The following is a 57,062-nucleotide window of genomic DNA, read 5'->3' on the forward strand; positions in this document are numbered from 1 at the left end:
GCAAAATGCAGACAAACTTTCTGCCAAGCCATAACACACACTGTCTGGAGTCCAACAACCAATGCACTCCTTCTTCCCAGCAGAAACCTCCCAAACCTGGTCTTTACTGGCAAGATTTCTATCAGCTTTCTGGTCTTCTGAGCTCTGACCAGAATCTCCCAGACAGAACAGCCGAAGGTGCCTTAGCACTTCTGTTTCAGGCAACAGCTCCATACCTTTCCAAACACTCCCCACAAGCCATTTCCAAAGGCTCTTGAACCACATGGTCAGATATAGTCACAGCAACGACCCCACTCCTCTGGTACCAAATTCTGTCTCGGTTACTTTTCTCTCGCTGCTGGGACAAAATACCTGACTCCCAAAATTAAGGAAGGAAAGGTTTATTTCGCTTACAGTTTGTGAAGGTTTCAGTCTGTACTTGGCAGATTATAAGGCAGAGTGGCACATGGCAAAGGGCTGCAGCTCATGACGGCAGAACACAGCAAAAGCAACCAGCCCACACCAGGGCAGAATGGTGGAGGAATGGCCTCAAGCAGCTTCTTCCTCTCCCTTACATATGTAAACTATCCACCCCAGGGTGGGTGTAGCCCTCACACCCATCAAACTCGAAAAGCCTGCCCCATGGCCGCTTGAGGCTTTGGGAGGACACACAGATTCAAACCATAACAGTCTCACTGGAAACAAAGGGTCTGTGACACCTGCTGAGAAGGAAAGCAGCTGGGCCGTGGGCACAGCGTGGAGGAGTGGGGGGGGCGGTCGGGAAGCCTTCCCCCAAGCCACACACCGGCCACAAGCAGACCCTGGGGGAAGGGCTGGAACTGGCCCGCAGAGCGAGTTGAGACCAGCAGCTGCGAAGGCCCCGAGACAGAAGCCGCCGCACACACGCGCAACGCTGGAAGAAGCTCAGTGAGGACCCGGAAAAGACTGGTGGGGGGTGGGGGCGAGAGTGGCTACAGACAAGGACACACCCCCGGGGCCTCAGAGGGTCCTGGCGCGGCCCTGGACGGTACTGGTCAGGTCTTGTTTGTTGTAGGGAACTGGTTGTAGCAAAAAAGCAATGTGTTGGTTTGTAGACCTGACCTGGAAAGTCTGCACCCAGGAGCTCAGACTGTTAGGGGTTGAGGACGCGGCTCCGTGGTGGCATCTGCTTAGCATGCAGGAGGCCCTGGGCAGTCCCCAGCACTGACGCAGAAATTAAAGTTTTCTTTTCAACTAACTGATTCTTATTTACTGGCCTCATTCTTTCTTGCACTGACGGGTTCTGTCAATCTGGTTGGAAAATAGTCACTGATACTCACCGGGCCTGCATCTTCGTAACCTGTGACCCAAAGGGGAGAGAACGGTGCCTTTCTACCTCCTATTTGGAGAAAAGGAAATCAGAGGAGGATTCTGATTGGCTCAGGTTGGGTCACGTGCTTACCCACTGGTCCAATCACCATGTCCACAGCCACCGCAGTCCAATGACTGGCCCAGAGGGAGCCGTGTTTTTACCGCTCTAGCTCCAATGGGGAAGAGAGTGAGTAAAGGAGAGGGCAGGACTGAGGCTGATGTCCTCAGGGTCCTAAGGAGTATGGAGGGGCTCTCCCAGGAAAGGGGGTGCTGATTATCAAGAAGAAAACGGGAAATTTTGTGGGATTTACAAAGCAGTGTCATCGTGAAGTGAAAGCTACTAGAAACCACTGAAGTATTTTATGCAAGTGAAAACAAAGATTTATCTTCTTTGTAAAGCTCTCACTGCGTTTGTTGAGGCTGCAATGGAGGGGCGAGCATGGAGCAGAAAGGGCTTTAGATTCTGGCAGACTGAGGCCTCTCCCAGCTACCCGAGAGTCCCTGGAAATGCTCCGTAAACCACAGCAATGGCTCCTTAAATGCAAGGAAGTCTGAGAACCTTCCAAAGACGCGGAGGAAACAGGAAACAGAGGGTGCAGTGGGAGTGGAAGCCCAGCCCCTGGGAGAGTCCCCGGACTTGGGGTGTAGTAGTTGAAAGGCTAAGGGGACAGGCCTGTGGCTGAAATAGACGGAGCAGGGGTGGGAGAGGTGACCGGGCGCCAGGGCCCGGCCCCTGGTGGAGAGGAGACTTGGGAAATGGGAGTACTTCCATGGGTCTGGGTTCAGATTCTTTCCACTTGCAGGGCCTTGAGATCCCAAGCTGGTAACTCTACAATCGCTTCTGGGTGCGTCTTACCCTCCAGGCCCCTGAAGACACAGCCCAGCTTCTGTGCGGAGACCCCAGGACGCACAGCAGCCCCCATGAGGGCCCTAGGCAGACGCCACAGCTCTTCTCCCTGTGAGGACCCCATGGACGTCACCGGGGCCCCAAGACGGAAGCCGCCCTGCCCCGACCTGTCCATCCCGGGAGTCCCCTTCCTTCGGGTTCACAGCACCCCGCCCTGCAGACTTCTGCCTCCCTCTCCCCCAGTTTGGGGTCCCAGTAGCAGTTTCCCTGCCAGGGCTGGGGTGCTTCGTGCTGCTCACTTCCCCACAGGACAGCGCAGTGGGGAGCAGCCTTGCCAAGGGCTTTATTCCCCTGAAGCGACTTACGCCGCAGGGACACCAGGGCCCCACCCACCTGCACACCAGGCCGGGGCAGCGAATGTGGACTACCGTACAGGACGCCTCCCCGACCTGCACACCCACTCGATCCCAGAGGGCGTTCTCTGGGTGTGCTCCAGGAGCCCGGCTCTTCCCCCACCCAGGCCTGGGGGCAAAGTTGGCGGAGGCCTGAGGCCTGAGGTGGGAATCCGGTGCCTGACTCCGAAAACCAGCTGAGCACAGCGGTGTCTGAGAGGACGGGAAAGCCCTATGGCTCCGACTCCAGCAGGGCGGGGGGGCGGGGACATCCCGGAGCTTGCCATCCTGGGAGACAGAGGCGGGCCCTCTGAGGGAGGACCCTGAAGGCCAGGAGGGAAACTGAGGCAAGACCCTTGCCAGGCTACCTGGGGATGCGCAGGGGGCACACTGAGCCCCGGAGCCCACACAGTGGGGCACTTTGCCCGCTGCAGGGATGAAAAGGTGGCTCTGCTGCCTGCAGACCTGACTGATGCCCGCTGCAGGACCACCTTCGCCCACGCCCACCCGGCAGCCCCTGCGGCAGGTGGGGCTGCACCTGGTGCCCAGTAAACAGCTGCAAGGCACTGGCTACAGCAGAGGAGGCTGCGCTGTCCGAGGACTGCCACCGGCACCGTCCCAGCGGGGTCATGGTCACTTCCCTGTCCCCAGGACATTGTGCCCAACGTCTGAGTCTTAGAGGCTCACTTTTTTTTTTCTTTTTTTGAGGCTCGCTTTTTAGTCCAGGGTCACCGGCTCCGAGGCAGAAACAGGTAGAGGGGCCTGGGGGGCGGGCTGCCCACATCTCGGTGGGCGGGGAGAAGGAAGGGTGGTGGGGAGGGAGGCGTACCCTTCAGGTCAGCCCCGGCGACCGCCTCTGCTCAAGTCCCCTCCTAACACAAGCCAGCCCTGTCTTGAGGAGACCGGTTCTCGGGAACCAGACACAAGAGTCCCACAGGGCAGACAGACAGACAGGTGGAGGCACAGGCAGACGCACGCAAGATGTGCTCCAGCAACACGGACCACCCTGTGTGGTGACACGCCTGCCTTGGGACACTTCCTGACACACAGTAGGGACGCAGAGGGGCTCCAACCGTACAGCAGTGGGTGATTCTGCTCTGCGAAGAAAGGTGACCCCTTTCTGTATTCTATAGATCTCTTCCTCAACTGCACCCCCGATTAATTTTTGCAGGAATGGGAAATGAAATGTCTTTTAAATTTTAAATTTAAAAATAATTTTTTGAAGAGATGGGGGTCTTACTGTGTTGCCCAAGCTGGCTCCAAACTTCTGGGCTCAAGACACCCTCCTGCCTCAGCCTCCCTCTGTAGCAGGGACTACAGGCATGGCTACCATGGCGTCCCTTCCCTGGATGCGTTCTCAGCCCCTACAGCTTTGTGAATGAATTCCTGGAGAGCCTCCACCAAGTCATCTGTCACCTGTAAAACAAGGACACTGGTCCCCCCATTTAGAGGCGCCAGCAGAACAAAGCCTCTGCCCTCCGCCAGGAGCCTGCAGGCCTCGAGTTCTTGGGGTTTCCACTCGGTGCCAGCTGTGCTCCAGGTCCTGGTGGGCACCGGTGACAGTGGCATCCACACCCGCAGGAGCCTGGGCAGCAGAGGAAGGCGACACTGAGGAGGCACCGAGTGCCACAAGACCAGCCACGGCTCCCAGAACAGAGCGCATGGGCTCAGAGAGCACCGCTGAGGACAGCGAGGCCGGCGGAGGGCACAGGCGGGCAGAGGAGGACGCCCAGTGGGTGCGGGAGGGCGGGAGCTGTGGCTGAGGCAGGCTCTGGGTCCTCCCAGGAGCAGGGGGCGGGGCCCGGCTGAGCTGGGGCCCCGTGCTGCAGGAAGCTGCTCCCACCCCGATCCCCTGCAGGTGGGGTCCCCCACATGGCAAGGCCAGAGCACGGTCCCCAGGACAGAGGGACGCGGTGCCCCAAGTGGCCTGCAGGGCCAGGCAAGGACTCCGAGGTGAGGGGACGGGGACGGTGGCCTCTGCGTTCCGGGTCCTGGCCCAGCCCAGGAGCCAGGTGTGTGTCCAGGGCGGGGACGTGGGGCTCCAGAGTTGCCCAGACAGCACTTCTCACCGTCCTCCTGCACCCCAGACAGCCCGCCTCGCCCTCCTTCTGGGTGCCGGAGGGGGAGCTGGGCCTGCTAAGTGCTCCCGCATGGAGCTCTGTGCTCTGCACCCCCAGTCTCCCTGGCTCCAGGGCCTCTTCCCGGCCGGCTGTGCGACAGCGGCTGAGCTGGGGCAGGGGCGGAAGGCGGGGGCAGGTGGGGCACAGGGAGGAGACACCAGGGTCTGAACGGGAAGATGCCGCCTGCCGGGGCTGCCCACACTGACACAGGAGTGCAGAAAGTGCGGATGCTGAGGGCAACGCTGCCCCTACTTGCCTTCATCCCCGGCCTCCAGGGCGGGATGCTCCGGGTCTCCCTTGTTCCCTGCCCATTCCGGGGCAGGGAGCGCAGTGTTGAATGCACCATTTAGGCTGTGAGCAGGTGCAGTGCTGATGTGGGCACCACTGTCTTCCCCTGCGGGGAGGGGCTCAGAAGCCACCAGAGAGGATGGGGACGTGGGGCTGGGGCTCGGTCTCAGCACCCACCCTCCTCCAGGGCTGGAAGTCACCTGTGACCTGAGGTGCTCAGGGAACCTGCATCACCGCATGGCCGGGAATGCTGAGCCACAGGTGGGCAGCCCCTGGCCTGGCCACTGTGCTCCTGCTGGTCAGGTGTACTGGCCACACACCATGTGCGGCACAGCCCGGGAACCCCCAGCCACAGCCCGACGCCCACAGCAGGGACCATGCGGGCGCAGAGCCGGCCGGCTCATCCCAGTGACGCTCGGGACGTGGTGCTCACAGACCGAAACACCGGCAAATGGGAGAATCGTGACTCATCCGAGCCCCGTCACCGGGCAGGACCTGAGCTGCCGCCCCTCGGGGGTCCCTCACCTGGAGCTCCCGCCAGCCCAGGGCGCTGGAGCTGTTTCATCCCCGTCTTACAGATGGGTGGGGACCCAAAGGCCTCCTAGCTCTCAGGTGGGTTCACGCTCAGGTCTGTGGGCTCCCAACTCTGCACGCCGAGCTCTCGCTGTGCCTGTGAGTGGGACAGGAGTGCCCCACGATAAACAAGAGGCCAGCGGCTCGGTTCCCGGCCAGAGGCCCATGGCCACCCTTGGCTCCTGCCCTCCACTCTGTCCCGTCGGGGCACGTCGTCCTGCTCAGTGTGCTCTCCCAGTCACCCGTGCTTGCCCCACTGGCCGCCTCAAGGGGAGGTGTGCAGCCGGGAGGACCAGAGCCCAGTGACCCTGCCCCGACTTTGGACTCTGCTTCCCGAGCGGAAGGCCTCGCACTCTCACACACAGACACCTCATGTCCTGGCCAGGACACTGGAACGAGTCCGCTACCCACGGATTCCAAGACAAGAGACAAAGTCCGCTCCCTCCTGAAGTCAAAGCAGCGCCTTGCGTTAAGAAAAAGGAAAAGGAACGAGGCACTGTAGCAGCTCCTGTTTATTACCCCAAACACCTGTGCGAATCATGTTGCCACAAGGCAGAAATCAGAAACAAGTACATCTTGCGCCAAGGAAATCCAAGGGGGGAGGCACCAGACCACGGCACCCTCTGCATCTCGGGTCAGTGGTGGACAGGGCAGTGGGGTCACTCGTGGGCACGTCCGGCTGGCACCCAGCCTCCTGACGCTGCGGTGTGACGGAGCCCACCCAGACCGGAGCTGACGCACGCCTGTCGCTTCCCGGGCAGCCTGAAGGGCAGCGCCTGGCCGATGGGCACCCACAGCTGGACGCGCAGAAGTCAGACCCTAAGGAGCCCGGGGTTTGTGGCCGAGCCCCGCAGGGGCGGCGTGGCTGGGGCCGTGCGCCTAGGTGATGACGGTGGGCGCCGTGCGGCCCGTCCTCTCCTGCAGCTGGGACACCTTCAGCGCAATGGCGACCAGCGGGGCCAGCATGACCTGTGGGGACACAAGAGGACGCTCAGTGCGGCTGGTCGTCGCCACCAGGCTTGATCGCCTCGCTCTGCCTGAGCCCGGCACCTGTGTCCTTCGATTTATTGCTCACGCAGCCCCCAGAGGGGCCACTGGAAGCGCACCTTCCTCCCGGGTCAGGGGGAGCGACTGGCTGCTTAAAGTCTGTTTTTCATCTTGTGCAAACGGCAGGAGCAGAGGGGGGCGTGCAAAGGATGCTCCCCCAGGAGCGTGCTCCACCATGCGCTGGGCTTTTGTCTTGAGGGTGGAGAGAGAAATAAACATGGCTCCCTCGCTTCCTCTTGCTGTCACCCCAAGGCCTCCATGCAGACCCATAGCCTGGCGCTGAGTCCTAGGGAGCCCGGCACACACGAGGGCCAGAGCCCGGCCGCTGGGAAGGTGTGGACACAAAGCGCTCCCGCCTCCCCGCTGGCAATAGAGCCACCCACCGCATACAGGAGTATCAGCTGTCAACCTCATAGATGTGGAGAGCGGACTGACAGCTGGCAGGGGTGGAGTAGGGGGATACGGCGTATTGTTCGAGGGCTATAAAGTTTCAGTTTCACTTTGTTTCTTGCGGTCTTGCTAAGTTTTGGGGTCTGTGTAGCCCAGGCTGGCCTCAGACTCCTGATCCTCCTGCCTCAGCCTCCTGAGTAGCTGGAATTACAGGCACGGTCCACCATGCCTGGCTTCAAGTTTAGTCTTACAAAATGAAAAGTTCTGAACAGCTGTTGAACAGTGTAAATATACATTGTACTACTAAGTGGTACATCTAAAATGAATGAAGTAAATTTTATGAGTTTTTTTGTTCTGTTTTTCACAATTCTAAGAGCTTCTCTTTCTCCAGTGTGTATTAACCTCATGTGCCAGGTCTCCCCAGGGCCCTGTAATTCCACGACGTTACTATCCCGCCATTCTGAAGATGAGGATGCCAAGACTCATGAAAACAAGACGGCCGCCAGAGACGCACAGTTAGAAAGCAGGGGAACAGGACTGGAGGGGAGACCTCCCCACAAACCGAGGCTCAGGCCCGGCCCATCACAGGTTTCTGCATGAATGTTACAGGATTGCAAGTAGGTGTTGGAAGAAAAAAAGACCTTGTGCAAAAATAAGCACGGCGATGCTGTCAACTTTAATTTTTAATAAAAACCTTCTATTGGAGGTATAAAGCCTGGTGTTCTGAGACACACAGGGAACCGACTCCACGGGAGTGCAGCTAATGACTCAGAGCGGCTGACTTTGGCTCGGGTGGGAAGAGCCACCGAAGCTCCACTCAGGAGCTCTCGAGCGTGTGGTGTGGCTAGTGACAGTCACCGCATGGCACCTTGGATCTCAAGGACTCCTGGCACCCACCACGCAGGAAGTCCACGCCTGAGGCTGGCCTCTGCCCCAGCCCTGGCCCCAGCGCACAACCTCCCTTCTCTTTCCACAGCTTCCACACACGAACGACGGACCTCGGGCTGACTGCGCCCGCTGTGCCTCCTCACAATGGCAGGACATCCCTACTTGCTAAGATGCGGTATTTCTCGTGATCTGGCTGTGCTTGTTTCACGTATATATGTATAATCACCTGATCCACGTCTGTGATGGGCACTTAGGTTGTTCCCTATCTCGGCTATGGAAAACAGTGCCACCAGGGACGTGGGCACGGGTGTCTCTCGGGGCTGACGACTCTGCTATCACCCTGACAGGGCTCGGGGACCCCCTGGCAGGTCTGTTTCCCATGAACATGGAGACTCCACCCCTGCCCACAGAGAAGCCATGGTCAGCAGCAGCACGTGATCATGATAGCAGGGCAGCAGGCGGGGCCGACTCGAAGGCCAGGGTCCCTAATCTCCTATTCGAGAACACCCAACTCCAAGCACTCTACTCAGCCTTTCTGCGCCTCCGTTTCCTGTCTGCAGCAGGGAGAACGTGTGCCGGGACCTCTCCCTAATCTGAGAACCAAGGAGCATGCAGTCAATCAAGGGGCTGGGCTGGGGCAGGGTGGTGGGGGCGATGGCGACAACTGTCAGAATCTGTGATGTCCTGAGAGGGGCAGAGGAAGGCAGAGGTGCCCGGCGGACCCTGAGGAAGAAACCTGCCAGGGCAGGCGCAGCGTCACCTGGGGGTCCTGGTTGATCTTGGCGACGTCCTTCTCATAGCTGTCGATGTACAGGCGCACGGTGGCCCCCGCACTCCCGGTGCCGCTCAGCCGGAAGATGACGCGGGAGCCGTCTGCAAAGAGAAGCCGCAGGCCCTGGGGGCGCGGGCAGAGCGTCACTGCTGTGCGCAGGGACGGAGAGGGAGCTGGCAGCTCCCCCGCGCTCGACGCCGACGGGGCATCAGGGCCTGAACACACGGCCACCGGGCCTCACGCGTCTGCTGCGGGCAGTGGGTACAGCTCACCCCGGGACGACGGGAGACCAGGCCTCAGGACGGCTCCGTCCTTGCTCCCCGGGAGCCCAGGCCACCACCCCCGTTTGAAGCTTGTAATGCAAGGAACGCTGCCAGGTGCAGATGGGACCCCCAGCGCAGGACAGTCTCGGGCAGGATGGGGACACTGGGCCGCAGAGGTCCAGCAGACACTTCCTGCTGGTGCCTGGGACATCAAAGGGGCCCACCGGTGCCAGGCTGCCCGCCCCCACTGGCCCTTCCAATTCCCTGAGGAGAGCGAGCCGGCTCTGTGCCGGGGGCAAGGTCAGGTGCCAGGGCTGAGTACTGGTAAACAGCCTGCCGCCCATGGCGTGCAGCCCGCAACCTACAGCGCACAGGGCAGGCGCCTGGTCGCCTCTGCACCAGGGTGGTCCACGTTCCCAGGCATGGTATCCCACGTGCAGCACACCACCGCTGGCCGGTGCTTACACATAGGAACACTTAATGTTTCTAAGTCCAAGGTGGCCATTATTTTTCTTTCCTGACAGAGTTTTACTATGTAGTTCAGGCTGGCCTTAAACTATGTGGTCCAGGCTGGCCTCCAACTCACTATGATCCTCCTGCCTCAGCCTTCTGAGAGCTGGGATTACAGGTATGCACCACCATGCCCGGCTAAGGACTGGCTCATTTAAATTCTTACTTGGAATCTAAACATGTGAAAGACACGTGTGGGACAGTTCCCCTCATGTGGCGTTGCCCCAGGCAGCCGCTGGAGCGGAGGAGCGACACTATCTAAGGCCACCACGCTCACCCTTCTAGATTCCCGGCTCCTTGCACACCCACATGCCACAAGACAACCCAGAAAGACTCCAGGGCGCACAAGAGTGCCGAGGACCCCGAAGGTGGGCACGAGGGCCGCACCAAACCGGGGCTCGAGCCACTCCCCAAGTGGCATTGAGTCCCACAAGCGCCAGCAGAGACAGCTCGGCCAAGGGCCGCAGAGGGGTCGCCCTGGAGAATGCTCCCTGCACGCCTGTTCCCACCTGATTCTTGGAAACGCTCCCGTCCACCGGGTCACTGTACTCAAAGTTGTCTGCTTTCTCCACCGTGTAGACTTTGTCATTGGCCGAGAACTGCTTCCCCACGAAGGAGCGGTCCAGCATCAGCGCCTCCAGGTCCTTCATCATCTTGTTCGCGGCCTCCGCCTCCACCTCCTCATAGTCGTACCTGGAAGAAGTCGCAGAAGTGGCCCCAGCTGAGCGGCGGCAGCCCTGTCAAGTCCCCGCCTAGGGCCGGCCGAGACGCCACCCTCCTTCCGTAGCGGCGGAGCCTCATCCAAGGCCTTGAGGCCAGCCTGGCTGAGCAGGCTGTCGTGGACCACTGTGAAGACCAGCCGTGGAGCTCGGGGCGATGACGTTTCCTCTAGGACTTGTTCTCGACTGCTTTCTTAGCAGGGCAAGGAATCATTAACTATTACTATCGAGGATTATTAACTATGGGATGCATTTTCTAAATTCTCTAAATCCCAGCACTCTGGGAAGCTGCGAGCAGGAGGATCACAAGTTCGAGCCCAGCCTGGAAAACTTAGTGAGACCCTGTCCTAAAATTTTAAAAATTAAATCAAATTAAAAGGGACCAGGGATGAAGCTCAGAGCGAAGGCCCCGGGTTCAATTCCCAGGACTTTAACAACAATGAAAAACTAGTCTAACTCACCCATTTCATAGGAGAAGCAAATAAAGTCCAGAAAAATTATATCCGTGCATTTTTTTCACAGATAAATACTAACATCCTTTTCTGTATTTCTTTTGCATAACTGGATTAATGAGGTCCAAGAAAAAAATTGTTAAATATCCGCACTGACTGGTGGGAGGCAAAGTGGAATTCATGGAAAACATTACTGGTTAAAAAAAAAATCCAATAAACATATGCTGCTAGGGGCAGACCCCAGGGCCTTGGGCAACCTAAGCGCATTCTCTGTCACTGAGCTACACCCCAGGATCCCCTAAAATTTAGGGCTTCTTCAACACAGAAGGACGCGTGGTAAAGAAGGGACACGAAGTGCTGTGACTGCTGTGCTCGCCGTGGAGCCCTCAGTGCGTGACAGAAAGCTGGTACGCTGTAAACATCTGAGGAATCAATGAATGAGGTATTGATAAGTGCATGGCCTTTGGGTACCTATTTTAAAGAGTCAGAAAAGCGGATTTGGGGGAAGCATAGTAGATTATCATTTAAAGAACAATTGTATGCTTTTAGTGCTCCAGAGCAAACAAAACACTCTCAGACTATTTCACTGAACCCCCTCGGCACCGGCTCACTATTCAGATGACAAAAACCGAGCACAGAGAGAGGTCAAACGATCTGTCAGTTTAGTAAGATGCAGACATAAAATTCAAAGCCTTTTCTCTGAATTTGAATCCAGCGCTTTATCACGTCCACCCAACGGGAGTATGTAAACATGCTTCGGAAGCGTTTATTCCCTTGACTCTGTCGGGTAGATCTCTGGTCTTGCTCTTTATGGCTGGCATAAAAGCTGGCTTCGTGTCGACCCTGACTGAATTATGTAGAAGTCCACCAATGAGCAGGGGCTTTGTGGCCCCAGAGACGGGACAGACATCTGTGGGACTCTCTGTCCCCACCCGGGAAGGGCCGGCACCTACCTGGTGAAGAAGTTGCGGCCGTACTTCTGCCAGTGATCCTTGAGGATGTCCTCCACGCTCTGCTTGCGGGCAGCCAGGATGGACAGCCAGGCGAGGACGGCCCACAGCCCGTCCTTCTCCCGGATGTGGTCGGAACCTGTGTGCACAGTGAGCCCCTCTGAGGAGTGTGGCTCCCCCAGGGCTGAGCTCCAGGGCGAGCGCCAGCTGGCAGCAGAGCCCAACACACAACAACCTCTTTCCCGAGCCAGAGAGGCAATGTCAATAAAAATGCCAGGGGACAATGTGCCACAACTGGAGCTATCAGGTACAAATACCGGTGTCAGAAAAAGTGAAATAAATGTTAAACAGCAGAAAAACACAGCCATTATAAATGTTCAGTAACTAAATCAGCCTAGTAGCTTCACAGAGCAAAAGAAACCCTCAGAGAGACTCAAGTACAGGTGCAGAGAAGGAGCCTCACTTCAGGGCTGGGGAGCGGATGCAGGAAGGGTCAGGCAGTGTCTGGATAACCGGCTCAATCACCTGGAAAACTTCAGTTTTCTCACTTACAAAAAACCACGCCAAAGAGAAATTCAAAGGAATTAAAAATTCAGGGGCTGGGAATGTAGCTCAGTGGCACAGCGCCTGCCTGTACAAAAAAAAAAAAAAAAAAATTCCCATACCAAAAAAAAGAAAAAAAGGAATTAAAAATTCAAATGTAAAGATTGCAAGACTTTAAGCACTACATGACATAAAAATATTTCTTATATCTTGGGAGTTATAAATACATGCAAGTTCAGTACTCATAAAGGGAAACAACTGATATATTAACTTAAAATCTCCAAATCTATACACTAATATTACTTTAGATAAAATTAAAAGACCACAGACGTACTTTGAAACCCAGCTCATTCACAATTCTAAGGCAGATGTTAATACACTCATTAAGGAAAATTTTATATGTGTTCATAAGAGAAAAGCAAAACCTCAGTAGGAAAACAGGTCAAAGGTGTGTACAGGTAGGAGTGTGTGCGATGGAAGCGTGTACGGGTAGGAGTGTGTGTGGGAAGGAGTGTGTACAGTAAAATCCATCTGGAAAACAACTTGACAAAAAGTACGAAAGCTTTAAAAATAAGCCTACCGATGGGCCCAGCAACCCCCACACTGGGACTGTTTTCTCTAGCTCACAGCGCTTGGTTAAACAAACTGTGACACGTGTGCATCCTGCTAAGATTTTTACCAAAATTAAGAAATGCCACTTCTGGATGTGCTTCCATGCATGGCCCTTTTCCAAGAGCCTGATAGGGGACAGGACTCAGATTCTCAGCTTTTAAACTTCTTCTAAAACAACACAGAAAGCAGACTGTCTTGAGCCATATTCTGACTTCTGGAGAGGACTCCACAATCCCTCTGTAATCACGCTTGTGTACTGTTTTATCTTGGATTCCACATGTGCCTTCTGGCCCTACTTGACTTCCCGCTGGGTCTTGTTCTTCTTGGGACTGTCAGAGCATCTAGCACCTTGCTGGCCACGTAGCAGGCATGTGGTCTCTTTCCACCGCTTCATCCTTTTAGACCCAGCCCAAATGTCCTCTCGGAGGCAGCGCCAAGCTTGGCCAGGCAGGTGGGAGCTCCTTTCTCTGTGTGCACAAGGCTTCTGGGGCAGCTCCACCTTCCTTAAGCCCCAGTCATCCCTTTCCCCGCCGCACTTCTTAGAGGCCTCCGTTGTTCACCTCTGTAACAGAGTCTGAGCATGGGCATGGCTTGTGGAATACGGCAGGTAACTGTGTGTGCATGAATGAATCAAATCCTCAGCGCACCTACTCCAATGCTGTCTCTGTTTTGATTCATAGGAATATACAATTTTTTCGTTCACAAATTTTTCTCTACAATGTAATACAAGTCTTAGAATTAACAGGCCTTCAAACTGGATCCTGGTATGACTACAGAGAGGAGGGCTATTTTTACTGCTATATGCGACACATTTTGGAAATATTTACTCAATTTTATTATCTATAGATTTTTATTGGCCTTTACTGCTATTTGAAAGAACAAAACGTTAGTTGGTATGTTTTGCCAACAGTTCATCTTGAAGAGTGGAATTCTGGTCACCTCCCCAGCACACTGCAGACTCAAGACCGCAGTGTACAGATTGGTTTTTTTGGTTTTTTGGTTTTTTTCTCCGGTACCGGGAACCGAACTTACGACCTTGCGCTTGCCAGGCAGGCACTTTGCCAGTGAGCTAAATCCCCAGCCCCCGCAGTGTACAGATTGGAATTAGTTGTCTGTGCTCCACTTTAATAGAAAGGGTTGGGCACATAGCGTAGTGCTTGGGTACTGCAGAGCAGACACATGGCCCTGACGTCAATTCCCGTACTGTCCCCAAGCTTTTTCTTTTCTTTTTGCCCAGACTGAAAGCATGGAGGTAATGTTTCCACTCTAAATATAGAACTTGCGGTTTTTTTAATGTGGAAATGAAAATAAAATCCAAAAATCATACCCAATTCAGACCAACTTACTTGAAGACAATTACATCATACACCTAATGTTCAAACTGAAAACACAGTGACTATTTAAATAAAAAAGACTTTTATTACAGTAAAGACACACTGCTAACTGCCTTGCTCCAAACACACTCCTCACCATTCCTGCCAGCTCCTTTGCTTTGCTCCGCTGTGGCTTAGATCTACAATGTCTCCCAAAGGCTTGTGCTCAGAGGTTGGTGATTAGAAGATGGCTGGATTATGGGGACACAGAGCTGAATGCACTGTCAGGAGGCGGGGCTTGATCAAAAGAGGGGGCTCCTGGGGGTGTGACCTAGAAGGGTATATTCCCTTCCTGGCTCCTTCCTTCTCTCTCTGCTTCCTGGTGCCATGGTTTGAGATCTCCTTTGTCAGCCTCTTCCACCATGCTGTTTCTGCCTTGGAGCCTGCTGACCGTGGACTGATACCATGAACCAAAGGAAATCTCTCCCCTCTTTAAGTTGCAGCAACGAGGAAGTGACTAAGACAGAAATGGTACCAGGAGTAGGGTTGTTATTATAGCTATACCAGACCATATGGTTTGGAATCCCTTGGAACTTGTTTGCAGGAGGACTTCAAAAAGGTTCGGAGATGCTGCCTAGAGAAACTACAGATGCTGTAAACTGAGTTTGACAGGAGATTCTGGTCAGAGCTCAGAAGAAGACCAGGATGCTGATACGAATGCAGACAGTAAAGGGCATGCTCAGGAGGCTTCAGTCAGGAATAAGGACTCCACTTGTAGTTGGATATGAGGCCACGCACGTGTGTTATGTTCTGGAAGAAAGTTTGTCTACATTTTGCTCATGTCTTGAAACTTTGCAGGAGGCTAAGATTAAGGGTGATAGACTAATTGGTCTACCCGAGGAAATATCAAGGACACCTAACAGTCAGGCTGTGGCATGGGTACTGCTGGCTGCCTTTAGGCAGATTTACAGTTTTAGCAGATCCCAAAAACAGGGTTGTCTGTTTTGAAAAATTTTGCTGATGGCTGGAAAGCAAGCACCTGTAAACTTAAGGCCAAGTGAGCCTGGTTGCTGAAAAGATTAGTATTAAAAAGAAGCCAAGTACTTTGCATTGGGATAATAGGAAAGGTGCCTTGAGGGCATCTCAGGAATCATCAAGACCCCACCCTTTGCAGGTACACAGGTGGAAACTATAATGCTTTCGCTTGCAAAGCAAGCCCCTGGGCCTCCTGCTCAAGCCACCTAGGGAATTAGTTCTCTGAGATTCATTTCACAGTCCTCAACCATCCAAGCACTCAGAGGCTACTCCAGTCATAGCCAAGGGGGCCCAGCTACTATTACAGCTCATGGCGACTCTTGGCATCACCCACATGCTGCAGGTTTTTCAAGCATGCGAAATGCCAGAGTTGTGGGATCCAGGAGGCTCCTACCCAGATTCCAGAGAAAGCCCTGGAAGGCCAGGCAGCACGCCCCTGAGAGGACAGTGTATTATTTTGTATACCATATTACTTTGGTCTATTGTCTTTTACCCTTTGCTGTCTACTGTCCCAGGGCACTGGGAGACAGGGGAGCTCCCGGCACATGAGGGCTGCAATCATCAGTGGTGCAGGGACAGGGCCACCTATGCCCTTTGGAGGCTGCACCTCACCACTGTTTGGCCCAGGTGCTGGACAGAGAGCCATAGGACTTAACGTTTGCCCTGGCGGGTTTTGGTCTCACTTCAGTCCCCTTCCTTTCCATTCTCCTCTTTCTCCTCCCTTTTAGAATGGGAATATTTACCCTGTGCCTTTATTTGTTGGATGCATTCAACTTTCTTTTTTCATTTTTACATGGACTCACAGCTAAGAGTTTGCCTTGAGTCTTAGAGGAGTCTTTGGCCTTGGATGTTTCCCCAGTACTGAAACTGTTAGGACTTTGGTGACCCTTAGAAATGGACTACATGCAATGGACATGAGTCTCTGGGGGGGGCGGGGGGTAGGATGTTAATTTGTATAAATTGTTCCCAGACAGCCTCATGTCTGTGGATGGTGATCAGAACATGCTCATCAGTGGATCCATCATGAATGAATTCATAACTGAGTGTGCACTTGCAGTGGGGGCGGTGGTGGCTGGAGGTGGTTGCTGAGGTGCGACCTTGCAGAATACCTTCTCCCCAGTTTTCCCTCTCTGCTTCCTGGGTACATGACACGAGCAGCCTTTTGTCCGCCATGCAAGACTGGCCTGGAGCCAGTCAGCCATGAGCTGAAACCGTGAGACCAAAACCCTCTTCCTTTACATTGCTGGTGTTGGGTATTTTGTTATGGTGATGGGAAAGTGACCAGGGCACTGGTATGTTTGCAACACTAATATTTACACTCACTCTGGGGTACTGGTCCACACATATTCATCTATTGTAACCTGATCACCTGGGATCCCCTAGGAAATGCTTCACACTCACAAAGCAGAAAACACGACTTTGAGGCTCTGTTAGCTATAAGCCACTTGAATGTGGACAAGCCACTTCACCCCTCTGAGGCTCTTTTCTGAGTTCTGTCACCGGTAAAATGGGAATAATGCTAAACTATCACACAACCACAAAAACCACTAAAACAAAGCAAGTGGAGATGTTTTGTAAACTGCTAAGTACCACATATACAATACTACTATGAATAAAGAAGAAAGTTAAATTTTTAGGGAAAAGCAGTATGTTTTCCACTGATCTTATGAACCATTCAAAAATAATGTTCTTTGTGCATCTCGAGGAAGAAAACAGAAGCACATAATCGGACACGTCCCTTCCTGGGGCAGCGGGAACAGTTTTTCCTTTCTTACTTTCCTATGGTGAACACACATTAACTCCTGTAACCACATCTTGATTTTCAGGGCAAACACCGTTGGCCAGGTTGGCTCCCCCTAGGTGCGAAGGCAGTGCAGGCTTGGCTGTGGGCTCTGTGTTCCTGTCCCAGCTTGGAGTCCAGGGGCGCCAGGGATCCTGCCCCCTCAGCATCGCCACACACCTGTCCCTCCACTTCAGCAGGATCAGCACCTTGTGATCCCTGCAACCCCAGCTCAGTTGGGGCAGCTCCCAGACCCGAGCAAGAAAAATGCCAAGTCCTGCAGAGTGAGCCAGGAGCTAACAGCTCAAAGATTAGGTTGCAAGCAGCAACGTGGGCCTCTCAGGCACGGCCTGGGCCTCACCTGTCCACAGGGGCTGCCGCGGTCTGTCTGCTGTCTCTTCTCTCCCTCTCTCCCTGTCTCCACACTCCTGAACGTGCATTCCCTCTGCCAGGCACTCGCACCCCACAGGCCCCACTCACCGGCTGACTGTGCCCGGGACTTCCGCAACTCAGCCGTACTCAGGATGCCTTCCTCGCCGCTCTGCTCTCCACACCCTGGACCTGTGCCATAATCCAGCGGCACCAAGACCCCGGACCGTCTTCAGAGGGGGGCCACCCCAGGACGGCCTCTGCTCTCTGCCCTCCATCCCAGCCCCAGCTTGAGGATCCCAGGCTCTGCACCCAGCTCCCTCCTGATGCCCTGGAACAACTTCCCTTCCCACCATGCACCCTGGCAGGAGGGAGCAGGCACCTGCCGGGCAGGAATTATGTCCCAACATAAACATCCCTGCATGCCCAACACCCGGAAACCAGGCCAGCAGGCCCCAAGGGCCGAGAGACGAGCAAGATCTACCCCTTCTTCATAGGCGGGAGACAGAGTGCAGGGATCAGCTTAACCGAACGGGCTGTCATTAGGGCCCAGGCCTCGTTCTACCGGGGCCTCCTGCCCGGCGGAGCTGCAGACTTGGGGTGCTGTGACTGTCCCCTGGGAGCTGAGCCTGCAGGGAAGCGTAGCCCGCAGCCCTGAAGGCCAGAACGGGCAGAGATGCAGACAGAAAATACGGCCCTTGCACCCCAGGCGGAGGGTGGGCGGCCCGGGCACAGAGCTCGCTCGCACTGGAGCATCACCTGCTACACTCTCCAAACTCCTGTCTCCCTGCCCAGACGTCCTACCCCAGGCAGAAAATCACGAAGCCCTCCAAGGAGACGTCTCCAGAGACACTGCATGTCCAGAGCCGGGCCCAGCCTCTTCGACACAGCAAGCTTACGAAGCACTTGAGGAAGGGATGGATGCCAAGGGTACAAACGTGACAGGCTTTTCACAGGAAATCGAAGTGAAAAGATGGTACATTCCCCAAGTCGGCACCCCCAGACGATGCACTGTCGCTTTAAATGGGACAAGCTCTCCATCAGACAGATCGGAACTTGCTCCGCAAGCTCCAGCTGGGCTTCCTCGTTTCTTCCCAAGACCTCCATTTTCCTGAAGAAAGATTGGAGAAGCAGCGATACTCTGTATCACTGAGCACCTTCAGTTTCCCCACGAGCCCACGGCGGACGGAACTGACATCCTGCCCTCTGCTGCTGCAGGCACACACGTGCATCACTGCCCGCAGTCTGGAGGGAGAGCAGCACAGCCCCGTGAGACCCGCCCAGAATGACAGGATCATCCTGCCCGGCTCTGCTCCCCACTTGGGTCTCCGCGTGGAACAGACCCCGCCCACTGCCCGTGTCACGCTGGTGTCTGCCGTGGCCGGCCTCGGTGGGCATGCTAAGCACGGGAGGAGGCTGCTTGTTCTTGTCCACATGAGACCTGTGCGGCTTTGGTAACGTGAGTCACTCGATGCCACCGGCTTGTCCTGGAGGTGCCACTGCCGAGGCTGCTTTGACCTGGCGAGGGGAACGCTGAGCCTCCACACCTCCGGCAGTGAGCTTCCTTTCCTTCCGGGAGCTCATTTCTCCCCACGGAGACCCTGGCTGCCGGAACCTGCGCTCTGGAGAGAGTGCCACTGAGTCCTCCCCTCAAGGGCCCTCCATGGACACAGTGACTGGCCACTGCAGCCTCAGGCGTGACACATCAAGTGACTTTACAGCTCTTTCCTTCCAACAGCAGGGGCCTGTTAGTCCAGGCGGAAGGCGCCAGGGAAGCGTGTGTCCGTCATTTGTCTACTCGGCATTTCCTGAGCACCCATCCCACGCTGGGCTTGCTGGGATATTCCTGGGACACGATGGAGGGTGAGACAGGCAAGAGCCCTGTCCTCGGAGCTTGCAGTCTTGTGGAGTCAGCAGACAACTGGCAAATCATCCGGAGTAATTACAAAATCACAGCCACGGCGAGTTCAACAAAGAGAGCTGTGGCGCCAGAGGACCAGTAAGTGGGGTCTTGGCCCCCACTCTGGAAGTCAGGGAGCCTTCATGAGACGGTCTCTCTGCTTCTACTTGGAGGAATACAGAATTAAAGTACTGGTCCTCAGACTCTAGGGTTCAGACATTTCAAAGCTCATGGACTTACTCATGTTCATGCTGAGAAACTTGTAAAGGAACTGTGGGAAATGCTCCCCAGCCAGGGGTGTGGTGTGGGATATCAACACCTCTACAGGGAAGGAGCAGGGTTCAGTTAAATAGGCTCAGCCACACGTGGTCACAGCACTGGAGGCCCAGGATCATGCGCCTGGGCTGCATAGTTTTAACAACTCTTTTTTAAATTTTGAGACAGGGTCTTGCTGAGTTGCTAAGCTGTCTAGGCTGAGCTTGAATTTGTGATCCTCCTGCTTCAGCCTCCCAGAGTGTGGGGATTCCAGGCATGTGTCACCACACTCACTATGTTTAACAATTTGTTTACCTTTAACAAACTATTTCTCTTAACAATTTCTTTTTCAGCGGGAGAGGGAGAACGTGTACACTGGTCTCTGGATGAAGTCTCTCTTCGGATATAAAAGATACAAAGGGAAGATAAAGCCACGGCAGGCACTAATTATTTGCTGAATGGGTTAATAAACAGCAGACTTACACAAGGAACAGTTTCAAATCTGCCAACTTCATTCAAAGAAATCAGCCCCACAAACATAACATAGAGGAAGGTGTGGAGGAGGCAGATGGTCACATCAGTATCTGGATAGCCCAGAGGCGGAGTTTAAGGTCTGGTTTAACCCAGAGCATGCCCTGTCCCGCCCTGTCTGCAGTTCACACGCACAGCCTTACGCACAAGGAGCTGTATTTAATTTCTTGATCACCCAGCAGCTTAGTTCTATGCTAACAGCTCCTTCCTTTCACCTTGATAAATCAAAACCCATTGCTCTAGAAAACACGGGGCTAGGGAAGAGAAAGATTGAATGCTGTGCTGAAATCTCTCCTTAAATAAAAAACCAAAACCCTGGCTCACACCTCCGTGTTTCTTCTCAGAAAAGAAAACATTTACAAAGGTTTCACTGGCCGCTGAGGAAAGAAAAATATGTTTATCGCTCTGTTTAATCCCCACAGACCGAACGGCCCTTCTGCCAGGGAGGCCCCCCACTTCCTGTCTCCTCGGTGGATGTGATCCTCAGAAAGAAAAACCAGTCCTCCTGGCGAGATGCACTCGCTTCTTTTCGAAGCGTGCACTTCATCAGGGCTGTTATAAATAAACAGTGTTTTGACTCTGGACACAGCAGCCCGTTGCTATTTCGGGGCCATCTCAGCCGTCTCCGCTTTCGCTGGAGGTGGCAGTTGGGGCAAAGGAAATTCAGCCCGGCGCACAACTTACCGGTCCCGAAGCTCTCCTCTCCACACAGGGACAGCTTGCTGGCGTCCATCAAGTTTCCAAAGAACTTCCAGCCCGTCGGGGTCTCATACAAAGAGATCTTTGTAGCATTCGCCACCCTTCAAAGGCATGAAATCAAAGTCACGTCACAGCGGGACCGTGATGGCAAGGAGCGGCTGCTATTGTGATCAGGGCTCCGACTTAGCAGCGCCGGAGGTCCGCAAGATTCTGAGAGTGGTGGGAAGGCAGCGTGCTGTTCTGTGCGGACCCAGAGGGAGGGGAAAACAGAGCAAAGCACGGCTGGGTCGCAGTTTAATAGTTTGGAAGCAGCAGCAGCAGGGAACGTCCAGGACTGCTCTGGGGGCACCGGGAGCCTCCTCCTCTGGCACAGCCTTATCTACAGCCATTCTATACAGACAAAAGAATGGTGTCTTGACACGCAACCGCAGTCTTAAAGCAAGGGTGCGGGAGTCCGCATGTGACAGGGAAGGCGACAGGGCCGGAGGAGACTATGGTGTTACAGGCAGGAAGACAAGAGCGCAGGTTCGACCTCCCAGGGGACAGCGTCTCCGTCCGCACAGCGCCACTCACTCCGGCCAGCAGTGCCCTCGTCCCTGACACGACTTTCCCTGCTCTCCGCAGAGCCTCCCGTTACCTAACACCTCTGTGTGGGGCCCGCGGAGGACGAGGTTCCTTGGTAGAGATGTGCTTGGCCTGTGCAAGACCCAGGGCTCCATCCCCAGCACCAAAACCAAACCCATCATAATAAAAAGGAAAACTTTGACTTTAAAAACAATCCTTTTTCCTTTGTACAGGGAAAATTACCCAAAAGCCCTCACCCACAGCTTGAGTGAGATCTGCTTATTCCTAGCACAGCGACTCAGGTTCGCAGCCTAGCACTGGAGGAAGATCAAACCAAGGACTGCGAAATGACAGCGCAGTAAGCTTTCCTCCGGGCAGCGAGGTGCTCAGGTAGGAGTCCACGTGCTGATTATCAGCTTTTGCAAACGTCCAATTAGGCTGGCAGCAGGCACGTTGGTCAGGGCCCGATGGCTGGCACACGGGGTGGCCACAAACCGGCTCTCGTACTGGGTGCAAGGCCCAGCACCCAGGCCCGGCTCTGAGTCCTGCCCTGACCAGCGCCGGGGCCTCAGACACGATGTTGACTCCTCCAACCTCTCCGAAGCGGAGAACTGCTACGATCACCCGAGGAGGAGCGTGGAGAACTCACCGTCCCATCACCACCGCCCTCAACATCATGCGCCGCTTCCTGCCAGCAGCAACTCCGCAGCGACCCCGCCGGGGACTGCACAGCCCGGGTGGTGGAGGCTCGGCCCACCCACTGTGAGAGCGTCGCCAAGTCAACCCGTCCCTTCATCCTCCGCCGTAAGGTGCGCTCATGCACAGTGCTCGGCTCAGGGGTTGGTGTGAGAATTAAATGACTTACAGTGTGCAAAGAACTGAGGGCCCAGGATGCGGTGATACCCAGTAACGGTTGGTATCAGAACACAGCCTGGACATAGTCTGTCTGCTCGCCTCATCCCTGAACTTTTAAGTTTTCTTCTTCTCTTACTCTCTTTATTCTTTCCCTTTCTTTTTTCTCTCTCTCTCTCTGTTCATTCAGCAAAAACTTCCCGGGCAGACGCCATGTCCTAACAATACTTCCCTGTCCCTCGTGCATCACCTGTTGCTTCTGTACCATCTCGGATGCTCCGGGGCCACCTGCAGTGAGTGGGCTCTAACAAGCAGACACATAGGCCGCTCTGGGCTATCAGCTGCCTGTGGTCACTGGTTTCTACTGCATAAAAACGGGACGGCAGTAATCTTGCTGTTTTACCTACTCGAGCTTTCCACGGAGACGCTGAGTGAATGCACAACCGCGGTGCTGACCGTGCCTGAGCAAACCCAGCCTGTGGCAGCAGCGTCCCCTCGAGCTGCTCCTTCCCCCGCCCATGCCACAGCTAGAGGACGGGGTGCAAAGCAGGCCACCGCTCGCCATCCAGTAGCAAATCACTCATTCAGATGCACACACGCGTGTGTCTCTTATGTGCTGGGCCACCATGGCCACGCAGCCTTAAGGGTGCTGAGCCAAGTCCTCCCTCTGCAGAAGCGCTGGGGGTGCTGAGCCACAGTCCTCTTTGCAGAAGCGCAGGGCCCAGCTGGGTAGCTGTGAGGGCGAGGCTGTGCACACACGGGTGGGGAGGGGGTGGGAGAAAGGTGGGTGTGCGGGTGTTGAGGGGCACCGGTGGTCCTGGACCACCTCCCCACCCTGCTCCAGAAACACGGGCACACTCAGTGCACGAGGAGGCTGTGCTCCCGGGAGGGGACGTGGGCTGGCGCAGGCGTGGGCTGGTGGCAGGACCAGGGGCCGGGGGCCGGGGGTCGGACGCACACCTGTCCAGGGCGCCACTGGTGGGCATGCTGCGTGCGAAGCCGCGGACGCCGGTCTGCTGGAAGTACGGAATGCTGAAGATGTTGGCGGCGATGACAGCCACGGAGTCCGAGGGGTTCACGAAGAAGCCGTGCTTGCCCAGGATCATGTTGCGGTCCTGGGGAGGGAAATTCAGAGGGAGCCCGGTCGTCAGACCACTGCTGCCGCGGGGCTGCCACTCCCAACTCACGGGTCCGCTCGTCCGGCGCTCAGCCCGGGCTTTGTTTCCAGTGGATCTGCAGGGTAGTATGGGCCACGGTGTGCAGTTAGGGCACGGAGCCCCTCTGGGCCAAGCCCTGCTGTCCCTCCAGGGCCAGCTGAGGTCCCGAGCTTTCCCAGAGGACAGGGGACTCGGGAGAGGGCACACACGGGCTGTTCTGCCGGGTTCCCGAGGAACAACGCAGATGTCAAGGACAGGCTCCTGTGTCCCCGTGCCTTCGCTGGGCACCGCACCCAAAATATGCTGCCACCCCCTCCCTGTGGTAGGAGCTGGACACAGCCCGCACCTCTCCAGGAGGGCAGACAGCAAACAGCGCCTGCCACAGCCCCCCGAGCCCCGATCTGTGCACGAGAGGGCGTTTTGGGATGCAGTGACTTCTACATGGGCAAAGAACAACAGCAATAACAGAAATGAATCTTCCACTTTGAACATGTACAGACCCAACTCTCTGCTAGAGACCTGGAAGGGCACAAACCAGACCCGCGCACACCTCTGCCTTGCCTTTACACGGTCACCCCGGTAGTAAAACTACTCACTCCTAAAGATTCCAACTGCACAGAAAGAATGGAACAATTCTTGCAACAGTCTTCATAGGGGTTATAAAGTTATAGTTTTATCCCTCAGCTAATGTGAATGGAGAAATAGGATATATATGTATATGTACGGATTTCTTAATACAGGTTCTCATTATGTACTCCAGCTGGTCTTGAACTCATAGTGACCCTCCTGCCTCAGCCTCCTAAGTGCTGGGATTACAGGTGTGTGCCACCACGACCTTTTCAGAGATTAAACAATCAGCTGCTGTTGGTTGAGGAGAGAAAGCTGCCTTGACTCCGGTGTCCTAGGCTCAGCCAGCCCACGAAGCTGCTTCATTCCTTCGTAACTGGGACCTAACCCCACCACAATTGCAGCCGAACAGCGGGGCGCATCTTGGAGGCTCTGACACCCCCGCCCATAATGCAGTGCAGCCCCCCAGCCGTGGCGCCCCGGGTGCAGGGCCTGCTGGGAGCAGCCCTTGCCCACCCACCTGTAGGTCGGCATGGCCTCCCCCCCCATGCTCCCATACCCACCCCGTCTCCATCAAAGGCGGCCCCGAAATCGTGCTCTCCAGACTTCATGGTCTCCACCAGGTCGGCGGCATAGGTGAGGTTGGGGTCGGGGTGGTGGCCGCCGAAGTCCTCCAGGGGGACACAGTTCACCGCCGAGTTGGCCGGGGCGCCCAGCTCCTCGCAGAGGATCTTCTTCACATAGGGCCCCACGACTGCACAAAGCACGAGAGCTGGGCATGAGGCGTCTGGGGAAGCGTGGCAGCTAGGGGCGGACCTGGTTTCCCGGGTCAGGAAGGACAGCCCGGCCCATGGAGACAGGGCGGGGAGGGAAGCACTCAGGACCCCGCACTCTGGGGACAGAGGTTCGAATCCCAGACCCGCCAGTCCCTGCTGCACCGCTCTGGAAGGGACGGAGTCTCGCACCTCAGTCTCTCCCGGCTGCAGTGAGGGGGTCGGGGACAGCCCCGCAGGGCTGGCAGGGGACCGCATAGTCACCCGGTCTCAGGGCTGGGGAGGACCCGGCAGGTGCCTGGTAAGTGCTATGGCCTGAGCGTGGTCTCCAGGGTGCAGAGGAGAAACGGGGCCGTGGAAGGAGGATGCTGGCCGGGACTCCCCCAGCCGGGGGGCGCTCAGAGCCCCATCTCCCTACCCTGCCAGCCTCGGCACACGCGGGCGTAGCCGTGACAGCAGACAGCGGGGAAACGGTCCCCGAGCACACGGTCTCTACCCCGCTCAGGTCACCGAGGCAGGCACCGAGATGGGCTGCCGCAGAGGAGGGGGCGGCAGAGCGAGTGTCCCCTGGGGCCACGCGCCTGCAGCTCCTGAAGCCACACAAGGAGGCGGCAGCGGCCAGGGCCGTTAGGACACACGGGGCTCCGAGGGACCCGGGAGGCCCAAGAAGGAAGCTACTTCCCGCCGGCCTCTCCTGCGGGGCCCCGTCCTGAGCGGCGTCAGGCTTCTCCTCACCCAGTGACGCCTCCTGGAAGCTGTCACACGCCCACCACAGCCCCTGCCTCCACGGGGAGCGACTGTGACCGGCTTCCCGCCACCCAAAGCGGAGGCGCTGCCCCTCCTTCAAGGAAACCCTCCATGCCCCTGGCAAACGTCTCTCCCACCCGCACAGAGGATGCTGGGATCCCACCCGCGCCTTGCGGCACAGGCGCTGGTCCCGGACCCCACAGGCTCTGAAGAAAGGAAGCCGCCCTCGAGGGTGCGCTGCGGGGCCTGGGGGGCTCGACAGGGAACCGGGCGCGGTCCAGGATGCGGCCTTGGGCATCGCGGGAGGAGCTTCTCTCTCACTGCGCTGGCAGAGAGACGGGCAGCTGGCAGAGCCCGGCTGCACGGGGTCACGTGTGGGCAGGGCATGGATCCCACGTGAGGCTCTGCCCTCGACACTCAGACTAGAAGCGCACATTACTACAACACACGCAGACACACGTGCGCAGCAGCTCTCATGCCCTGCCAGGCAGGAAGCCCAGGTTCTGGCTCCTGGTCACGGCTGCCGGCCCACGTCCCGTCCCAGTGCCCAGAGGACAGAGGGGCTCACCGCCTGTCGTCCTGGACCTCAGGCCCTGCTGGCTCTCGCCCTCTTTTACGGCAAGGAGCACTGGGGGCGGGTGAGCGGGGTGCAGGGCATGGGGGCCCCTGGTGACGCCCTCAGAAACGCCCAGGAAGAACTCGGGGCGTCAGAGGGACAGGAAGCGGCTGCCCGACGGTCACCTGGGACTCCGCAGACACCAGCCCCCGCGAGCTTGCCGGAGGGCGCCTCGGTCACACTCCATCTCTGGTCACTGCCCCGCAGCAGCTGCCACATAACCTCACTGTCATCAGAGGCGGGCGGTGACGGGCCCTGCTGTGCCGCAGGCAGCGTCCTGCCCCAGAGGGCGCCTGAAGAGACGCGCGTCCGTACCTCCGTGCATGGCGTCGATGCGGATCTTCAGCCGGTTCGGGCCAGAGAGCAGCTCTTTAAGCGCATTGAAATCGAAGATGTTCCTCAGCATCGTGGCATAGGCTTCCACCGAGTCCACGATCTCCACTGCAAGGACAGGCAGCGGTAAGGGCCGAGGGGCCCGGCACGGGTAGAGGCGCTGTGCTGCCCGATGGGACAATCACAGGGCCTGAGAGGACAGGACTGTCCAGTGACATCTTAATACCATTTCCTCAGAGGCAAACTCTATTAGTCCCATTTTACAGATGAGGAACCCCAAGGTCTGAAAGGCTGGGGAATCTGCCTGCCCATGAGGCTGTATAAACTCTGCCACCCTGCCAGGTGTAGTGGCACACACCTGCAATCCCAGTACTCAGGAGGCTGAGGCAGGAGGATCACTGTGAGTTTGAGGGCAACCTGGGCTACACAGTGACTTTAAAGGCAGCCTGAACTGCACAGTGAAACTCTGTCTCAAAAAAAAAAAAAGAAAAACATAATGGTAAAAAAGCAGATTTTAAAAAGCGTTTTTAAAAGAAGATAAAGCAGGGTCTCACTACATTGTCTACACTGGCCTTGAACTCATGAGCTCAAGGAGTCTTCCTGTCTCAGTCTCTCAAGTTACTGGGACTACAGGCACAGGCCACCATGTTCAACTCAAAAAAAATGTCTTTAATGAATCACTTTTTACATGTACTGCTCATGGAATGAAATAGACATAAGAACCTAGTACTGTTACTATTCTTGCTATTGGGTTTCCAGGGTTCCACTATTTCTAAGACAGGAAGACTTTGAGGAAGTCTCCATTGATGTTTCCTGAAGCCTAGGAAGTCTTCAAGCTCCCTGAAGTGTCACGTCGTCTTTGTTAGGACACCCTCAGCTCTCAGTGGGCACAACGTCACAGGTGTACCCGCAGAGGCATGGGTACACCTCAGGCAAAGCCAAGACACAGCCCGCCGCCAACCTCCTGTCCTCACTCCATGCGTGGGCACAAGCCACAAGCCCCTCTCCCACCAGCCATCCCAGTGCCCTGGCAGCCAACAGCAAAGCACAGACCCCAGAGAGTCTCAGCGGGCCCGAGGAGATGGCTGGACTGCTGCTACCGGCCGTGGGGCAGGACGGAAGGAAGCCAGGCTGGAGGGCCAGTCGCACCTGCATCTGAGCCTGAGTGCCTCCGCCTCACTGTGCACCTGGCCCTGAGCCCTGCTGTGCCATCCACGGAGCGGGGGCCCTACGCACCCATGATGTGGGAAAGGAGTCGGAAACCAGCTCCTCGCTGGCAGGGAGGGCACAGGGCCCCGGCCGCTGGGCCCCCAGCCCAACAGCAGACCCGCCCACACAGTGAGACCTGCAAAGCCCACATCTAGGGGACTTCACAGGAAGGCAGCCCAGCGGGCGTGGAGGAGCAGAGGAAAAGGAAGAGGAGGAGGAGGAGGGGGAGGAGGAGGGGGAGCGAGGCACCGACGTGCCTGTGAAGGGCTTGAACTTGTTCTCCAGGTCAAACTGCTGCCTCCCCAGCACGCTCAGGTCGACCTTCAGGTCAGGGCAAATCGCGTACTCCTCGATGGTCTTGCTGATCTGGAAGATCTTGTCCGTGATCGCCTCGGGAGCAGGGCCTGGGGACCGAATCGCGGGGAAAAGTGGGGAACCCAGGCTGGCAGCCCTCCTCTGGCCCGGGACCTGCAGCAGCGGTTGGCACCTTCCCTGGGGGAAAGCGCCCTTCGTGGCAGCTCATGCCAGCGTGAGAAGCATCTCACAGCCCGGACGGATGCCAAGACCCTCCCTCCCGGGGGAGGAGCCCCACCACCCCAAGACGCCAGGTCACGGCGGAGAGCGCCCCAGCCTCACCTCCATTGGAGATGTTGAACTTGATGCCGAAGTCCCCGTTGGGCCCTCCGGGGTTGTGGCTTGCCGTCAGGATGATGCCGCCGATGGCTTTGATTTTTCTGATGATGCAGGACACGGCGGGGGTGGAGAGGATTCCATTCTGCCCGATGACCAGGCGGCCAATCTAGAGCAAGGGAGCCAGAGCACACCCTTAACATCGCCGGGTCACCAGAGCCCAGAGCCATGGCCCGCGGGCAGCGGGGACCACAGCCAGCGCAGTGACGGGCGCCCACGTGGACGGGGCGTCTCCTCGCGGCTCCCTGCCCTTTGGCGCCAGCAGCGCAGGCGGGCAGTAGTTTGGGCTCCGCAGGGGAGTCTGGCGGGAAACCCCAGCATGTTCTCGGCAGGGCTTGTCCAGGTCCGGTTCATAAAGTGCGTATGCTCGAAGGCTGTTTTTATTCGACTCAGTCCCCTTACGACCCACAGCGAGGGAGAAGGAACAGGTTTAGTTAAAGGGATTCTACCCCGAGAAGGCTTCTGCAAAGTCAGATTCTTAAAGAGCTGGGAGAAAGGCAAAGTTGATATCAGGACTAAGACCAAACCATCTCGCACCCTCTCTCTGCAGTCAAGCTGGGGCTTTCTGTGCTGTGGATTCACCTCCCCGGGTCGATACCCGGTCACTCCGGGGCCGCGACAGCACCGCAGGGCTGATGACTGCGGCGCCAGACGGCAGCTCCCAGGACAAAGGCTACGGCAGGGACCTTTCCTGCGGTCCTCTCTCACTCTCCTGGGTCTTCCACGGAGGGGTAGCCTGGCTCCTGACCCTCCCTTTGCTGAAATGACAATAATTTACCTCTGCTTCAACGTGCCCCAAGGTGGACAAGCTTTGTCCATTCCTCTGACATCTGTGGAAAAGACGGGAATGCGCTATCACAAAGACTTAGCCGGGGGCGGTGGGCACGCCTGAGAACCCAGCACTAGGGAGGCTGAGGCAGGAGGATCACCTTGAGTTTGAGGCCAGCCGGAACTACAGAGTGAGTTCAAGACCAGCCTGAGCTACACAGAAGGGCCTTGTCTCAAAAAACCGAAACAATAAAAAGACTTCTAAGATGGGGATGGCGTCCCTTCCCCCGTCTCCCTTCTGAGAGAAGCATGGGACAGGAACACCCTTCACGCTCCAGCCCCGTTATTTCTGTAGGTCCCACTCAAGATCTATCCTGTTACTAGGGGTGGACGTGTTTCCGATGGGTAAAACGCGGGGTCCCTGAGGTGCTCTCCCGGACTCTGCGCTCCCCAACCCTTGCAGGCGGGGAGGAGGCCGAGAGCCCAGAGCACAGCCCACACGGGAAGCAGCCAGCTCGCGTCCGCCCTCGGGCTCTCCACCTCTCTCCCTGAGCAGCAGCTGCCCCCTTGTCTGTGTCCCGGCCCAGGGCTGCAGGCAGGGGCTCTGCAGGCCAACGGGGCCCATGCTGGCACGGCGTGCACATGACGGCGCCTCTGAGCCACCCAGTGCCACCCACACCCAGGCCACTTCCAGTCCCTGTCACCTCTGCTCCTCCCAAGCCCATTACACAGCCGGACACACTGAGGCCCAGAGCTGCACGACCCTGCCTCTCATCGCTCACCACTGACACGCATGGGGCACGTGCGGGGACCCGCATGGGGACATGTGCAGGGACACGCACGGGGACACGCACAGGGACACACGCAGGGACACGCACAGGGACACGCACAGGGACACACGCAGGGACACGCACGGGACAAGCACAGAGACACGCACGAGGACACACGCAGGGACACGCGCGGGGACACGCGCGGACAGGACAGTGAGGCAGGTGTCACCAGCCAGGGATAGCACACAGGCGCCTGGGAATGACCCAGGGGAGGGTGGGTCCAGGCGTCCAGAGCTGCCGGGCAGGGGCAGGCCGTGGCGTGTGCACACCCAGTGAGCGAGCACACAGCTCACCGACATGCCCTCAGCTTCTGCAGGATGTGGTGCAGGCCCAGCCGACAGAGGCCAAGCCCCACCCGACAGAGGCCAAGCCCCACCTGTCCCTTCCACTCCAGCGGTCCTCACGGCAGGGTCTGCAGGCATGCGGTCACGGCTGGGAGGCCGCAGGTGGGGACGGTGAGGGCACCGCAAGACGGCAGGGTCGGGACGCACCCCTCTCAGCCCAGGAAGGCACCGCGTGCCCCGCAGAGCTTGTGATTCCCCCAGGGACGGCGCAGCTGCTCTGTGGAGCTGTCCCTCCCTCACCCTGCCCCCACCTTCCCCACCTAGACACACCCTCCTGGGCAGGCCAACCCCACCCTCCTGCTCCACAAAACTCCCAGCGCACCTGGTCCAAAAACCCAGCTTCTCAGTCAACCCCAAAGACCCAAATGCAGGACCCAGCAGACACACGTGCACCCGTTCCAGCCAGTCTTGCTCACAACAACCCAAATGCCCTTTACCAGACAGTTAAAACAAATGTTGAGTGTGCACACAAGGGAATATTACACAGCCTTTAAAAAGGAGATGGGATTGGAGGGAGTCAGAGAGTGAATGAGTGGGACAGTGAAGAAGTAAAGCTAAGTAGATGAAAAAAAGGAGATCCGGTACGCACTACAACGTGGGCAAGGGCAGGGGACATTACCCCAAAGGACGAGTGCTACACAGTTCCACCTACACGAGAATCCAAAGCAGTCCAAAGCAGAGAAGTGGCGGGGAGAGGGGCCCGGGGCTGGGGAGGAGCGGGGAGTTGCCCTCCCTCAGATGTGGAGTTTCAGTCTGGCAAAATGAGAAAGTTCTGCAGATCTGCTGCACACCCATGTGCATGTAAGGAACACAACTGTACGCTTCAAAACAGCTAAGGCATTTTTACTACACTCACTGTTTTTAAAAACCGTTCACTGAGTTCAAAGTTGACATTGTTCTCCATGGATACGGCTGTGACTGCAAGGACGTGTATGAGATCAATACTCCTTTCAGATCTCAGAAAGAAGGAACTCAGAAAGAATGCTGATTGATTCTGACTTCACAGGATGAGCCTTGAAAAGTTATGCTAATTTAATAAAAGAAAAAAAAACAAATATTGGCCAGGCACCATGGCACATGCCTGTAATCCCAGCTACTCAGGAGGCTCAGGCAGGAGGAGCCCACGGTAGAGGCCCGCCTGGACAACTTGGTGAGACCCTGTCTCAAAGTAAAAAACAGTAAGGGCTGGGGCTACGGAGATAGCTCGGTGGTAGACTTGGTTGCCTGGCAAGTATGAAGTCCTGGGTTCAATCCCCAGTCTCACAAAAAAGAAAAAGCATCAGATGATGCTGCTGACTTGAGGACCCTAGTGTAGGCAAACTCGCAGGGACAGACAGTGGCAGGAGGTTCCGGGGCTGAAGGCAGGGAACAGGAGTAACGACTTAACGGGCAGCCTCTGTCCAGGTGGGCGACCCAGTCCAGGGGTGAACAGGGTGAGGGAGGCACCCCACCGCAGAGGTCACGAGGCCCTGACTGACACAGGGCGAGGGTGGAGTGCTGGGCCTGATGCTGTGTGCGTGCCGCCCTCCCTGGCCCAGCCTGGACCCCGGAGCCTCAGCGCTTTCCCTCCCCGCCAGAGCCCCTGGCCTGGGGCAGGCCCTGCAGCCGGACACTCCCAGAAGGTGCAGCAGGGAGCCCCACATCCAGCACTCCTGTTGAGAACAGGGCTGCGTTTTCCTGCACCCCATAAAGAGCCAAGCGCTGTTTCCTTCTACTTGAAAGTCCACCCGGTTCTGCCCCAGCCTCTAACCTTCCGCTGAGCTCAGGGCTCTGGGGACTGAGGGCTCTAAACACCAACACTCTTTTTTTTGTTTGTTTGTTTTCCAGTACCGGGAATTGAACTCATGACCTTGTGCTTGCCAGGCAGGCGCTGTGCCGCTGAGCTAAATCCCCAGCCCCAAACACCAACGCTCTAAACAGGTCCCAGTGCCTTACTTCACATGTTGAAGTCCCCCGGGAGCTTCTATGCGTCCACAGAACAAAGCACTTTCCTTTTCTCTGTAAGTGTGCACTACAAGTGCAAGCCAGGGCCTCATGTATGCTAGGCAAGTGCTCTACCACTGAGCTACCTCCCCCGCCTGGGTGATTATTCCTTGTCTGGAGGCAGAGTCTCACTAAGTCACCCAGGCTGGGCTTGAGCGTGTTTGTGATCCTCCTGACTCAGCCCCACCAAGTGCCAGGATTACAGGCCTGCGTCCTCACACCCAGCTGGAGACACTCCATGAAGGCTACAGTCTGTACAGCCTCAGTGCCGGACCGAAGCGCAGTAAAGGCAGAAGAACGGAGCGCTCCCATTCCAGTCATTAGCCTTAGGAGTCCTCCAGGGATCGGGCGGGAGGAAGGGAAGGGGTACTGTCTTCTGGAAAATCGGTGCGAATACTCATCCTCCCGTCCGAGTTCCTCCCTGCAGCCCGACCTGCAGCCAAAGCAGCGTTACAGTGACCAGAATCTAGATTAGAAAACGCAGAAAGCAAAGCTTTTAGACTCTCACAGGCATACCCGGATTAAAGGGCCCCACCACCCCACTGAATGTTTTAAGCAAACTGCCTGGCTGGCACAACTGCTTTCAATGCAGTGCTATTTTTAATAAGGAATGTCCTTGAAAAGACTTGAAAATACCAGTTGGGCAGCCACAGTTACCAAATAGACAGTTCCCGCATTTGGTCAATTATCGTCACCTGAATGTATTATTTAGCATAGCTTCAGATAGTAAATCTGGGAAAGCCCGGGGGTCGGCCTGAGTTACACATTCCCACCACATCCTTCAGCCCTGCACAGAAATGAGATGAAGCCAAATCTATCACAGCCGAGGGGACAGTGTGCTGGGTCCCTGCAACAGTCTGGATACACGCGGAGAAATAATGTCCCTTTCGTCCCTTTCCGAAGATTAAAAGCATCTTAATACCACTCTCTGTGCAGCTCTCCTCAAAGAAGAAATTTATGGCATGTCACATTTTATCTTAAAAATGTGTGTGCTTCACACTAATTTCATATTTGAGTGCTTTATCAGCAACTTCTACGTGAGAGGCATTTGGATCCTCAACTTGGGTATCAAGGAAATCTCACCTTATGAACAACAGGAGCTACAAACGCTTTTTCTTTTACTTTCACTTCACGGGTTTTTGGTTTTTTTTTTCCTTTTTAATTTGGTTTTTGCAAACGCACATGCCTGGCACAGGAATAAAACAGGCTGGAAACGAACACCCAACGCAGTCGGTTGCAAGGCGGGATTTTATGTCCTCACAGCCAGAGTTTCTTCCAGAAACACGACAGACTTGATCACATGCAGGTACTGAAGGGCTGCGAACTCCACGTTTTTGCTAAGCGTGATCTAAAAGTGCTGGAAGCAGCCTCAGCTGTTCTCTCGTTTGGGTCCCTAGGGAAGTCTGCAGAGGAAAACCAGCAATGCCTGACACCCCCCCACAGGAAGGCGGCCAGCGCTAGGGCAGCAGGCTCAGCACGGCCTGCCTCTGTCCTCCAAGCGCTCTGCTGAGTCCGCCAGCACCAGTTCTCACCGGCAGCACCTCCCGCGGTGCGGGCTCACAGAAGTTACTACCTCTGCTCCGCCGCAAACTCCCGCACCCAGGCTCCTCGTGGCTGAGGTCATGATGAACGCTGCCCTGGCAGGGTCACACCTAGCACTCTGCAATCCCTGCTGGCACTGCTCTCCTACAGCTCCCCACACAACAGCAGGCCTGGCTTTTGTCTTCCTCTCTGACAAGAGACTGCACTTCAGTAACGAAAGGAAGCCTCAAAAGAGCAGCACGCCCCCTCTTCACCACCACCCCAACACAGGCCAGGGCACCCCAAGTTGGGTGGAGAGACAAAAGCTTGAGACCAGGGTGCGCTTTTAAAAGGCACTTTTCAAGCAAGGGAGGAGCACAACCACCACGCCCAAATGCCACGGTGACTCCGGAGGGTCTGGAGCGATTTCCCAGCACACGGTCCCAGAAGTCACATGAGGGGTAAGTGGACGCTGGGAGAGCCAGGCGCGCCCCGCACACATCTGTGTACAGCTGCAGGGGTCTGCAAAGCAAGGAGGTCGCGCAGAGAGCCAGGGACGGACAACACGCATCGATACCAACCCCGTTGGCGGCTGCCATCTGCACGATGGTGTCCACGGCCGATTTATTAAAATACCGCCCGTCTCCGCCGACCACCAGGGAGGAGCCCTGGCGATCTTTCAGGTCTATGGAAAAGAATATGCTCTGGATGAAGTTCTCCAGGTAGCATGGCTTCTCCTCAAAATGATAGGTTTTCTTCCGCAGCCCACTGGTTCCAGGTTTCTGGTCGTGGTAGGGGGCTGTGGTGAACGTCAGCAGCGGGAGGGGACCTTCGTCCACCTTCCTGTACGCCCCAGAAATCCATTCTTCAAAGTCACTCATGGTGCATGTCCACCCCCGGCTCAGCAAGGGGACCCCGATCCTCCGTCCAACCTGCAGCTGCAGCTACATGGAGGTCTGGCCGGGGCCACGGGGTTTGCTGAGAAAGATCAGTTAATTCCTCCTGCTGGGGACAAGGTCACCGCAGGCCACACACCCACCGGCACCTGCGCGCAAAGCAGGTCCTGCAAGCTGCCCGGTGCAGGGTGCCTCCACCCATATAACTGAGCCACTGTCCTGCAGCAGCTTCTGCCTGGCTCCCGTTAGGGCAGAGGCAGCCCCAGAGAGCTGGACCCTGCGGGCACAGACAGACACTGGGTGGCTGTTAGGTTCTGCCCCAGGCTGGGCAGCGGAGGAGCCCAGACACAGGTTCCCAAACAAGACACCTGGTGCGGCTCTAGCCGCTCCCGTCAGCCTTGAACCAGGGCCCTGGACACTCCCCACTGAGATGGCCATCTGCCACAAACGCCGCCCCAGGCCTCCTAGCAAGTTAAAGGTCAGTCTTAAAATGGAAGTGGGGAGCTCAATTACCCTGGTTTCCTCTGTCACTCTTGTTCAGATACCCAAGGGGTTTTTACCTCCCACTGCAACGGAGAGCAGGGGAAAATATTGTCACCCAACAGAATGGCTTTATTCACTGGCCAAGAAGTTAACAGAAGAGTATTCGGTTCCAGAAAAGATGCCTAAAAACCAAGCATGGCGAAAACCAATTGTGCTGGTGCACCCCTGCAGTCCCAGCACTCTGGGAGGCTGAAGCAGGAGGATCACAAATTTGAGCCCAGGATGAGGAAATCATTGACTTAGCAAGAGCCTATCTCAAACTGAAAAATAAAAACTGACTGGGGACACAGCTCAGTGCTAAGGCTCTCGGTTCAAACCCTTTTTTTTGCAAAAAAACAAAAACCAAAAATCCAGATAGCTAATACATAATGTAACTTACTGTATAGTAAAAATTGATACGATAAATATGCCTTGAAATAGCCAACAGTTGGTGATTCTCTCCAACTAATGCTAAGGTAAGGATGAAATGCACCAAATCCTTCAAAACTGCAAGCAGAAAAGGGGCAAATACATAGTCTCCGGAGAGCATAAGGTTGGATGAAATTTTTAGGAAACAACTATGAACACAACATTAATTGTACAATTTTTTCTCGCTTTTAAATAAACTTGACTTTGCTTTTGTACTGGGCATTGAACTCAGAACCGTGCGCTTGCCAGGCAGGTGCTTGTGCCATAGAGCTGCATCCCGGCCCTAGATTTGACTTTCAGGGAGACGCTTTTAGTGAGGCAGCGTGTCTTTTGCATGTGAAAACCCCCAAATGTTTAAAGCTATGTTACCTGAGCAAATTTCATACCCATCCCACCTGACCCCGGGGATGTTCCCAGAGGGAGCGCTGTGACGTGCTGCAGGGTGGGCTGGCCGGTGCTGCCACGTGGTTTCAAGGCTTCCCCCCTGCCTTGCAGAAAAACAGCTGAGAGTTTCCTCTGGGGCGTGCGGTGAAGTCTGGCACAGACGGGCTCTGGGGACACCTCCCACCCTCTCCAGGGGAAAGCATCCCTGCGTTCTGGAGCCTCGGGCAGTGGGCAGGTGACAGGCGGCCTCACCCGGGGGCCAGGGAGCCCTGGCGGCAGGAGAATTCTTATATGAGAAACCAAAAATACGAACAAAGTAAAGGGCAAAGTAAAAGGTGGACAGCAGGAAACGGGGGAATGGATCTTTTGCAAAAGGGAAGGAAGCAAGAGATGGGGTACTGAAAGAAAGAGGTGCTAGGGGCTGGGGATTTAGCTCAGCGGCAAAAGCGCCTGCCTAGCATGCGCAAGGTCGTGAGTTCGGTTCCCGGTACCAGAGAAAAAAAAAAAAAAAAAAAAAGAAAGAGGTGCTGCGTGCACTGGAGGACCGTAACTGCAAGCAGGTCCTGAGGGAAGAGATCACCCTACAGGCACACCCAGCAAGTGCAAAACCCGCCGGCCAAAACCACTGCTTCAGGTAGCTTATTAGAGGGCTCTAGATTAGTTTTTTAAAGTAAAATTCCTTAGAAGTTAATTTTAAAAGCAAGTTTATGTTATTCCTGGCGACCTACCCACTGTTTTTCAACTTATTACAGACGCATGTTTTAATTCCCGTATTCTAAGCTCCACGCGAGGTTCTCTGGTTTCAGACCAGCTTGCAAACGAGGCTGACGTGTGTCTTGGCATAGGCAGTAAGAGACGCAGACTAATAAAATATTATTCCAACGAGCTCTTCATTAGGGAAACAGAGCAGCCAACCACAGGCCTGGAAGCTTTCTTCACGAGCTTGTGAAATCCCAGGGTGCTCCAGCCCCCACAGTCTCTGCCCCCAACACCCCCAACCCTGCACACCCTCTGCTGCCGCGGGACGGCCTGAGGCTGCAGCCAGGAGCGGGACCCCGGGTCAGCTGCACAGGCCGGGCTCGGGCCTGTCAAAGGCAAAGGGAGCCGCAGGATGCAGCTCTCAGCCCAGAAAAGCTCTGTCCCCAGTAGGAGCCCAAGCCGTCATTTATGGCCCGCAGCCTGAAGCCCATCTGAAAACATTACCAGGAGCAGCCGTGCCCAACCACGTGACTTCGGGGAGAGGGAAGAGGCACTGAGGACATTAAACTGTCTCCAAGCTGGCAGACAGAGCAGCCACTATTAAGAAAGCCGCTTGTCTCCAGCTCCGGCAAAGGTTGGATTTCATCTCCCGCACTGTCGGGCTCAGCCGACCCAACTGAGGCCGCTGCGCTGCGCCTCTCCTTCACGATGACACAGAGGCGTCAGAACCGCACGAGGACAGAAGGACTGCTCCCTGTGGACAAGGACTTCCACCCTTTCCACGCAAGGACGATGGGTCTCTCGGCGACAGAGGGACAGCGCCCTCCACCCCGAGCAGGAGCACAGCAGGAAGGCCATGCTCACTGCAGACCTGCCGTGTCCCCGTCCACACAGCGCGAGGCACCCTGCCCATGGCCCCAGCCCTGTGGCCGCCTCAGCTGGGGGCGCCCAGTGTGGGGACGGCCACTCACGTCTCCAGCGGCAATGATGAAACAGGCAGCGAGAGCCAGCCCCAAGCCAGGAGCTCCCGGGTGGACGGCGCCCAGGTCAGGAGCCAGACCCACGTCTCACGCCTGAGACTCACAGCCAGCACTCAGGAGGCTGAGGCAGGATTGCCGCCGAAGTTTGAGGCCAAGGTGGGCTGCGCGGCGAGTTCAAAGCCAGCCTGGACTACAAAGCAAAACTCTGTCTCAACAACAACAGCAAAAACGTGGCAGAGGTACTGTCTTGACCCAGGGACTGAGCCGAACCAAGCCGGGAGGAGAGCGAGGTCTCACCCGACTCTGATACCACAACCCGAGAATACACGCACGGTCCTGTCCCCAGCGGTCAGTGAGTGTGAGGAGTCTCAGCCCTGTCCCCCCAGCTCAGCTCCCGGCTCTAACGCGGATCCTCGCGCCTGCCCCGGAGGGAGGGGATGGAGCTAGAAACTGGGTCTCCACACGAACGGCACACTGTCGCCGTCATGGGGCCTCTGTGCCCAACGAGCGCACGGCGGAGGGGCCGCAGCGGGCACTGCCGGTGCTGGGAGCTCGGGATGTCCAGCAGGAGGACACGAGCAGCGTTGTGTGGACACAGCTGGCCAGCGGCGAGGAGCTAAGCTCAGAGAAGGACGGATGGAGCAGGGGCACACGGTTTAGAAAAGTACCTCTTCCTCGGTGCAGCGGGCAGGGTCTGGGCCTGAGGTCCTGTCCAGCCTCAGCCTCCCCTCCCGGCCTCCTCACACCTTCACAGCTCTGAGTCCTCGGCCACCCCAGGGTCGCCTGGTGTCCCCGACGATGAAGAGCCCCCTGAATGATGTGATCTCCTAATTCTGACCCCTTCTCCACGCCGCATCTCCACTCCGTCCTTGTCTCTGAGAACTGTCCTCCCCTCCCGACAAGAGGGACAGCTGGGACGAGTGTCTACAGCAGGGCGCTGCTCCGCACCGGGGTGCACACCTCCGGGATCAGGTGCAAAGCTCACCAGCCAGGTCTGGTTACGCCTGAAGCAGGAAGACAGGGAAAGGGGGAGGGGGCGCAGCAAGAGTCGCAGCATGAGCGAAGTCGTGCGATTGTTAGTGACAGCCAGGCGACAGGTGAGGACCCAACTAAGGAGCGCTTGTACACCACACTAAGGGTGCTAGCCTGAGGTATGGGACACAGAATCATGCCGCAAATCAGTTAGGTGAGCCCTCCTCACGTGGCAGGCCCATTGTGAGACTTGGGGACATGCGGGGAGCTCAAGTTCCCTGAGACAGACTACTGGTCTCCGGGACCAGGGTGGCTCCAGGCCCCAGGTCCCTGGCCAACATGCACCTCATCCAGCAGACCCGTCACCCCGATTCTATGGAAAGGGTGCCCAGCAGTGTGTACTGAGTGAGAAGGGTGCTTTTATCAGGGGACATTCAGAAACACAGAATCAGAATGAAGCGCAGCGGTGACTCGGTGCCTCTGAGTACGCAGATAACGAAGTTAATCAAACTCCTCCTACAAGCTGACTCCCTTATCTGAAACACTTGGGACTGGAAGTATTTCAGATTTCAGACTGCAGGATTCTAGAATATCCATACACACACAGTGAGCCATCTTGGACCCCAGCTCTAGATAAAACACACCAGCGGCACAGATGCACTCCTCTCCACACTGGCGGTGATCCCACGTGACGGTGTTGGTGTGTCTATGTCCTCACTGCGACCTTTGACACGAGGTTGGGTGTGAAATTCTCCACGTGTGCTGGGATGTTTGTGCTTCAGAAGGTTTACTCCTTGGAGCATTCTGGATTTTTGGATCAGGGATGCCCAACCAGCAAGCCGAGGAGAAACCCAGGTGCATTTGGTATTTTAAGCACATTTAAGACACTTGGGATGTCCCCTTATCTAACAGTGAGGCTCGTGGTTGCAGTTTATAATGTACAGCTGAGTAATTTGTTTAGAACTGACACTTTAAGCCCAAGGGGCTGAGAGGGTTTTAGCAAAACTCCAAGTATGAGCAGAGGATCCAGGGAAGCTTGGGAGCCGCTACACGGAGGTCACTGGAGCAGACAGCACGCTGCGGTATTTGGAGGAGCGGCTCTAACGTCAGACAGTCCGAACAGGGGTGACCTGGGACGGGTTACACTACCTCTCGGAGCGTCTATTTCCTTGTGTCTGAAAACGAGGCCCTTGCTGCTGCAGTCAGGACTGAAGGAAGCAGGGAGGACACCAGATCCCAAGCCACTCGGGTAGGACGGCATTGGGAAACCCGGGTACATACTGCTGTAGTTTACGTGGTCTCTGGTTACCGATAACCCTAACATGGTGTGAGTACTGCATAAACCAACAGTTGTTACACGAGGTTGTTTAGGGAAGGGTAACAAGAAAAAAGTGCCTATGTTCATTACAGAGGTAACTTTCCAGAGTATTTTCAATCTGAGGTTGGTTAAATCTGCCCATGCAGAACCTATAGATAAGCCAGGCCTGGTGGTGCATACCTGTTACACCAGCACTCAGGAGGCTGAGGCAGGAGCATCTTGAGTTCAAGGCCAGTCTGGGCTCCAATGTGAGATCCTGACTCAAAACAAAACAAGCCAGAAGCTGCAGATATGGAAGGTAAAGGCAAGGCTGCCACCCCCTGTCCTGCGCAAGCACCTGCGGGCGTCAGCGTGAGTTTATGCAAGAACAACCTCAACACTTTGAGTTTCGCTTGTTAGACAAAGAATTTTAAAAGAAAGTAAAGATTTGGTCTGTAAACTTGAAATATGCATCAGAACTTGAATAGATGAATTTGCAAATAAAATCACACAAAAATACCCAACCTACATAGGCCGTGTGATACCAGCCGAGGGAGGTTAGGGATAGAGGCGTTGGATCCTTGCAATGCCCGCTGCCTGCCTGGCCTGGTCCTGGCTCTCCTGGAGCCCACTGGAGACTGGCAATGACTTGCTGCCACCCACATCTCCTCATGGCACTGCCCCAGGTGGGCAAGGAGGGGAGGAAAGAAGCCCCTTCCCTTCCATGTGCAAGGAGAGACAGCTGAGTCAAAAACTCATTAAAAATATCCTTTGTAAGCCACACGCTGTGTCTCCACGCCACCTCCCAGCCAGGGATGTGCAGAGCTCAGCAACCCGTTCTGCCATGACGCACGGGAAGATGGCCCCTGGCTCATCGCAGATGACCACCTACAGCTTGACGGAGAAAAACAGCAGTACATGCGGCTCATAAAACTCTCCCGATGAGTCTGCTATTTCCTGTGTGGAGCACTCCGGAGGAAGTGGTCATTTAAACACCCTAAGGATGTTCAGTGGTGAGGACAAAGGAATTCCCGCATCCTGCTGCTGAGTGTAAAGACGCCTTGGTCGAAGAGCCCAAGCTCACGGCTTCTCACACAAAGGAACGATCAGCGTTTGAGCAGGAGTGTGACCACCGCACACTGTGTGCAGATCTGACTGTCACCCTGTGCCCATAAATACATAAGGTTATAGGAACCGACTTTTTGAATAAGAAGGAAAAGGTCCAGCTAAAGACGTGCTTTGCTTGCCAATCGTCCGTGGTGGTCTGTGTCCCTCTCATGGCGGGAAGAGGAACGGCAGGCCGGGGTGGGGGCCGAACTGACCAGCTCAGGCACCCACTGCCTCCCAGAGCCCGGGCCCGCAAGACTGGGCGCCCATCCCCAGGTTGCAAAGGGGACTGCGCTTCCCAGCAGACAACGGACGACCCTCCGCCATGTCCTTAAAGCGTGGCAGGGCCCTGGGCTTCCAGAAGAGAGAGGAGTGGGGATGTTTGTCCTTCCCACCTCAGGTTGAAGGTCTTTTCCAGTGACTCGGGCCCGAACTCGGACAGCTGGCTGGAAAGGAAACCAAAGACAGGGGCCACAGAGAGGAGTCCGCCGTCGCCACGGGCCTCTGGGACCCAAGCTGCTGCTGCTCGGGATCAGCGACTCCCCGACAGGGGCTGCAGGGGTCCTCGCAAGGGCTCTGGGCACGAACGCACAGACCTGCGCAGCAACCTGTGCGACCCACGCTGTGACTGCAGTGCCCGTCCCAGGGACGAGGTGTCTGGGGACGCAGCGGCTCTGTCACCTGCCCGGGTCGCACAGCAGGTAAATCGCAGAGACGGGTTCGGAGCTGCAATCCTAGCCACGCGCTGAGCTGCCCCTGCTGTGAGGAGCAGCCATGCAAATACTCCACCTGCAAATTCCCTGGCTTCATTTTCTGTGATGTCGAATACCCTGGGTCAACTGTGGCCCAAAAAATATGAAGTGCAAAATGACAGAAACAATAATCCATAGTTTTTTTAAAAGGAAAAGCAGATGAGGGTGGGAATCCCTTCAGTGAGGCCCCGCACATGGCCTGGGGTGGACATGGCTACGGCGCTGGGGGACAGGAAGAAGGGGGCCCCACGTGAAAAGCTGGGCGTCTCCAGGCAGGGCTCCAGTGACCCCTTTTTATAAAGGTCTGCCAGGCAGCCCAGCAGAAACCGAGGAAATCAAGGCTTGAATCCCACCCTGCCTCCTTCTCGTACCTTGGTGACTGAGCCTGACTCTCAACATCTCTTTCCCCACTAACACGGGGGCACCAGCCACACGGCGGGCAGAGCGGGCAGAACCCTCACCCAAGGGACCAGAGATGGCGACCTTTGGAACCAGGACCTTCCCAGACAGAATCGGGTCCAGAGGAGGCCCCACAGGGATCCTGCAGGCCCTAACCCGAAGCCAGCAGCTCTGGAAGGACAGGGAGATTTGAGGACACACAGCAAAGCACAGGCAGAAACGAAGTCACGTGCCGTCACCCAATGGCGGCCACCACCAGGCCCTGGCAGAGGCAGGAGCATCCTTCCCTGGAGCGGTGAAGGAAGTAGCATGGCCCTGAGAGAGGCAGAGCTGTGGTGTGAGCCGCAGTGTGGTTGTCACAGCCCTGGACACGGACACAGCAGGACCTCGCGCACTGAAAATAAAGACAAGTCCACCGCCGGGGACAGCTGAGCCTCGCAGCAGGTGGCTGGTCTGAGCGGCCCCTGCAGTGCACGGATCCCCGACCGTGGGCCACACAGCTTTTCCATCCCCACTGCAAGGGGCCTGCTGGGTGCACACAGAAAGCTTCTGCTGCTTGCAGGGTACAGCGCATTGCTCTCCAACCTCAGCGCTGGACGGGGCCGATGCACAGCACATGGTCCACAAACACTTCAGTGACTGAGGCACAGAGGAGGTTCCTGTGGCCGGGGTCTCTGGAAGGTTTCCAGCAGGACTCTAGGAAGCGCTCTCCTTCCTGAGCCCAGCCTCAGCCGTGCACAGATGACTTCCAGAGTGCAGGGGTCCAGAGCGCACTCTGGCCCAGTGCTGGTGTCATGCTCGTGTTCTCAGTGCAAAGACGTGTGTAGTAGCAGTTAGGGACGGAACTGAGAGGGGGTGAGGGGGAAGGAGTGAGTCGGTCTGGGTGCGCAGGGCCAAAAGCTCAGTGTCGGAGCACAGAAGGCTGGGGGCAGGGGGTGGCAGGTCCTTGCAGACCCAGTGCCCAGCCCTGTCATGACCCCCAAGTGAGATCTGAGCAAATGACACAAACGCACTCAAGGCCTTTGCTTTTCTTTCTTTTCTGCACCATCCGTGTGTAATTCAACCAAGTGCAGGGCCCGGTGCTCATTCTACAGTGTGTACCCAGCTCAATCAGCCCAAGCCGCAAGTCCCGCTCTAATGGGGACGGTAGGTCACAGGCGGGCAGCGTCCTGAGCCGCCTCACCCTGCTGGTTACCAGACAAAGCTGGACCGTGCTGCTGGGGGACACAGCAGCCTCACACACAGCCCTCGGGGTGCTCGCTAAGTCCTCTCTCCTCCCTCCATGAGACAGCGGCAGGGCCTGCACTGGGACACACGCACAGGGAGAGAGCTCACATGCATGGTGAGTGGAGTAGAATTAGCCTGGCCATCGAGGGAAACAGTGTCAGCTCCTAAACACTGGACATACAACCGCCCTGTGATCCAGCAATCCCAGGAGTGGGTGCAGATCCAAAGGGAAAGAAAGGATGCTGCACTCTCACGGTCACTGCAGCGCTCCTCACAGGGGCCGGCATCTAGACTCACCCGGGCGTCTGACCTCGGGAGCAGAAGGTTGTCTGCAGCTGAGGGGCTTGGGTAAGTGACTGGATCGCGAGGGCTGGATCATCTGTGGATGGAGCCGTTGATGAGTCCTCACTTAATGGCACTGCTGGGAGGTGGTGGGAACAGGAGGGGCCTGCTTGAAGGAACGGTTCGTGGTGGGGGGTGACCTTGGGGACTGTGTCTGGTCCCTGCTTCCCTCCTCTCCAGCTCCCTCTTGTTCTCTCTTTGTCCCAGCTGCCATGAGGTGAGCAGGCCTCCTCCACACACCCTTCTGCCGCGACGTCTCTGCCTCGGCACAGGGCCAGGAACAACAGACCGTGGACCGAAGCCTCCGAAGCCCTGAGCCAAAACAAACCTTCCCTCCTTTCAGTTCTTATTCTCAGGTATTGGGTCACTGGCATACGTTCTCTCAGAAGTTAAAGAGTGGCCTTTGGGCCTCGTGAGCAGGTCAGAGAGTGCCATTCCGCTTCCCTCAGGGGCTGCCCTACCCACCAAAGTCATACCCACTTGGAACACATTCTTACGGGGTTGCTTGGTGTAGGAGTCTTTAGGTTAAAGACACTGAGATGACGTGGTCCCTGAATCCAACCGTGAGCGCTCTTGTAAGAAACAGAAGGTCACGGGGGTCAGACGCAGACTGCGGTTACACAGACACAAGCCAAGGCCCACCTGCAGCCACCACAGTCGGAAAGCAGCACGGAAGGACATGCCCCTTGGGGCTGGCCACGGTGATCCGCGTGTGAGGGTCTTGCTCCCCCACGCCCAGCCTCAAAGGGGGTCTCACTCTTACGCCAGGCGCCGATCCTACCGGAGTCCCTCTGAGCGACACTCTCACCTCCTGCTTCATCTAAACCCCCCTTCAGCTGCGCTTCATCTTGCTGCACACAAAGCACTTTTCAAAGGCCCCGAGGAGGCCCTCAATCCACAGTTTTATTAATAAATCAAAGGGCATTCACTGTCCCACCCTGTCAGTCATGCCAGCATTTCTGTGCCTCTGCCACGGTGGGACCGTCTCTGACAGTCGAGGTGGACGCAGGCTGCACCGGCAGGTTTCCGATCTCGGTGGCTTCGAGCTGTCAGGACCCTTCCCGGGCCAGGGCCCGGTGTCCAGCCGACAAACTTGGCCCACGGCGCTCGGCTCCTCAGAGCCTAACTAAAGCACGTGTCGCTGGTCACCAGAGTGGGAGGGAACAGTGTCCTCAGCCGTGGCAGCAGCCCACAAGAGGACTGTGGGAGGCAGTGTCCCTTGGCACAAGCCATCCAAGACCCTGTCTAGCTGGCCAGTGCCGGAACAGTGTGACAAACGGCAGCTCACTCAAGCAGTCACACTGGGGTGGACTCGTTTCCATCAGCGTGGTCTCTGCCGAAACCACCACCTGGGGAAGCAGCCAATCTATCCCAGCCACGCCGACAGCACGCTAACTCTCCTTAGGGAACCGGTCTGCGGCACTTCCTCCTGAAGTCTTTGGTCATAACAAGTTCCACCCTTCGGGAACAGAGCTGAGCTCTGCCAAGAGGCAAAAACTGGTTGGAGCCATGTCTCATAATGCAGTGGGTGATCAAACCTTGTTACACCATTTTAGATGAAAAATGAGGCATGACTACAAAATAATGTGACTGGTTTCCCTCGGTGACCCATAAAAGGACAGGCTGAGGAATACTTCCCGAGGAGGAGTCTCAAACACTGTGCGGTGGACATATGGCTGAGTGAGCGTCCAGTTCCCAGCACGGTGACCCAGCGGGCCTGGGCCTAACTGGGATATACGTGCTCAAAAGGGTCGGCAGGAAAAGAAATCTGACCCCTTACACTCGGGAAAATGAAAACACTCTTCTCCTAGGAATCCCTCGTCTGTATGTCAGGAAGCCTGGTCGGCTTTGGGTGGGGAGCTGATGACAAGGAACTCGCTTCTGCAGAACACCGCTGCTGCCACCCTGCCCCTGACACATGCGCACACGCACATACTCCCCACGCCAGCCCCGCCCTGAGCTCCCGCTCCCGCCTCTGTCCTTCAGTGTAAATTGTCAGAACACCTGCTGGTGACTGTTTTTTATGTGTCCCCCTTCAATGGAAGGCTCTGTGACAATGAGGCCCTCTTCAACTCCATCTCGAAAGCTCAGGGGGTCACAGGAAAGTGCAGCACCGTGTCCTCTGGATCGGGAATGTCCCCAAGACCCTGTGACGAAGGGCCTGGTCCTCAGGGAGGTGCCACTGAGCATGTGGGAGGACCTTAGGTCACCAGTAGTGTGGTCTTAAAGGGGATTTGGGGCCCCAGCCCCTTTTCTCTTTGCTTCCTGTTATGGTTGAGATCTAGAATGTCCCTGGCCTAACTGGGATATACGTGCTCAGCAGGGTCGGCAGAAAAAGAAATCCGCACACTTACACTCAGGAAAAGGCCTCACTGCTCAAAGGGGCTTCTGGAGGATGATGGGACGGATCCACCGATGGACTCAGAGCTGTGTGTGCTATTAGGTGACGGCCCCAGCGGGAAGACTTGGCCATGGGGTCATGATCAGGAAGGGTGGGCCTCCCTCCCTATCTCCTCCTGCCCCCTCTTCCGGGTCGCCGTGAGGTGAGCAGCTGTCTTCCGCCATGCTGTTCCTGCCTGGAGGCACAGACCGTGGACTCAAACCGTAAACTCCTCCCCCTGCAGGGTACAATGCCAGGTACTGTGTCTCTGCAATCGAAAGTGAGCGGGACATTCCCTCACTTGTGAAAGAAGTGGTTTTGCCCTGGCCCGTGTCCCCGCCATGATGTGCCACAGGCCCGAGGACAGTGGGTCTGCATGGCCACGGACTGCAGCCTCAAACACCGTGAGCCCAAATCCACCACTTCATGTTCTATGGTATCTCCAGATTTTGTTACGATAAGGAGAAGCAGACTTATACAGACACTAATTCACTGCACCTGACAAAAACTCTTTTGCCTCCTGGCCTTCTAAGGGTCACCTTCCCACCTGACAACCAAACCTGGGCACGTGGCCCATGGGAAACCCACCCAGGTGAGTTTACAGAGACCTAAAGTAGACTAATGTTCGCTCAAAACTGGAGTCCAGAAGGCCAAGGGGACTGACTACTAATACACAGGCTTTCCGTGAAGGCCAGGGATGCACAGTGCAAAGCAGACCGTGGCGATGATCGCTCAGCTCTGACACACTAGCAGATACTGCGGGGCGCAGCAGCACACACCCACAGGCCCAGCCACGCGGTATGAGGCAGGCGAGTCACCTCAGCCTGGGAACTCGGAGCTGGCGGACAACACCCTGCTCTGCCCCCACCAAAAAGAACACTGAATCGGACACTTTGGGTGGATGAGCTTTGTGGGACGTGAGTTCTATCTCAAAAAGCAGTCAATCTTAAGTCTCCCACATGAAACATTTAGCCTTGGTTCCTCGCCTAAGGGGGTGGCCGGGGTAACAGACAGCCAGTGTCTCTTCCAAAAGCCTGGTGAGCTGTGCACAGTTCAGTTCTGTCTTCCGTCTGTAATTCTGCCACCTGAAAATGATGAAGGCGTTTTCACCGAGTTTGGAGGAAAGGCTTGGCAATATCCTGAACTGAGGCTTGTTCTTCCAAACCCACTTTCCCCCTCATTTAGCTTGACAAGCAGCCAGAGTTTAGCACGAGGCCGGACACCCGAATAACACAGTTACTTCCCAGATGCCCTTGCTGTGAGACGTGGCCTTGGCAAAGTTGTGGTCCACGTGACAAGCGCGACACGGGCAGGCGTGGTCTCTGAGGAGGAGCCTGCCCTCCTTCCTGCGCTCGCTCCCCATCCTGCTGGCGGGAGAGGAGCTGTGGTGGCATCAGCCACCTCGGGCCACACAGGTAAAGGCAACACCTGAGGGAAGGCAAGCAGAAGGGTGGGAACGCGGGGCCCTCTCCACGCAAGCCCTGGACCACCCACAGCCAGTCTGTGACAAAAAGCGGCTCCGTCGCTATGAACTTTGTAGGAAGCATCGTAACTTAGAGCTGTGGTAGCAGCCACATCTACAGTGTTAGCTAATGAGAAGAGTCAGGAACGTAAACCGAATCTGAGCTATGTGGCATCACACTATTGTTTATGTCATGGCAAACCTGTCACTTCTGACAGCTGGAGCTCGAGGCCAGGGCGGCCCAATTCAGAGCATGCCTGTGGACTGGGGAGCCCAGGCTGACTCTGCCGAGTGAGGTCTTCTTTGACCCTGGCCTGCAAACAGGGCCACCCAAGGCCAGGAATCAGCGGCACTGCAGCTGCGATGACAGCTATTTGTGCTCCAGAACTAAAGTCGCTGTACACCAGCAGCTGGCGTAGCAGGGAAGGCTGAGCCTCAAACCGGCCTCCGCCTCTCTACCCGGCAGAGGGCGCTGCGTTCTGCTCCAGCCTGTCCTCACCTGTGGTCCAAAGCGGGCGTCAGCAACAGAGAGGGGCAGAGCGTCGAGGCCAGTCACTGCCACAGTTTCCGTGCTTCAGAAGAGAGCCCTCGCTGTGGTTCCTCCCCCATGGAGCCTGTCACACCCAGCCAGGAGCCCCCTGAGTTTATAAGGAAACTGCAGTGGAGGAAAGCCCAGGTCCTGCCCTCCCACCCCGGCCTTCAGCAGCTGCAGCTATGTAGCCCCAGTGCCCAACATGAGTCCCCCTGAGGGCAGAAGGACAGCTCCCCACAGACCTACCCGTTAGCAGGGCAGGGAGCTATTACAAGACACATTGCCAGGGCCAGGGATATAGCTCAGTGGCACAGTGCCTGCCTAGTAACTGTGAGGTCCTGAATTCAACTCCCGGTACAAAAAAAAAAGACACATTGCCCTTAACCCTCCTCCTCGATTCAAATGCTTTTATGCCGTCATCCCGGCCACTTCCTGCAGCAGCTCTGCAGTCCTCTCTCCTGAGTGTCTTTAGTTGTGCTGTCCTGGCTGTCCTTCCCTTTCACGGTCATATTTTACTTTGGGGAAGAGCCAGAAGTCACAGGGTGCCAGATCTGGTGAGTAAGGTGGACATTATGGCTGTGTCTAGATGTCCCCCCCAAAGCCTCATGCTGTCATAGGTGGGGCTTTTGCAGAGGTAGCTGGATGTAGAGTTACGACACTGGGATCAACGGTCTGTGATTACAAAACAGCCCACTGACTGCTTTGGCATGGTTCTAGGTCGGATTAAGGGCCCCCCACCATGGCTGTGAGTGCTACCAGCCCTAAGGGCAGGTAGCCTGAATAAAATATAAGGGACAGGAAGAGGCTTGTCGCTTCTTTCTTGCCGCGTCACTACTTCTCTGCTTGCTGCCTTCTGCCCTCCATGAACTGTTTCTCCTCTGCAGTGCTTGTCTGCCCTGCTGCCCACCTTGGAGCCAGCCAGTTATGGACAGAAACCTCTACACACTGTGAGCCAAATAGAGCTTTCCTCCCTTAACCTTGGGTATCAGGTATTTTGTCTCCGCAATTAGAAAAGTAACTAAGACAGGGCGTAAGGACACAGCACGTTTTTACGAAACTGCCTTTCCATAAGGCGGCCCTTGGCAGCAGCATTCACTGTATTTCTGATCACATCACATGAAGACACTCAGGAAAGAGGAATCCAGAGCTGCTGCAGAAGGTAGCAAGAATGACGGGACACGTGAGTCTGAGGTGAAGGGAAGTAAACTAAGGTGATTTCACAGCGATGTAAATTTTACTGTAAAATTTTTTAAATTTCAACGGTCATGTACATTTGGATGGGCACAGTGTTTCCATGGTTACACACAGTGAGAAGGAGGGGCTGATCATTTGCCTTTAAACATACTGGATGTTGGGACCCAAGCAGCCCCACATGGGCCTGGTGGAAAGAAGAGGGGACCTGAGCACATGGAGGCCAAACAGCCAGGAAGAGGCTGGCGCCATGGTGATTCTGACTTGGGTCCTCCGGTGCCTCGTGCATAGGCCTGGTCACACCCGGGCAGCTGCTGGGAGGTGGCAAGGCCTTTGAGCGGCCTCGTGGCCGTTTCTAGGTCACAATGCATTGTCTTTCCCCGACCTCTTTCACACCCTCCTCCACCACACACCCCACCAGGAGCTGCTGACGCCTACAGCCCAAAGCAAGGGGTCACTGCCCACCAACCAGAACCCAGAAATGGCAGCCATGGCAAACCTTTCCTCTTTGTAAGTGGATTTGCTCCAGGCATTTGTTACAGTGCTGGAAAGCTGGCTAACACACCCACCTTTCCCATGCCACTGGCTGAAACACGGATGTGGGGCAGGAAACCACGTGTGACCAGGGTCAGGCTCAGCCCCTTCAGGACGGCAAAACCACAGACGACAGGAGGCTGGGTCCCCACACCACAGACGCTCACTCCACGCAGCCTGCTTACATCTAACTGCCACCTCATCTCATCAGTCTTGGCCTTGAGTCTCTGCTACAACCGTTCAGGCCAGCCATCTGGCTGTACAGAGCACGGCCTTGGAATACAGGCTCCGAGGTTCATCCGGGTCACGTCAGGAGGCACCTCAGTGCCACTCTCCAGAGCTGCCGAAACCAGGGTACAAAGGGAGACCACGCTCCAGCGGGAAGTTTAGCCCTTTTCCAATTTAAGCCAGGTGCAGAGTCCAAGAGCACCAGGCTCCGAGTCAGTGTGGAGTTACAGCTGGGAGGGTTCCCCTGGGCCGCTCTGATGGGAATCTGCCCTACAGTCACACCCTGCAAGTATTTCTCCCGCACAGCCCTAACACACGCAACCGTGCAGACAAAGGAGGGACACTCATTAGCCCGGGTATTTCTGCCACCATTTCCCCCTGCACTGCGCACCGGGGCTCGGTCCTGGGCCCCACAGCCCCCACAGCCTGAGCTCAGGACGGAGAACGGGGGGCTTGTGTACCCCTTGAGGTCCTAGGCTCAAACCTCGGGACTGAAGGAGAAGAAGTCTAAGCATTGTGCTGTGCTGCCACGCGCCTCTGCAGACACCGCGTCACACGCTGTCCGCTGAGACGCCCTGGACAAGATTTTGAGGGTGACCTTGGCTCTGCTAAGGGCCCTTCCACTCCGACTCTGGAACCGCCTTGGTGACATATGCCTCCCTGCAGGCCCGGGTGGCCTTCTGCTGATTGCTCATGTTGACCAGGCAGGCCAGCCAGTCCCGGGACTGTCAGCCAGAGCTGAGTTTTCACCTTTTATGGGGCATCAAAAAGCAAAAGCCAGGTGTCCCCCGTGTGGACTCTGCCTCCACTACACTGTGCTTCCAGAGCTGGTGTAACCCGATCCGCAGGGAAGAGGGGCTTTCCCACCCAGAAGGCCCGCCTCTGCTCACTCCCCCTCTGCTCACTCCCGCAGGGCTGGCCCCAGAGGCCGGCCAGGGGCTGGGGCTGCTGCAGCATCTCAGGTCTCTGGACAGCTGCCGACCCAGTCTCCTTTCCTGACTGCGACCGGGACGCCTGAAGGGTTTGCATAGAGAGGGAACGAATCCAGACATGGAGGGCGCCCTGTGAGACGTGCATCAGGAAGTGTATTTTAGGGCACTCGCTTCTTACAGAGTATAAACGGAGGCCAGGGCACATCCGACCTTCCGCTCCTGCCCATGGAACTCGAAGCTCCACGCCTGCTCCCTCTGCTCCTGCCAGGAGCCTCCTCCCACCTCTCCCCTCAGGGCTTGGAGGCCGCCTCCCCAGCCCCGTGCTCAGCCTGCCTGTCCCACCCACAGCCCCACCAGGCATCTCCGGCCTAGACCTTCCAGCCTTAAACAGTGTGCAGGCGCAGGCTGGCGGGCCTTGCTCTCCGCTCATCCCAGGGCTGGCAGAGTCCACCGCGAACTCACTCCGATCTCCTCACCAGTGTTCTGAGTCTCGTGTCAGCTGGGCCCCAAGATGACTCCTACTGGGTGCTGGCTGAACCCACTGCACTCACACGGCCAAGTGGCTATTTCTGCCCACCACGAAGCACAGGCTGCGAGAATCGGAGTTCAGCGGAGGCGAGAACATTTGGTCAGAAGGGCTCCTGCTCCTTCCCCATAAGTCCCCCACCTGGCGACCTGGGAGGAAGGGGCAGCTCGTGCTCAACCAATCCCAAGGCCATGCATTGGCTGCCAAAGCAAGCTGTGTGGGGGCACAGATCTGCAGCGGACAGGTCCCACTCCCGCACGCCACACATAGCAGTTCAAAGGAAGAAACCAAACTTAAATCTGGGAGGGTTCCTGTAAGGGTCATACGAGTCCACACTGGTGTAGACAGGTATTTCCCAAAATTATTCCATTTGGGGTCTTCTTGCAAACGCCAGGCCTCATTCAAACATCAGAAGCTCTGACCGTGCGGGTGAACTTGCCCGATCCAGTCTCCTCAAACATTTAAGACATTATAGCAATCCCAAGAACGGCTTGTTTTGAGATATTTATGGAAAAGATCAACTGGATGAAATATCAGAACACCAAAGGCCCGGTTCCAACTCCACCATGGGTTGGAGAGGTCAACCCTGTCATCTATCGCATTTCACTCTTCAGACACATTCTGGATGCTGACAGTGTCAGGCAGGTTCCGTTACTCTGGAGAAACACCTGAAGCTGGCTATGGTATAAAGAAGAGAGGTTTATTTAGCTCTACAGTTGGAAGGCTTAAGGTCTATGCTGCATGGGCAGGCTCTGGAGAGGCTGCTGGGCCTTGTCCCAGCATGGCGGAACACATGGTGGTAGGATGTGTGGAAGAGCAAAGACCACTGGTGAGACGGGACACACGCAAGCCGGAAGACGCGCACAGCACTCGTGAAGAGGAAGAAGAAAGGAGATGGTTCCGGGATGGAAAAGCAACGTCTGGGCATCTTCTGACTCACAGCTTAGCTGGCAGTGCCGCTGTGTTTCAGGGCTGTCTTTCTCCTGCTGACAGGGGCACCCCAGTTATGCTCATCTCATGGTCTCACAGTGCTGCCCCTGAGTGGTTTCCCCTTGGGGACACCAGAAAAGAAGTCTCCTAATGTCCCCACCTGCCTTCCTGCCCAGAGCCCTGGTCACCACTGGCCTTCCTCCCTCAGCAGTCCTGCTGCAAAGGAGGACACCTCAGAGAGCCTGGCTTCGAAGTCACAGAGGGACAGGACACCCTCGTGTAGACCTGAAGGAGGCAAGGCGCACACTCGCCAGCTGCAAGCAGGGCTCGAGGGCAGAGCCTCACCCGGCATCTGTGAGACCTTGGGCTTGACCCTCAGCCCGCAAAACTTCCCCAAAGACTTCCGAACGTCTGAAGGGGTCTAGACCACAGCACTGAGGCACAGAAATTACTTCAAGCTGAAAGCATTGAGAGCAGGATTTTTCCCAAGCTCCCTCATCTATCTGAACAGTAGAATGTCCCCAGGAACTGTATGGTCACCAATTCCCTTCCCAGGAGTCTGTAACCAAGAGGAATGGTTCTTGGTACTGCACCTAAATAGTCACTGTCACAAAACTGTCACACCACCCACCTCCTCTCTTACGGGCCCATTTATTGCTCCTAAAAATCGTGTTTTCTACAGGCTCTCCTTGCCCTCTCCTACCCTATTATCTTAATCTTACAGTTATTATTATACAGTAATCTTATACAATCTTAAAATATTATAATCTTATATATTATGTAATATATTATATAACCTTAAACTTATGCAATAAATTATATAATTTGAAGCTGTCATATAACAATCTGACAATGATGATGATTATTCAGTCACTAAGCCATGCCTGTAACCGACTTCAGTCACTTTTCTGTGGGCCTCCATAGTTGCCTATCTTGCTAATCTGTCTTCTCCCAATTTAATTTGCAGGCCCCCAAATATTTAACCGAAGCGGGTAGGATAAAGGTTTTCGCATAAGAATCCAGAAAGGAAGAAATTTATTGGTAAGTATTCGATCGGTGCTGACCACGCCTGTTATTACTCTGAGACAAATCTGCAGCACAATAAACTTCTGCGCTGAGAAGCTTCACGGTGCACTGGGACCCTCTGTACAGTGAAATATTACACCACCTTTGCTCACCGGAGCTCCGCTTTACCAGGATACACAGTGAGGCGGATCCCCTCGCCCCGCGCCGCTCCCTCTGCCTGTCCCTCTCCTGGAAGGTCTGGAGGCTCCCTGCGCTGCTCCTGCAAGCCTCCCAACAACCGCGGGGAGAAGAGCAGCCCGCCTGAAATGCCTGCGCTTCTGACTTTTCCTCCAAGCCTGTCTCACCGTCTGACAGCCGCATTTATCATCTGTCTCCCTGGGCTACAGCCCCGCAGCCCGGGTCCCACTGCTCTGCCGCTAGCACCGAAAGCAGCGCACAGCGGGCGCCAGTAAGCACCTTCCAAGAGAGCGAGACCTCCCGCTGCAGTCTGGCTCTCCCCAGAGAATCGTTTTTACCAAAAAGAAGTTTTAGTTTGAACAGGGAGCACGTTTTTCTTTTTAGTCTTTAATGCATTTGTGAGCTCCAGGCCTGCCTGGTTACACAGTAGTCCAAGGCCAGCCTATTACATAGTGAGACCCTGTCTAGAAAGAAAGAAAGAAAGAAAGAAAGAAAGAAAGAAAGAAAGAAAGAAAGAAAGAAAGAAGAGAGAGGGAGGGAGAAATGGGGGGAGGGAGGAAGGAAGGACGGAAGGAAGAAGGAGGGAGGGAGGAAGAGTTCCTCCACTGCTGGGTGAGGGTCTCAAAGCCCCCTGGGGAGCTCTGAGACTGAGACCCTTGTTTTCGGCTGTGTTCAAGGCTCACCCTGATACCGAAAACACCCACTTTGAGGGGTCATTGGTCAGTGCAGGGCTCTTAACTCAGAATGTGTCAACAGTGCCCCCCACTTCCTAAGAGGTCCAGGGGTAGAATTCCAAGGAGCCCTGAACATGAACAACAAAATAAACGTTTTCATCCCACTCACCCCCACTGCAGTCTACCCTTTCCTCGGTTGTAAGTGCAGGCAGGCGAGCACAGCATTATTATTTCTGTCACTACCCCTGCCCAGAACTTGTCCATCCACAAAAACTGACCATCAGCTGCCCCGCCCTGAATCATCACCCCCCATCTCATCACTGGCCCCCCACTGCTGCCTGTCGTTTCACATGGCAAGAAGGAAGGACACACATATCTTGCTTTATCACAAATCTGGCTTTTTAATACTTTTTAATTGCATTTCAACACAATCCGTTTCATCATACTCTGTATTTTATTCACTTAAAATTACTCCGAAGGAGTCCACAGGTTCACAAAGGCCAGCTGAAGCACATAGGATAAAGAACCCCTGGGAACTGATGAGAAATCTGCCACTCTGCAGCGGGATAAACTGTCCTTCAAACGTCCACACACAGCGTGTGAGCCTGAGCTCTCCCGGCCCCCCCCAGGCCTTGGGCGATCTCAGCCCCAGCGGGCACTGTGGGACCCGGGGTCCTCTGGAACACGGAGTCTGCGCTTGGGCCTTGCGCTTTTCGGTACATGAGCCAGCAGGTTCCTTCTCCACCCGCGTATCCCGTGCAGTCTGTCACCTGCACCCAACAGTCCTGCCTGCCACGGACCCCTTCTTTGGCTGGGGCTGCTGAGGGTGGGTGGGGCGCTGACGTCTCCACATGGCTGGACCCACTCCGTTCCACCTCCCCTGTCACTGCAAGGCTCCCGGGGAAGGGGATGTCCGGTGCTTTTCAGTGTTTCTGTCACCCAGCAGCCTCTTGGGCGTGTAGGGTCACTCCCAACTCTCACAGATGAAGGGGAAAAGCCCAGAAGTTAAATAACTGGCGCATAGAGCAGCTCCCCCCGCTGAGCTGTCCCCGCTGGGGACTCCCACTGGTCCTGAGACTCGGTCCCACACCTCCCCTCTGCAGGCCTGAACTCACTTCCCCTCCACCGGCCGACACAGACAGATGGCCCTCGCTGGGCCTCCCGCACCATCTCATCCTTTGCCTGCCCTTCCCACCCGAGTTCAACCAGCCTCAGACTGAAAACACCCAGAGAAAATAAGTCGTAAGAACAATAAAAAAATAATACAAATAAAAATACCATACAATGAGCACTGCATAGCGTTTACGCTGTATCCGGTGCCATGAACATGTAGAGACCGTGTGAGACGTACACTGGACACAGTTCTATGGACACAGGACCCGTGTGACAGGAGGACCTGAGCGTTCACAGAATGTGGTCTCCACAGGGTCCCCGACACCGAGCCCCACCCGCAGGACAACCCGTGACACGTGGACAGATCATGTCACCGTCATCACAGATGTGCACTAGCCTCGTCTGCGGAAAGGAGCTCTCAGGCAGAGGAGCGCGAGGGGCCGGACTGGGTCATCACACCGAAGAGGAGGAGTGGCTATTTCCAATCGGGTGAGCAGGGAGCACGGCTCCAATCTGAGCAGTAAACTGAGGACAGCCCTCGGGAAGAGCGAGGGAGGCCAGGCAAGCGGTCCACAGAGGGAGGAGAAACACAGAGCAGGATCGATGGGTAGGGGAAGGGTGAGGCGGGTCAACAGTGCAAAGTCTGCAGCAGTAAGTGCAGGAGAAAGGTCACAGCACTGCCGAGAGTCTGGGGTTTAGCAATCAGCCACTGTGGCAGGAGCACTTCCCTGGAGGGGCGGCTGGAACACTACTACTGCCATTCCTTCCCCCACGCTCACCCTCCATGCCTCCCCAGCGCACAGACTTCCCTTCGGACCCTGAGACACCCACTCTGCGTGAGCTCCCTAGGGACAAGTACTGGGCCAGTTGTCCCCCTGCCCCACAACCACCACACGGAGCCTACACCACAGGAAGTGACGTCGCACAGTAATTGTGGCTCCGCTGCATGAAGCGCAGGTTGGGGGTCACAGAAAGGTGGGGGCTCCCCTGGGACCCAGTCCCATTTGTTCTCTCTTGGAAACGTGCGGTTGTTGGAACACGCAGGGCCAAAACAACTCCTTCACAGACGCTGGGCCCAGGGCAGATTCCGGGGACCAGAAGACAGAGCGTCAGGCTCGGGTCCCTTCGGTCTCAGGAGCTGCTCGGTTCCTGGGATCCACAGGGCTGCACTGGATTCTCAGTGTTGCCCGCGGGTTCCTGGAGGCGACTGATTTATTTCCGTGCTGGGGTGGAATTAGGCGCTCGCACCCCAAGCACTCCAGCCCCGGCCCAGAAAACCGTGCACCTGCCTGGGCCCCGCGTCCTCGCTGGCGACGGGGGAGCCCATAATAGCATCTGCCTTTCACGGGCTGCCAGGAGAAAGAGGACACCAGGGCGCCGACCAGGCCTGGGGGTCAGGCTCTGCTGCGGGGAACCGGTTCCAGAGGAGGTGGGTACAAGCCAGCCTTATTTTTAAACTATGGAGGGGAAACCCGCTCCTGAGAACTCCTCAGACAGTGTTTTCTAAGAGCAAGTGACTCATCAGCCCCCACTTTTCAATTTTACAAATCTGCATTTTCGTCCCCCGAGTTTGCCCAAAGCCTCCTTTCAGAAGGTTTCGCCTCTGCGCAAGGCTCCGCCCGCTGAGGTCGGTTAACGCCGCGCAGCCGGGGCGGAACCGTGTTGCGTTCGTTTGCAGACGGCTACCGCTTGCGCAAGGCGCCGCTGGGTCTGTTTCCGAGTTCACAGAGTGGGGCCCAGCTCCGGGAGGGCGGGGAGCACACGCGGGCCCGGAGAACGTGCGGCCCGGCACGCAGCGGGCCGAGCGGGCGCAGCCGGCG

General features: G+C 56.2%; 1 protein-coding gene across 1 annotated transcript; it reads right to left on the bottom strand.

The window, feature by feature from the left end:
- Positions 1-6,043: 6,043 nt before the first annotated feature.
- On the bottom strand, positions 6,044-34,796 carry Pgm1 (phosphoglucomutase 1). The gene is made up of 11 exons (XM_005385325.2): positions 34,113-34,796; positions 28,032-28,194; positions 27,653-27,799; positions 26,169-26,294; positions 24,281-24,471; positions 22,954-23,108; positions 20,563-20,678; positions 11,544-11,679; positions 9,929-10,112; positions 8,635-8,769; positions 6,044-6,518 (listed from the first exon to the last, which is right to left on the bottom strand). Exons 1-11 carry the CDS (start codon positions 34,410-34,412, stop codon positions 6,429-6,431), a joined length of 1,743 nt encoding a protein of 580 aa, XP_005385382.1. The 5' UTR covers positions 34,413-34,796; the 3' UTR covers positions 6,044-6,428.
- Positions 34,797-57,062: the final 22,266 nt, after the last annotated feature.

Source organism: Chinchilla lanigera, unplaced genomic scaffold (genome assembly GCF_000276665.1).
Source record: "Chinchilla lanigera isolate Chin_1 unplaced genomic scaffold, ChiLan1.0 scaffold00022, whole genome shotgun sequence".
In the NCBI taxonomy this organism is placed as follows: Eukaryota; Metazoa; Chordata; class Mammalia; order Rodentia; family Chinchillidae; genus Chinchilla; species Chinchilla lanigera.

Excerpts from the sequence above, each read along its gene's own strand:
- Pgm1 (XM_005385325.2), bottom strand. The coding sequence starts at position 34,412 with ATGAGTGACTTTGAAGAATGGATTTCTGGGGCGTACAGGAAGGTGGAC. Across the intron at positions 27,800-28,031 it reads GTTCAACATCTCCAATGGAG|GCCCTGCTCCCGAGGCGATC; the intron begins GTGAGGCTGGGG and ends TTCGGTCCCCAG. Across the intron at positions 11,680-20,562 it reads AGAGGAGAGCTTCGGGACCG|GTTCCGACCACATCCGGGAG; the intron begins GTAAGTTGTGCG and ends CTGTGCACACAG.